This window comes from Phaenicophaeus curvirostris, chromosome 15 (genome assembly GCF_032191515.1).
Source record: "Phaenicophaeus curvirostris isolate KB17595 chromosome 15, BPBGC_Pcur_1.0, whole genome shotgun sequence".
In the NCBI taxonomy this organism is placed as follows: domain Eukaryota; kingdom Metazoa; phylum Chordata; class Aves; order Cuculiformes; family Cuculidae; genus Phaenicophaeus; species Phaenicophaeus curvirostris.
The window spans coordinates 10,039,088-10,111,176 of NC_091406.1; the positions used below are offsets into that span (position 1 = coordinate 10,039,088).

The 72,089-nt window shown below is 42.8% G+C and overlaps 2 protein-coding genes across 2 annotated transcripts in view; both read right to left on the reverse strand.

Annotated features, from left to right (window-relative positions):
• Positions 1 to 22,421: 22,421 nt before the first annotated feature.
• NSG2 (neuronal vesicle trafficking associated 2) lies at positions 22,422 to 60,161 on the reverse strand. Its single transcript, XM_069868920.1, has 5 exons — positions 60,078 to 60,161; positions 58,970 to 59,120; positions 45,466 to 45,585; positions 25,876 to 25,986; positions 22,422 to 24,389 (listed from the first exon to the last, which is right to left on the reverse strand). The coding sequence occupies exons 2-5, from the start codon at positions 59,096 to 59,098 to the stop codon at positions 24,198 to 24,200; spliced, it is 552 nt and encodes a 183-aa protein (XP_069725021.1). The 5' UTR covers positions 59,099 to 59,120; positions 60,078 to 60,161; the 3' UTR covers positions 22,422 to 24,197.
• A 9,243-nt stretch (positions 60,162 to 69,404) lies between these two features.
• Positions 69,405 to 72,089, reverse strand: part of C15H5orf47 (chromosome 15 C5orf47 homolog) — a 9,759-nt gene continuing 7,074 nt past the window's right edge. Inside the window, exons 4-5 of the mRNA XM_069868921.1 lie at positions 71,310 to 71,359; positions 69,405 to 70,928 (exon numbers count right to left, since the gene is read on the reverse strand). Of these exons, the coding sequence (XP_069725022.1) occupies positions 70,902 to 70,928; positions 71,310 to 71,359 (77 nt within the window). The 3' untranslated portion in view covers positions 69,405 to 70,901. The remainder of the gene's footprint in view (positions 70,929 to 71,309; positions 71,360 to 72,089) is intronic.

Here is a 72,089-nt window from a genome sequence, read left to right on the forward strand (position 1 = left end):
AGTGACAATCTGCTGATCATAGCACAAGTGGGTGGGTGTGTAATGTCAGGGATATGTTTAAAGATGCACATCTTTGATATGACAGCAGATCTGGGACATTTTTTGTGGTATCTCATAAGCTAGCATTTGGGGTTATCCCCAAAGAAAGGAGATTGGATCCCAGCTGCTTTGCTGCTGTTTGTTTCAATGCTGGCAATCCACTGTGGCTCAGAGACTCATTCCTCACAGGGACATTACTTTGGGTTTGATCATTGTGCAGTTTATGTCCAGCAGTCCTCATCACAAACTCTGCATGACTACAAATTTGTCCTTGTTTTGGGGTAAAAAGAAACTTCAGATCTGACTAAAGAAAGGACACCCTTGGAGAATTTTTCTTTTAATGGATCTTTGGGATCCATTAGTGAGCTCTTTCTAAGCGGCGTTTTGGGTTGATGTTTAATTCTCAGCCTACATAGTCTAGTGTACCAATTAGTGCACAATGTGAAACTGGCTTTCTCTTGCACTCCTAGTTTGGTCCTGGCTGTCTCTACATCCATCCTCTATTCAGTCAGTGCAGAGTCTTCATTACCATTCTGATTTGGCCTTCAGGTTTTGCTGAAACAAGGAAAAGCAAAGGGAGACAACAAAAATTATATCCATGGGGCAGGCAACATATGTGACCTTCGCATTTGTCACAGCTGCTTAGAGAGGAGGGTGCTGTGTGCTTCATAATTGTTGCAATATCCTTCACAGGTGGTTAATGCATTCCACCAGCACACGAAAGAATAATTGGATAGCTACTTTTTTAAGCTGTATGTAACCAACCATATCAAGTTTATCACTAAATGTCACAGTTTATCATAATCTAATCACCAGAGAGCAAGAAAAATGAGCATACTTGTCTCCATCAATAAATGAGTGATTATTCAGACAATAACTAGGTTTATTTTCTTTATTTCCATAAATGTTTAAGGTCTTATGAAGATACTATGGAGAAAGGATTATTTATGTTGGCATCCAGACAGCGTAGTGATAGGAGGTTTAGAAAAGCTAATGAAAGATGTTCATTTAGGAATGATCCTAAAAGTCCTAATCATTTTCATTCTGTAGAAGGAAATTGGGACATCAGGTTATTTGTCAGATCAAAAATGCTCTGCCTCTTCAATCTTGTATTGTGCACGCCTGATGTACAACAGAATGGAAAGACAGTAGCAAGGAAAGAACCAAAATTTCTGCTTTAGTTTTTATTTTTAAGGTAGCAAGGCTGCTCTCCTGCCAATTGGCCCTTCTTCTGTGTCCCATTTTTGAAAGTTATGTAGTATCAAATGCTGACATGTTACTAAAGAAAAACCACCCGCTGACAACAGTAAAAACAGTTTTGATCAGCATCAAAAAAAAAAATATGGCCCCAAGACTCCAGTATGTTCTAGCATGAAGAAAGTTATAGCTTGTCCCCAGGGGGATAACAAATTGCACCTCTGATGGCTGAGCAAATCTAACAGCACGTGACACCTGCGCGCCCACGCATGCCAGGAGGCAGGTGTGTGCTGCAGTATTTCATACAAACAGATGTCCTCAGCCAAGGCACCAAGTTGCCTGAGCCTCTTACGAGGAAATAGAGATGTCACGAAAGGAAAACAATTTTCTCCAGGATCTATTTGCCCTTGCAGCTATGCCTCATGCCTCCAGACTTCAGAGCAAACATCTGATGGGCATTCAGACAGCAGCAGCAGCAGCTCTGGGGTTGCAAGGAAGACATGTATGAGGAAGAGCTGGAAAATATTTTTGTGACGAAAATAGCAATACATCAGCCTGAGTGAATGATAAGAGATAAGGACTCTTTTTTCCTCATTCGAGTGGAAATACTAGTGACAACAGTCTAGGGAAGCTTTGCCACATTTGGCCATCAGAGTCCGATGGGTGCTTGCAGGGCAGTCCTGGTTAATGACTTCTTGCTGTAACTGCAGAGAGCTACCAGCTTGAGAGGACTCCCCTTCAATTTCCTTGGAAATTTCCTTCCTTGGGGAGATTCTATGCAACATGGGCATCCCATGAGACAGGGACTCCTCTGTGTGCTACTTACCCATCTCAAGCATGTATTCAGGGTGACAGACTGAAGTCCCTGAGCAGGGAACTGGGAGATCTTGTTTCAATTCTTATTTCTCTCTTCACAACTTCTCTCTCTCCTGCCCTGACCTTTGAAGCAACCACATCTCTCTAGATGTCAGTTCCCAGCCTTGTTTCTGGGGAATAGCCAAAATGCCTTTTCTTTGTCCGTGCTCTGTTTTATGATATTACACATGCATGAAGTACCTAGCAACAAAAAAACACTGGATCTTTTCATGCCTGCTGTAACATAACAAGAAGACAACTCTACTTATTTCCTCCTAAGGCTTTCTGTAACTTTCTGTGACTTTATTTTTTCTGGAGCTGCTGAGCAAGGGCTTGTGCTGGAAAATAAGCAGAGCCATTAGTGCCTAAAAAATAGGATTAAATGAGAAGTAAGGCAAATTGAAATTTGTGTCTTGAGCAGGATTGCCACTTCATGACTTGGGTCTATAACTGCTGGAGATCTCCTTTGGAAATGTCCTTTAACCCTTTTAAAACATGCATTTTAAATCTTCTGTTAGCTGACATTTCTGTAACACGTCACTGCAAGGTATCTTCTTAACAGCTGCTGGCAGTTCATGGCATCTTAGTGATCTCAATGCTGCTTTTGTGCAAGAGTGGCCTGCAAACAGCAAATGCCCTGGATGATTTTGCATTTCCTACAGCCCTGCTGTTGGAAAGAGGGGAAGGGGAAATAGCAGCAACAGGAGGTACTAAACTGGGAGACAGGAGTTGTAGGGGACAGGAGGCAGGGGGCAAGCTGGAGAAGATGGATGGGGAGCAGGAGGCACCGTTTCTGTGAGGGGAGAGTTGAATTCTAGATGCAATTGGAACTCGGTGGCAAAAGGAGCCAAGTGGTCCTCTCGTGCCTGCTATCAGACCTTGTCAGGGACAGATACGTTCCTTTGCTGCCTATTGCTCCTGGCAGCACCTGCTGTGCTGCTGTCGGTGCCCACGCTGCAGAGGACATCACCCCCCTGGCTGCTCAGGGCGCTTCAACATCCCTCCAATACCTGGGGCAGACCACCGCTTTCCATTCTGCAGCAGTTCTGCTGCAGGCTGAGATCTCAGCCAGATACATTTCCATTTATTTAACTGAAATTATTCTGATTAGGCCAAGGACACCAATGAGAGATCTATCTTGCTCAGCTGTCTTTGTACCCCTAACAAGAAGCAGAGTCTGCATTGTGGGTCATCTCATCTGGATGGACAGGACAAAGACCAAGAGGATTTTCTTTCCTGCTTCTAATTCCTTCATGAAAAATGAGCTGAATATACACTTGATCCTCCTAGTGAACAATGCTTTTTAAAAAGCAGAAAATGCTTTATTCTTACCTTTTTCAATTACTGTTTACAACTATTTTCTACCACATTTATGAGCTGCTTCTAAAGCTTTCTGGAAAGTCATACACCCTAGAGTCATTTGGTTGTAGTACAAACCCAGCAATCAAAAATAAGGGTGAAAAAAAAATCACTTGCAGGTTAATAAGACTTTAGGTGGTAGAAAAAAATAGCTTAGAACTGCTGTGTGAGAAAGTCTAAACCTGTTTATTTCTGTTCTCTTGCTTCTTATTTTAATGTATCACAGTTGAATTAGCCTTGGCAGAATTTACAGCCTTTTTGCTCTACTGGGTATGCTGAGTCTTTAATGTCCCAAGCGGTCCTATGATCTGTTAATTACTTTATTGCATGTAAAGCTCTATAGGGCTATTTCGCTACAAGAATTCTTTGTCAGGATCAAATTAGTTCTGGGGACCCCTTTCTGTGTGATGTTAAGTGTCTGCAGCTTCGCATAGGGAGTGTAAGATCCTCCCCTCATCACAGGATGCATTCAGACCTTTGCAGGACGAGACAGTGTGTGAAGTATATGATCAAAATGGCCCATTAGATAAATCCATGCTCTTATCATTAACCATCCTGAAAGTTGCAGGAGAATGGTTTATGTTTTTCATTTTGTATTCCAGGCATCGTGCTTAATTTTGACATTCCTTTTCTTTGTAAGGACAGTTCTGGTGTCTGGCTCTGGAGGGCTGAACAGCAGGTAACACCTGAACTGAGGCAGTAAAATATCATCCTGTTTTTTACTGCACAGAGGAATTGTCATTAGCAAGGGAAGGTTTTGAATGAGTCATATTTCTGTAATGGACAGCCCCATTCAAAGGCAAGAGGTGAAAAGGCATAGCAACAAACAGTTCGGAGAAATTTGAGGTTCTCCCATTTACACAATATCTTTTATCCCTGCCTGGTAGATATACCAGCTGATTAGAGGCACTCACTTTTCCATCCCCTAAACCCCATGCTTTTCTCCAGCCAAAACCATTGCCCAATACCCTCTAAAATGACAAATTTCTACTTCTGTGAGTAGCAAAGATCCCCAGGTTCATGGTAGCAATTTCTTCTGGGCGCTCCTTATGTCCTTAAAAGGCTCAGTAACTGCAGGGTCTCTGTTAATAACGTCACCGCAGTATTGCTTCAGCTTTCTTTTCTGGCTGTTCTCTTCTGCACAAGGGAAATATATAAAGCTTCTCCTCCTGAGGACCGCTCCTTAGGGGTGGTTGTTGCTATATCCTCCACCTTGAGCATCTTTCTTCCCGTTCCCAACAAAAACAAGGAAATCTGGACTTCTGACATCTGTCAGCAGCTGGCTCCCCTCCATCCCCAAAGGCAGCCCTGCAGTGCCGGACCACAGAGCAGCGCCTGGAGCTCATCTGCAAGGTGACCCTCCACAAAGCACAGGGCTTTGCTCTGGATCTAAAGCTCTGTAAGGTCTCCAGAGCTCTCCAGAGCACCTATTGTGGTGTCCTGTGCTTATTCCAGCTCCCCGACTTCCTGCACTGGGAAACAGTCCCCATGCCTGTCAGTCGTAACACTGGTTTGCACAACTAGAACATCTCTCCTCTGAGGTGCTCAGAGCTGTTTGTGATCTGCAGGGACTGTCAGACACTGCACGAGGGTATATTTTTATAGAGGATCAGGAGAAACTTTGATTACTGCAGTCCATCCCACCGAGCCCCATCCAGCTGTCTCCTTTATCCTCAGCACCCTACATCCCAGCCAGCAGATGTATCAGCCCCATCTTGTCATCTGGATTAGTACTCTAATTCAGCACCAGACTGAGTATATGATCAGTTAAGGCATAGGAGTAAGAATGCACTATAGGGTTTTGCTGAGCCTGAAACAGGATGTTTTTAAAATTTCATTGTATTTAGGCCACAGGAAAAAAAAATAAAAAAGCCTACAAATCAGAGAAAAAAGAGGATTATAAGCAGGAATCAAACTAAGCTATCATTTCTTCATATGTCTTACTCCTTCAGAAAAAAAATATCCCTGATATCTCCTTGGCTAACTGCTTGGGCTGGGCAGCTCATTTTGGCTGTGTTTTCATATTTTCTTCTTCAGGTTTCTGGTACAAATTCTGGAAGTGGCAGGATTGGGACATTACAAAGACATGGAAGGAGCAGGGTCAGTTCTCTGCACTGCTAAGTGAGCAGCACTTTCAATAGTAAGGCAGTACCTAAATGTGCCCTTGATAAGCAGAACTTGCTAATAATGTCCCCGGTGTGCTGCAGTCGTTACCAATCACAATTATTAGGCTGACTTGGTTTCCAGAGAGATACCCTGCCAAAGAGATCAGCTTCTTAAAGCTATGCAAATTTGTTATCACCACCTACAGATGGGGGAACAGGATGCCCACTTTGCTTCTTTCTGCTCTTCTCAAGGCAGCTGCTGTCAGTCAGTGGCTGGGTCGAACCAGTCTGCTCCGATGGGGTTGCTCTTTCACCCCTGCTCAGGCAGAAACAACTGCATTCGTGGGGCAAATGGTTTCATCTCCAGGGGAGAAACGGGGCAGGGACCCCAGCCTTGTGACACCCTGTCCCATGTTGGAGCTGCTATGCTGGTGCTATGACTGTGTGTTTTCTTCTCTGCGTTGGCTCCTTGCCACAGTACATCATGCCTGGTGCCATTGCCATAGTGATGGGCTCTCGCCAAACGGGAGTTAGATTATACCAGGAATAGAAATGGGTAGGATTTTTCTTGACATTCCTTGAGGGAAATAAAAACTGCAGCAGCATTCATAATAACAATTTTTGTACAAAGTTAAATACTGGATTCAGTGCTCGTACATACAAAGAAGGACTATTTAATCCCTAAAAAACAGAGGCCAAAACATTTTGTTTAGCAGCGAACCTGGAATTACAGTGCTGTTATGAGTGTTATGGCTAAAACTGCAGACCTTTTCTTTTTTTTCTTTTTCCTTCTGAAATATTAAACGTAGGCAGAATATTGAAGTTAAACTAGTGTGCGTACTAATAAGCCCTTCACAAATGTGGTGGAAGGGTATTAATAAGGTATTAGAAGATGCTGAAAGAATTGACTTCTATAATCATTTAGAAGCTGAGAAAACTGTTAAGTAAAATAAAATTAAGTCTTAATTAGCTAAACTTGTGAGTTTAAAACACATAGTATAGACAAGGGAAGAATATATATAATATTCAGATGCAAGAGTAAACTGTACAGGGTAAAGAGAAAGACTAGGAAGAAATTCACAAGGTACAACATCACAGTTGTGAAGTTATACGAGATGTGTTTCATGCCGATAGGAAGGTCAGAGGAAAAGATGTGTGGATGCTGCAGAATCGGAGCATACTATGATAGTAAATTCTCTGAGATTGACAACAGACTGACTAGTTCTCTAGTACCAAAACTAAATGAAGGCTACGTTGTAAATGAGACATGGTCATTAGACAGGCAATGGCAGGAAATACAAAATTAAAGAATGGAAAAAAAATGCCCTAAGGTGGAGATGGCTTTCTTTGAAAAGATTGTGTTAAAAAATAATGTGGGAAATGAGAATCTTGTCAAAGCTGGATTAAAAGAAGAAACTAGAAGTATAGTCATGTCTGCACCAATATGCAGAAGAAAACATAAAAGGTAGCAAGATGTAATCCCAAATATGCAGACATGCTCCAGGGTGTATTAGCTGTATTACAGGAGGATGTACAGAGGTACCCAAAGGTAGGTATATGGCAAATGTGGCAGGACTGAGCGCTGGAGAGTCTGTCAGTATGAGCTACATAGTACAGTATTGAGCTTGATTAAAATGATTGAGACAGAAGAAGATAAGAATAATGGAATTTCTCACTCATTGCTTTTCTTAAAATATTTCCTAAAAGACTTGGCAAGGTTAGCATAAACACAATGATAGGGCTTTACTGTGGGCTTTACCATTCTGTGTGTTTTGTTGGAAGCACAAAAGATTATATATATATATGCAGCTATAAATGTAACTTGTTAAGGGCTGTAAAAAAAGGTAAGTGTAAAAATCATACCACTTCTTTGCAGGTACCTGGGATCTCATGATGGAGATATGAAACCACCTGACTGAGAAACAGCACTTCTGAGAGCTGTATTGTTGGCAGCGTCTAAAACTTGGAGGAAACCTTTTGACAGGATTCCTTGGCTTACCCTGCCTGATGCTTGTGCCCCCATAACAGTCAGTGGCTGATGATGACTGTATCCTTACGGTTATGTCATGGTAGTGACACAAACCGGAAACAGGAAAGCCAGGAATAGCATCACTGGAGGATTTCACCCTCCCAGTCATGTTACCACACTTTACATTTGTAGCCATTCCCTTTTCTTCTAGCCTAGCGATAAACCTTGCTGCTTCAGTACCTTGAAGTGCCTATGCAAGGTGCACGAACGTCTGATTTGTAAACAAAAGCGCAGTGACTGTGTATCCTTAGTTTGTGTTGTAAATATCAGCCAAGTGCTTTGGGAGTTAGGGCTTCCCAACGTGTGCTCCTTTGTGAAAGGGGTTCTGTTAAATTATATATGTGCTTGTATAAAAATGGCAGGTGTTTGCTGCACGCTGTGTTAATAAATAGGTATATTGTACCGCTGCCTCGTTCGCTCTAAAGGGTAAGTCACCCTTATCACGTAGAGTCACTGAAAGCCAAAGCCAGGACCGTGAGGGTCAACTTGGGCTTGTTTCTTCCTGGGGAATGAGCTGCCCTGTGGACTTTTTGTTCAGTTTTTGGATACACAGCATTTGGAATCATAGTCCTGGGACTGTGATTCGAGGGTGGGATTTGTATTCAATCCCCTCCTCTCCTACATAATGGCAATGCTCAGAGCCGTGTCCAGGCCATTTAGCTTTGCCAGGGCTCCTTCACTCTCACCTCTCAGCTGGGCAGGGTTCCTCCCACCATCTACCCACTCTGTGTGCAGGTCCAGGGGCTGCACTGCAAACACTGATCATAGTTATTGTCTGCTTCTTCTGGCTTCCTGATGTTTCTACAACTGCATGTGGTGGAGGGACTTGGTCCCGTGTAACAAACCTCTGCATTTGCCTCAAGCAGTTTGAAGAATTAAGAAGAAGGATGTTGAGGATCCGGAGCGAGTCCAGAGAAGAGCAATGAAGCTGGTGAGGGGGCTGGAGAACAGGCCTTATGAGGAGCGGCTGAGAGAGCTGGGGGTGTTTAGCCTGGAGAAGAGGAGGCTGAGGGGAGACCTCATTGCTCTCTGTAACTACCTGAAAGGAGGTTGTAGAGAGGAGGGTGACGGCCTCTTCTCCCAAGTGACAGGGGACAGGACGAGAGGGAATGGCCTCAAGCTCCGCTAGGGGAGGTTCAGGCTGGACATTACGAAAAAATATTTCACGGAAAGGGTCATTGGGCACTGGAACAGGCTGCCCAGGGAGGTGGTTGAGTCACCTTCCCTGGAGGTGTTTAAGGGACAGGTGGATGAGGTGCTGAGGGGCACGGTTTAGTATTTGATAGGAACGGATGGACTCTGTGATCCAATGGATCTTTTCCAACCTGGTAATTCTATAATTCTATGATTCTAAGAACAGCAAAGTAGAGCAGGAAGCTTCTTGCTGTCCTCGGCAAGGTGACCAAGGGGTTCATACTACACAACTGCCTCCTCCAGTTCTCTCCCGCACCTCACTCAGAACCCAGGCTGTGCCCTGTCCACTCCTCTCCATCGATGGGCTGTGCTGGGGCTGGCACGTGCCTGGAGCTGCCACTGAGTCTAATTGGGAGAGACAGCAGTCTGAGGGGATTCGGAGGCTTCCTTAGTTAAGTGCAGCACAAATGCTTTTTAATATCCTGTATATCATTCTGATTAACAGCTGGAGGACATTAATGCTGACACAGTCTCTGTGTGGCAGAATGAGCTTGGAACAAAGGCAACAAAAAAAATTTTTCTCTTATTCCTACTCCCCCCCTGCCAGGGTGGGTGGATATGCTAAACTTTCCAGTACTTGTAAAGAGGGAAACGGTGATATGAAAAGGAGAGTGTCAAAGAAACATCCTCCATTTTCAACTCCTCCTCTGACTTTGTACTCCCCTTCACTCCCTTCTCCCCACACTCTTCAGCAAAATCTTTATGAACTTCCAGTCTGAAAAAAAGAGCTGCTCTTCAAAAAGAAGTAGTGTTTTCTTTTTTCCCTGCGCCCATATTATGGTATCATGCACAAAGGTTGGGTCTTTGCACCCTGTTTTCCTGTGGTAGCAGGGTTTGGAAAGACGAGGCTCCGCAGGCTGGGAGTTGTCTGGGGAACAAACCCAATAAAGATCACTTTGAGACTCCCATGGTCACACCAAACAGACCAAGATCACAGGAAATGTGTCATGCTTAAGGCTCTATCAGCAATCCTTTACACTTGCTACCTGGAATGCCAGAGATTTAATCTTGAATATTAGTGCAATTAATATGGGATAAAAGTGTTCACTCTGGTACCTTGTGTAGATATTTTGACAAAATGAGGGTGCTGGGAGCAGAGAATAAAATACTTCAATGAACACAAGAAACAGTTGCTCTTTATTCTATACCTCCCTAAGTTAAATAATTTCCTCTGAGTTTATTTAGCTCCTGTGTGGGAAAATTGCTAAAAATGGACAAGACTCTTTAAGAGAGTTATAGCAGACCTTTGAGGAGAGAAACGATAGAACTGTATTAGAAAAATAGATCTTGGTGCAACTCAGTGAAAAGCAACAGTTTGGGTTTACAATGTAATTTGCAAAACCTGCAGGTGATTGCAGGAATACTGACAGGGTAAAAAAAATCAATGGTGTGAATTATTAAAGAACAGAGGGCCAGATCCTCCATTAATATGACCCAGCTTGGTCCTTAGCATCTCTAGGATATATAGAGAACAACAAGTGAGTTCAGCAAGACAATTCTGAAGGGCAATACAAGGATGAGACAAAAAAAAAATCTCATTATAATTTGGAATGAGTTTAGTATTCGTTAGTGGTGAAGCTGGGAGTAAATCATTCTGACTATTACAAGAACAAGCTGAAAATTCCCTTAAGCTACTTTGCTCCATCATATATATTGTATGTGGTAAACTTATTACCAAAAACAGTTTAAAAAATGTTTTAGAAGCCTAAAAATACATTCTTGGTGCTATATACTAGTAAATCCTACAGCAGGGTTTCTTGGCATCATACAGGATTTAAAGAAAAGCACTTGAAACACCTGAAATTACTTTAAATAGCAATTTATATCTAAACATTACCTGAGTGGAAATCTAGGGGGTTTCAGTCAATGTAAGATTTGCTGCTGTTCTCAACGCATCCAAGAACTTGCCCTAAGGTAACATTCCCTACTGTGGCAGCCTGGGGCAGTGGTAGGTGAATGGTAGCCCTTTGGCAAGTCAAGACTTTCCCCTTCTTACAGGGATGCTCCTTCCAAAGGGTTCATTTCCTCTGTAGCATCAAGTCTAATTGTGTTTTTTCAGGTTTTCTGAAAATCTGGATACTTTAGAACCAAGGATGTCTGCGGGATAATTGCCTGGAAATACAGTGGGGTTGAAAGTGAGTTGGAGAAAATTCATTGTTTCCACAGTGAAGGGCTGATTCTTCCCCACCTGATCTATCATTCCAGCTAAACTACCCTAAATGATGCCATTTGCAGAAGTGGGCATGCACATCTTCCCTGGCCAACCACAGGAACTCAGAGGAGTGGGACTGATTGCTGTTTCCCCATAAAGTACAGGGCAATGAGCTGCTGCTCTCAGCAGACTTCACCTTCAAACGTAGGCAAGAGAACTCCCCAGGAGCTGCCAGACTGAATTCAAATTAGAAAGTAACACCAAGGCAGCTGATCGAGTGTGTAAGGACCATCACTGAAAATCCCTGGGCACCAACGCTCCTCTCCTTTATACATGCCTCGGCAGTCACCACCCACCCATTTGCCATCATAACAATTTAGAGGTAGGATTAGTTTGGGATACGTTTGATAGCCTTGGCATACTGTATATTCAGGGGGATCAGACAGGAACATCCTCTTATTTCTCCACAAAGCCATTTGTCAGCAGGTGCTTGCAGCCATGCTGGGTTATATAGTATCTGCTCCTTTTTATAGTACAGTCTCATTACATTGATAATTAACCCGATAATGCCTATATGTCTGCTGTTATCTCCGAGGAACACGCAGCCTGAGCGGTGAGTCATTAACACACCACACCGCTCATTGTCTTATAGCAATGATGAAAGCTTCCCTAAACTTCACACGCTCTCCTTCAAGCCAAACTTCACAGTCAATCTGAGATTACACCCAGGTGTTTGGTTTTTTTTAATGTGAGTTTTCAATTATGGAGCCAAACCTTGTTCTTGCAGCTGGTGGTGGCATTCCCAAGTCCAAGTGGAGTGGAGCATGGGCTGGAATATAAGTGAGAGTCTGCTCTTCTCTGGCTTTTGCTCTAAGCAGAGAGCGTTGCAGTTGTAGCCATGTCCAACTGAAGGGATGTATCAGGCAGTCTGGCTGGACAGGGGACACGTGGTTATAAATGGCAATCTACAAGAGTCTCAAACTGCAGCTTTGCAGACTTACTTTGTGTCTCATAAATATTAAAAAACGAAGTCCTTAAAAATTAAGAAAATCCAGCCTCAGAGGAGATTCTTTAGCAGGGTACCCTGGATCTTTAGCAGGGGAATAATAGCATGTCTGTGCCTGGCTTTAGGAAACCCCCTGATCAGGGTGTCCAGGTCAGTTAACCCTGGGTTTTGTATCAGATACAGATTTTGAGTTTGTGTTTTCTCATTTCCATGTGTCTGAAGGACTCAGTTACCAGGAGACCTTCTCTTTGGGATGGAAATGTGTTATCTGCATTGTGTTCCTTGTGCTGTTATAAAGTCCTGATGCAGGGAAAGGATATAAAGAAAAGACTTTGGAAGAAAGGGGACAACGGCACAGAAGTGATTTCTGCTGAAGCAAATGAACTCATGCTGTAGCTAGGGAGGAATATAGATTGAAAAAAAGAAAGAAAAAAATACAGAAGGAGCTTTTCATCTCAATTACTTTACAATTCTTTTCTTTCCAGAGGAAGCTCGATTGAGTGATCTTCAAACAGTCCAGAGAAATAGAATTCAAATTGAAATTTCATATGCCCCACTCGCACCCTGCTGAGCCTGCTGCTGCGGCTGGAGAGGGCTGAGCCCAAGGCTCTGCTACCGCCTGCATCTGCTCCCACCCAAGCTGCTCACACCAGTCATTGCCGAGGGGTCTTATGGCCTCTGAGAGCAAGGAGCAGCAATCCCTTATGGCATCACAAGCCTCTACTTTTCCCATTAACCTCAAGGTGTTGTTTCTCCATCAATCCATCAAGACTGTGGCACAAGGCTGTTCTCCTAAAATGATGGTGATGGTTTTTATTTCTCACAGTAGGCAGTTCCCCGATAGATAATGCATCACAGGCAGAGGTAATCAGGGACTGCAGACCAGCAGCCTAACCACACCAACTAACTTTCTCTCATCTTTCTACTCAATTACGTGCTGTAAAATGCTCTCTCGGAAAGTAATTAGGTTGTCTTGTTTAGTCCCTGCACAAGTGATTACAGAGAGATTCTTGCTCCTGTGAGTGGTGGAATTATTCACAGCAGATACATCCGAGATAAAAGCACCCTCGTTATGGACTTAGTGTGCTTTAAGAGCTTATTTGTGCTGTTTGATTTTAAATACGCACAAAAGCTTAAGCTCATGTCACTTCAATGCATTACACTGTCCATACTGCAGTAACACCTCTTTGTCTCAGCAGTTCTCAATAAGAAGAGGACACCTGCCATTCAGTAATAAAAAAGATAAAACTCCACCAAAAAAATAACACTTTCATTTAAATGTCTGGATTGTCATGGGAGCCAGCAAATCTGCCTTAAAGAGCCATATAGCCAGAGGCTGTAGGATTACCAGTATTCCTGGCGATGCTCAGGTGTCCTCTCTCTTGCTCACAGGTGGCATAAATCGATGGGGTTTTGTTCCTGCTTCTGATACACTGCTTGGGACTTAGGAATTCATGCCAGGTTAATGCAAAGGGAAAACCCCTTACTAAAGGCAGAATCCAAGCAAAGAGGAGAAAGGCTTGAGTCTAGACCTGTCATTAAATGCAAATATGCTGGATTCAAATGGTGGCTGAGTCCATGCAGTGTCCTGAGCTTAGGGATCTGTCTTCTGCTGATGGCCAGTTAGGCTGTGCTGCTGGTCATGTGTGGTCTTGGCCCTGAAGTGACTCAGGGTTGTATGAGTCTCTTTGCTGGATCAGGGAACATCATGCATTGCATTTGAGGTTCCCACCATACAACCCAGTTTAAGTTCTCAGACCTCACAGTTGACATGGAAAGCAGAGACCAAACAGCACCCAAATAAAGGCAAGCCGATGGGTAGGACAGACTTTCTTGTCTGTTTTATGACTTCAATAGCTGTTAGATTTCTTTCTGACTGAAAATTGCCTAATCCTCCCTCCCTTTTTCAGAAAGGTGCAGCTCTGGGTGTTGGGGCTTTGCTGACAGCAACTGCTTCCAGACTTCATCTTGGAGCAGGGCTGGGGGTGCTTTGTTCTCTAATTATCGCAAAGACTGTACTGAGCACCTATACGCTGCTGAAATATAAAGCACTAAACACTATCCTTGTTGTTCTCCAGTCACTCTCCTCCTATATGCAATATAGAGGCAGATTTAACTACAGTCAGCTCAAGGTGTTGCACAGAGTCTCAGAACAGCCTTTGTTCCATCGTGGGGCTGTGGGTTCTGTTTATACTGCTCTCCCCAAGGACCTGATTGCAGAGAGTCAGCGGTGAGATTTGAGATGGAATTAGGCAATATAGGTCTGTTCTTTCTGAACGTTACGTAGTGTCTTTTTTTCATAAGCATGTAGACTTTAAAGGAAGGGCAAAGAAATTCTATTTAATTAGCCAGATCATGCATGGGCGTTCAACACGGGTGTTCAATTTCAGCCCTGGGTGGTGACACAGGAGTGAGTGTCCAGCCCCACACACATTTCCACACAGGTCACGGGACTTGTAGCACTTCCAGACTCCCTCTGCGCCACAGAAACTGGCAGTGAATCCTTACAAATGCTGCGTGCACTGTGCTGCACCTGGCAGCGATCCGTCTTTCATACAGAATTTTCGCTTAGGCTTGGACAAAAAGAATAAAATAACCTGAGGAACAAATGGGAAGGCAATAGGTACTGGAAGTGCAGGGGAGTTGCTGAGTGCCTCCTGACTTCAGGTCTTGAGATGAAAAGCTGCCTTTACCCTCTGGGAGTGTCTGATGTTATTTGAAGACCTGTTCTCTGTACAGGCAGAGTGTGATGGATGGGGCACGGCTCCTCATGCTACTGCTCTTTCGGGTAATGCGTGTGGCCTCGTGGTGCACGGGGTTTGGCTGCCCACACCCTGCAATCTGTTCTTCCTCAGTTTAACACCCATGAACACGTCCCAGGGCCTCAGGCTCCCCTGCAGGTTATTGCCCCGTTGGTCTTGTCTCTGCCTGGCTGGGGCTGAAAAGAGCCCACACTGATGCAGGGATAATACAGTTTGGAGGTAGATGAACCTATTTGAAAGCAAAAACTTCACGAACACATTTACTATTCAAAAGAAGTCAGTCTTAGGGAAATATTTTATCTATTCTAGCCTATGCTTGTGCAAAGACTTAGAAAAAAAGCTATTTGATCTTAGCTTTTGGAGGGCTTTGCTGTTTCTTTATAGGCCGTGTGGTACTTTCTATAAACTTGTGATTCTTTAATCTCCTATTACTTCACACGGGCATTCACTGACATGACATAAACCCCGCAGCAGTGTCTGCTAGTCTGCTAGTGTTTCAGCCCTCTTGTATTGTTTACCAACATGAACAAATCCACCTTTGGTAGCTCACTGTGGTTCCTCAGCTTCCCTTGCATGGGGAAACTGAGGCAGGCATGTGCACGGTGCCGTGGTGTGGGACCGTCACCACCACAGACAAGACTGCAAGGCGACATGCTCACCTGGGTCAGAACATGATCCCATTACTTTCCCCAAAAATAAAAAAAAAATAAATAAAAAAGGCAAGAGATAGGAAAATTCTTCATTGCTTCATTTAGCATCTCCCCCTCTCTCTTCATCCTGGCAGGAGGATGAATAAATGACATTTTTTCAAATTCAGTTTTTAAAATCCGATTCTTTTATATCTTACTTAAATTACACAGATGACATCAAATTGGGGATGGACTGTGGGCCGAATTACCTGTCTTCCTGGCGCTTAAAATGCATCGTCAGCCTGTAACCTGATAGAAAAATTCATTGCATCTCCAAACTAATTAGCAGGTGTCTCTGTCTCATCAGGTGCCATTCATTTATTAATTTTAACAAACAAGAGCAAATTGTTACAGATAACTGAGCTCTGTGCATTTAAATCAGGTGCAATATTAGCTGTGCTGGCAAGGTGATGAGCAAGGGAAGTAGTCCTGGATACCCTTTGCTTTCTGAACTGACATTTCCATTCACTGCTTGCCCAGAGACACAATATAAGCTTGGATACATGGGGCTTATTGTTCCTGCAGAGTTTATTTTCTCCTTATAGTATTTGACCACCACAGTGACTGCCATTTGCTGCAGAAAAGGCCTGAAATAAATAAATAAACCCTTGCTGAGGCTCTCTGGATAGACTGGGAAGCGTGGGTACACGGTGCCACCCACTGCACTCCCCCTCAGGGCATTGAGCAGGGGTCCTTTGTACAGCTGCAAATCCTCTGGGCTAATCGCTTTTAAACCAGTTCACACCCACAAGGACTTTTCACTGCCCACTGACCGGTTCAGGCTGTGGGTTTATTTTCTCCCAGCCTCACCGTATTCAGGAATTGCTCAGCTCTTGGGTGAGTGAGTTATTTCACCTCCACACAAGTACTGCTCCTGCCTCCTTTGGCTGCTCACCTCTCTCTTCAAGCACATTTTCCTTAGGCACTGTCTTTTTGCAGTGTGTTTGCAGAGACTGTAGCACAAGAAAACCCTGAGTTCACTTAGCACCTTCAGGTGCTCCACTCTGCAGCAATAAAACATGTATGTGGCCCACTAAATGCAGTATAAGGCCCATTTCTTTAATAGCAGTAAATCCCCAGTGAATCAGAATTAGTTCTAGCAGGTGGATTATGGCTGTGCACCCCTTAAAGTAATAATAACAGTAATGGGAGAAGGTGTTTTCTTGAGAACATATTTAAAGCTCACCAGAACTGCCTGTTCTTGTTTGTATGGGGTTTTTTTGTGGGGAGCAGTTGTCTGTATACAGGTATCCAGAGGCAGATGCCTGCATGACTCATACACCCCCCCCCATGCACATCAGCAGAGGTCCCAATGTCCAGCCTGGCTGTGCCCTTCTGTATTCTCCGATCTGGTGGTGTGTCCAAACTCTCACAGTCCTGCTGCGCTTTTAATGGGCCTCATAATAGCTTTTCACCAAAGCAACCTCCAATGCCTACAAAATATCAGCTGTTGGAGGGATCTGAATGTTTTATTTCTCACCCTCCCTCCATTGGGCAAGTTGTTAATATATGTCTGTGCAAGAATTAACAGCTTAATGTGAGGCCAGAATATATGAGAAATAAAAGGACTGAAGCGGTGGCCAGGAACCACTCATTTTTTTATAGGCAGCCACCACTGTGCTGCACAGGTTGAACGAAGTGGGGAAAAGCAACAAACCCCTGGTGCTGAATAAGAAATCAAATAGACTTTTCTCCCTTTCTTTGTTTACTTAGTTTGCGGAGGTTGAAGTGGCATGTCTTGGTTCTGTTTTTTTTTAAAAAAAGCTTAATTGACATTTTTTTTAAGCAAGGTCAAGACAGAAGTAAAAAGATAATGGGGCACATTGCAAGGTGGGGTAACAGCACCGATGTGGAATGTGCAGAGATTAATGTAATTTGTATGAGCCAAAGACTTTAACTTTTTAATTACTCATCTTAAGGTCTCAGTGATTATGCCAATATATCAAAACCATCAGAAAAATGCCTTCTCAAGGGATAATGTAGGGCAAGGATGGAATGCTACATCTTATAAGGTTAAGTAACTGTGACACCTTTGTAAACTGGAGCCTGACTCAGCTCACACTGACTGGTGATGCCAGAGCCCCATGGGAGTCCACTTCTGCTGACTCTGCCTCTACCTCAGAAAAATCATAAACCCACTTCTCTCCCTCTGTTATTCTCTTCTAGACCTTCAGCCTGAGGATCAGATTGAGAAAAATGGTTCCTCTGAAATATCCCTTACTTGCAGCATCAAGCTAAACCTCTACTGGTGCCACCTGTAACCTGTTTAAACTCTTGGAGTGGTCTGTAGCTCCAAATCAATGCCATGTGTGTGTGTGTTTGTATCCTCTTTGCAGAGTCCCCAGGAATCCTTTTGTTATAAGAGTATGGAAACAACTAAGGCTCCTCTCAAATAAGAGCTGAGATCCTGCAAAACAAAATGGTATCTCTAAGAAGCTGGGGGGGCAGATGATGACCAGTAAACTGGCATGATGTGAGCTCATTTACAGTCCTGCATATGTAAAGTTCCTGGAATTTGCTCGAGGGACTTGCATGGGAAAGTGTTGGAAATGTTTATGGGAAAAGACAAGTTCGTATTCCTCTTCCTTCACGAATTTTATGCAAAAATATATGACAAAACTGTTGGGGGTTTTATTGTTTATGTACTTCAGTTGCTACCACTATAATTTTGAATTTCTCTTCATCTTTATTTTTGTTTTTTTTTTTATTTTTCTTTAACATCTGTACTTGTAAATTCCCAAATATTCTCCAGCTCTACAACAAAAATTCTATTTTTGACAGAAAAAAAGTATCTTATTCCGCATACCCCCACACCTTAGCAATTCCCTTTTTTTTCTTGATGGCATGGGGGAGTTTTTCCAATGAGCTAAAACTCTATAATTCACACAGTAATTCTATTTTCTGCTATAAAAATAGCCACATCTTCCCAGTGGATTAAGCTGTCTTGCACACCAGACTAGCCAGTCCAGGCCCCTGCCAAATGCTATATTTACATTTCCAAACTAGAATCTGTTCCTAATGCATTTTTATGGGGAGTTTTGACCCTTTATATTTATTGTTAATGAGCTTTCATCTCTATAATAGCCTTCCATCCCAAAGGATCCTGAAGAGTAATTGTAATAACCTGGCATACAAAATATACACAGAAATCAATTTACCCACCATTGAAATGTAGCCACGACTGGAGGGATTGAGAACAACTGACTGTTTAGCAGAGAGCAGAAAGTGCTGCAGTGCTGCTTCCATCTGAGTGACAGAGTGAGCTAATTAGCTGCGCTGGCTGTTGTCCAGGCAAGCAGAGTTCACCCACAGGCCTGCAAAGCAGCTTGTGGAGAAGACATTTAGTGACTGCAAATGTTTGGGAGCTTGGGTTTTTGGTTTGTTGAAAGACCACTGGTAGCTGTGCACTTCTCCAGCTGGGAAATGGTACTGGTAGAGCCCCCAGCATCAGTCCCTGCAGAGATGTGGTGCCACCAGAGCACTCAGGCGGTGGCTGGAAAGGTGCTGGCAGGAGCTGGCATCATCACTGGGCATTACTCCTCTCACCACAGCATTTTACCTCCCTTGGATTTGCACTGTGTCCTTAAAGCAGCTTGCTGGTATGAACCTCCTGACTCTCAAGGAGAACTGGGCTTTGTTGTGGATTTGCAGCTCCAGGTAGCACGAGCTTGGCTCATTTTAACCCCAGAGACTGTAAAGGGCTAGACTCTCCTTGGCCATCTGCGGCTGGGGAACACTGGCCTTCAATAAGCCAGGGTGATGGAGGAGGGCAGGGGAACAGTAAGTAATAACGTCACCATCAATCACAAATTGCCATGGGGAAGCCTCGGCAAGTGATTTATCTAAAACGCTGCTGCCCGAGTGGTGTAAATATTTTATTAATGGCTGTCTCAGTTTGTAGCATTTTCAGTATTGCTCACACCAGTAGTGCTCACGCTTTGTATTATCAGCAAGGGAAGCCATGGGGCATCTCGTTTCCAGCCTCCTGTTCCTGCACTGGCCCTGGGCTCAGGAAATCCCATCATGTCAGGGCAGGGCAGAAGGGCACTGGCCATGCCAGGATGAACTGTGTAACCTGCCGTTAAGAGGCTTTTCTCTTTCTTCTTGACCTGCGTTTAACATCCACTGTCTGCAGGACAAAAGCCTCTTCAGCACTAATCCTGCCCAGCCTTTCCCAGTAACAAGCAGTTCAGGCATAATGCCAATGCATTTCTCACCTTCCTGTGCTTCAACTTGCTGTGGATTATTTTCTGTGATGAAGAAAACCACAACCCATCAAATGATTTGTCAATCACCCTCCTAAGTAAAGTAATGTTCTCAATTAGAAAGATTTTACCTTTTTTTTTTCCCCCTCAGAGGGCACCAGTCCAGATAAGAAGGGGACATGTGCAACAGAGACCCTTGTCTGCCTGTAATACCCCTGCCACTCCACAGAGTTTTAAAAAAGCAGAGGCAAAAAAGACAGAAGAGCCTTCCCTTCCCCCATCCCCTCCTGTAAGTCATTTTCTCTGGCCTATTTTACAGGAACTGAAAATCTATTAGGGGAATAGCTTAATCCGGTTTGACTGTAATAATTAGGGTGCTTTAAAAAAAACCCTGACTAATCGTATAAAATGTGATTGTAGACAGTTCAGTGCACGACCCTTACATTTACCACTTGAGGTATTATTACAGACCAGAAACAGCTGGCAAGCACAGAGGAGGATAAAGGAGAGGGGGGAAATCACGTGCAAAAGGACAGGGACTATTCCTTTTCTGATCTTGTAACAGAAGCACTTGTAGCACTTTGAGCTGTCTTTTCAACAAGGATCCAAAGCAGTATGTCACCTCCAAGCCCCTAGACAGACACCTCTTTTTGCCAACACTGCCAGCAGGGTCCTGCAGTCAGCACCTCCTTTTCTCACACTGTTTTTGCAGGCAGTCCAAGAGGATTTTAATCAGTGGTGGAGTGATTCCCCTTGGGGCTCACTGCAGTCGGCAGATGTTTGTAGAAACAATGGGCAGCTTTTCTAAAACAAGACAGTCTGTATTAGTCAAGTAGCATATAGAGCTTTAAGGTCATTGAGTTACGACAGAAAAGCAATGCTTGCTTCCATGTCTTGACTGGTAGCAATCTCTTTTCTCTTGCTCGTGATCTTTCTCAGGCTCCAACAGCCACAATTTCTTTATTCCATTCCTGAGCCTAGGCTGGCAGCAGCTGCTTTCCCATCATGGCATCACCACACCTTTAGTAAAGCTGGTTTTTTTCCATATGTTCTGCCAGTCATTCCACAGGGTTGCTGCCTGTTCAGGACACCCCTGTCCCCAGAAGATAAGCTCACTCATCTACTGGCACTTCTTGTTCATCCCTTCCTATCACTCCAGCCAGAACAAACAAACGGTCCAGGCACCCACCTCCTGCATGACTGTGTCAGGAGAAAGATAAGCTCTTCCAGTCCCACTGGTCCACAAGCATACTTTGGTGGAGCATTCAAAATCTGAACTCACTGCAGCAATCTAGTTATAACAGAGAAGATAGCCCAAAGGCATTTATGCTTTAGCAGGGTCAATCACAGATGAAGAAGTTGGCAATGATGTGACTTAGCCATCACATAAATGTTGGCAGAAGCACAGGAAAGGCTCATCATCGGTACCATTCAGAACTGAGACTGAGCCCTTCCCTAGACACTAGCTCAAAACCCCACTATTCTGTAGAGCCAGTCAGGAGCTTTAGACTTTACAGAGAGATGACAGCCTTGATGAGACTCTATTATTACCAATATGCTGTTTTAATCAACATTGAAAACATACAATCAACCTTGAAGAAGGCTTTTAAAGACTGAAATAAGAAGATACACTGCAATTTCAACTTTCTCTCTCTCTCTGTTACTGTGATTAAAATGTGTGGCTGATCTTTGAAGCCCTACAGCGGCTTGTACAAAAACCATAATAACAACATTTGCAGTAATGGAACTTGCAGCTGCAGTTGGGTTGTTTGATTTCTTTTGGTTTCCCATGAGTCTTCCTTGGGTCTTTTTTTGCATTCTGCTCCATACAGATTTTGATCATTGCTTTATTAAATAGGAATGGTTACCTCCACTGACTCACTTATTTAGTAACAGCTAGAACCTTTTAATTCAAATGACCCGATTCCTGGGATTTTTTTGATTAAAGTAAACATACAGTTAGGGTATTACTGGGAAAGTGGCAATACAAATACCATGGTCGAATTATCCTGTGACTCAATTCTGTGAAGCACACTGAATCCTTTTTAATACATTTCACAAGCACTCAGTGGTGACCTCTAACACCAAAGTGGTTTCTCTCCTATGGTAGCTCAATTTCATAACTCTGAATTCACTTTTTTTTTTTTTGAAGGAAACCCATCCAAAGGTTTTTATAAAACATTCTTTAGCCTTTGGGAATGAGCCAATTTAATGCTGGCATATCACTCCATTTCAAAGAGTTGAAGGATTTGAGGAAATACAATCTGCTTTCTGAACAATGTGAGATGAATATAGTGGTTTTGTCAGAAACCAGGCTGCAGAGTCTGGATACAGAAGTCAACTTTTTTCAAAGTTCAGCTGTAGCTCTTGGTTTGTCAGCTGTATTTCCCTGCAGTGCTCCTTTTTTGTAACAGCCCTTCTTACAAAGCCTGCTCCAACATACATGAACACTTGCATTTGGAGTAGATGGCAAAGGAGACATTGCTGCCAGCCAAAGCTTCTATCATTTGCTGGTCTTGAAATGGGAAAGGTGTGGAAGTCCCTCTGTAAAGTGAAGAATCACCAATAGAAGTTTGGGTTTAATTACTATTTTTCTATTTGCAACTGAAAAAATGGGCAGGAACAGAGGGTATAAACTCCCAGCTATTAAAGGAGAAAATAGCAGGCTCTGAAAATGCCTCCTGAAAGTCAGTCATCTCAAGTCCCGTGCAAAGGTGCATTCTCTGCTACAGCCATACTTTGCAGCACTAGGCACACACACATCATTACCCACCACCTCCCAACCCACGGCACGAGTCGCCAAAATAACTTGCCAGAGGCACAGCAACACTCAGTCACATCTAGCTTTATTTTAATCCCGTCAGAAAAGTTCAAGAATTACACCAAAAAATACTTCAGTCTCTGCTACCTACTGACAAAAAATACACCACAAAATTATAAACTGTTCAGTGGTTTGCTGGAGTTTTGATTGTTGGTGGAAAGGGTGGTTTGTACATTTTGAGTGAGAAATGAATTTACAGGTGGAAGGGGAAGGAAGGATAGGAGATCAGACAATGGAATTTGGCACTACATTTTTAGCTACACTATACAGTTATTTATCATGATGCCTGTTAGGACTGAGGAGTTCTGCCCTCATTTACATCCTCTAGTGTCTATGTATGCGAAATGGAGGACAAAACTGCCTAATGCAGGGGAAGAAGGGACCATTTACTAATTTCCATCCCAGTTTAGCCACATATCTGAAAAAGCAGCCTCAGTCAAATGTGAACCTTGCCCTCCCTGTGCACTCTCCTCCTGCCACTCAATCTCACCCTCTCTGTGCCACCAAGGAGCAGAGCTGCTTTGCAGCAATGGCTTGCAGCTCTGAAAAAAGAAAATCCTTTTTTTAAAAATACAAACATAATCCCACCAGTCTGCACAAATTACCATTTCCATTTGTGGGGAGATGACTTTTTATATTGGCCAGATTTAGATTAAGCTTGAGGTCTGGTCTGTGTTGGCAAGCAGAGATTTGATGGAACCCTCGTACTCTGAGAGCATGCTACGGCCATCGCTCTCTAATTACCTAAAATGACATTAAATACTAAAGTATCTGAAGTTGAAGGAGGGAAGCAGGAGCATCTCATTTCATGGGTGAGGGAAAATTATGGGCTGAAAAGTTATTATGGGCTTAATACTGTTCTATACTATCACCACTCTTGAGAGGCTCCTTAATTTATTTCTCTTGATGACCCTGGGGGGGGAGGTCCCAAAGGATGAAGCTTTATGTAACTAGCCAAAAGTCATGCAGGAAATCAGTGCCAGCAGCAGAAATAAAGCCCTGATCTCCTGAATCCTAGCTCTATGCTCAGAAATATATTCTCTATTTCACCATGGCAGCCCCTTGTCTGCTTCTACCTGGCTCCATATCCAAGCACCTACTGGGATTTCAGCCTTGGAGCCCAGCCAAGATAACCAGCACAGTGAGGACTCATTACAGATGCTGGGATCTTTCTGGACTTACTTCAGTCACTGTGCAGGGCTGGGTGTGTTTGCACGTGTATATGTTTGAGGGAAGAGGGGATGCTTGTATTCCTCTATCAGAAAATGAACACCGATGCTAGATTCAATTTGACAGCAACATATCCCCCCCTTCGGCAAGCTAAACAACATCACAATCTCTTTGTAACAGGTTCTCTCTACCCTTTCTCTCGAAAGGATTTCAGCTGTTCCTTCACTGCATGTTAAGCCACGTCACAGCTTTCCAGCAATGATAAAACTTTGCGGGATTCTCTTTGCTGCTTTTATCCTCTCTGGCTGTTTATCTAATTTGCTTTTTTTGTTTTTTAATTTCTTTTTCTAACAAATAGTTAAGCAATGATTTAAAAATATTTTTACATTGTAAGGTACAGTCAACATCAAACATGCCTTTGTACAAGAGCTCGACTCAGTTACAAATCAACGAGAACAATGCACGAAAAGAAATAACCATTAAGATGACTCCTGCACTTGGGTTTAATTTATTCCTGTCATGCTGTTAGCACAGCACCCTCAGCTAGAGCAATGCAGTATAGACATGGTGTTGTCCCCCCACCCTCCCAATTTGCCTGTCACCGCTTGTTAACTTTAATGACCTTCTGTCTTGGCAGCCTTGGCTTCGTGGTTTACCGATCCTGAAGACAGCCAGGGTGATACAGCCCGGGAGCTGGTCTGCTTGGCCATGCTGTAGTGGCTGATGACAGTGTAGAACCTGCCCCGGGAGTTGGAATCCTGTGCGGAGTAGTAGGCATCCAGCGAGGCTGGGATGCACCGCTTGTGCTGGAAAGGAGGAGAAAGCAAGAGAGGTAAAGGGTGGTCCCATCAGCCTCAGGTTCTCGCTTTAAAAATCTCGGTGTTACTGTTTGCAGGAGTGACATTTGACTCAGACTTGCTGTAGCAAGACCATCTGCTGTGCAGCCCCGACTGCCTTTCAGCACCATGGGAATGCACAAAGTTTAGAGTCGGGCAGCAGACTTCAAAACCTGTTGCTAATGGCAACCCTGATTGCAGGTCTGTGGATGGGAAATGGGGACTGTAAAATGGAGATCTGACTAGTTTGGTACGTTACTGGCGTGCACAGAGACTGAGACCCCTTGCTGGAGTCCTCACTGAGCAGCTCTTTTCACGTGCTGGACTGAAAGCTCTGTAAAGCAAAGCGGAATTAATCCTCAGGCAAGCAGAGGACGGACAGAGGCAGAGTAAGCTGCTTACATGCTGCTCTGTTATAGTTTGTTATCTCAGACCTGTAGAACAACCACCTTGGTTAGGGATAGTAGGGAGCATAGACCAACTGCCCAGCCCTTGTCAGAGCTTCTTCTTTGTGCAGACACTGCACTGCCCCTGCATCTCCACTAAGAACTGCACGTATGAAACAGTTCACTTTGCAACAGCTGTAAAAGAAGTGGACAAATGGTAACAAATGTCAAAGTAGCACCAAGGATACAAAGGGTCCCAGGTACAATTATGATTAAATTTTGAGATACCCCAGTTCAATGGCTGAAATCTGAGTGCAAAACATTTGATCTTTTCAGAAGCTCAGGTTTGGATCTGATTCTGAAATTCATGACTCCATCCTAACTTAATTTTTATATATCCTAAGAGAATAATTCACAATGACTAATACACCAACATCCTTACTGTATTTTCCAGCCCACAGACTATCACCAGTGTGGGTTTATGAGTTTATTCACAGTAAGGAGTCGATGAACTATTTTACTATTTTGCAAACTTTTTCTTTAAAATCTCAACAGACCAGGCAAATAGCTCTTCCTGAACATTCAATATAAAATCACTAGGCAGCAGGGTTTTTGCAATTAAGTTCTATGGTTTCATTCTTGATAGAGGCTCAGAAGCACCTAAAAATGAACTACATGGGGAAATTCGGATTTCCTCACAAAGGACACATGTGCCAGCACTCCAGGAGCTTGCTTTGCATTAAAACATGTGCCAGTAAACCTCAGTAACTTGAACGTGTGGGAAGCAAATGTGAGTTTCCAGCTGCAATAAATCCATTCACAAATATCATGGATTGTTCCTGAACATCTGTCTATAGTGTTCACCAAATGCTAATCCCAGCAATTACAGTGTAACAGTAGCTGATGGAGGCAGATGCAAGTCCACATTTCCCAGAACACTTTTCCCATTTCAACACATTCTTGCCAAATGTTCCGTTTGGCCTGGTCAAAAAAGCAGACTAGGCTGTAACCATGTAGTCAATTATAGTCTATCATTATGTCAGGCAATTCATCCATCTGAAGTTTCTTACCTTATAAACAAATCCATCTGGGCAACTGTGGTCGTAAGTGAAGGCTTTGTATACCACAAGAAACACTATGCAGGCAAGGAAGGCAAGAGCCAGACTTATGAGAATAGTGACCTACAAAAGAGGGATAATGTTACTCTACATATGTTAAAATGGCATATGAGCAACCTCATAATTAAATGACTTATAGCAACAGCCATCTAACAGACTGCAGTCTTCACTCCACTGTGCAGTAGTTAACTAAGCATGGTAATTGAATGAATGTGAGATCCAATATCCCTGAATTCTCGCATTACTTTCATACCCTTTCAGGAGTGCACATTTCTATGTTTAACGCCTTGTAAATGTATGGATTTTGCTGAGGCATTTTGTGTTTTCCATGGCTTTGCATTCCCAGCCTCCCAACCATCATCATCTTCTGCTGGCTCAGCAGGATCTGCCAGAATCCACAGTCCACATTCGGGGTCTGATCTGAGTAGATAAGCTGCCCTACAAGCATGGTGAGATCCTGCTTTTCTGATAGGAGAGGTAGGTGAGCATCTAAGAAGAACGAGGCCTTTGTAGCACACATCTTGTGGGCCTTCCAGGCAATGCAACAAGCCTAAGTTGTGCCTTGCAGAAGCGAGGGCAGGAGAAAGTGGATTCTTTACTATTTCTCAAAGCTGTAAAAGGAGAATAACTCAACCACTGACAAAGCCAGCTTGTAAATTCTGCAGTGCGTCCAAAGAGCAAATGCTGGGGTTGGAGGTACCAGACACAACACCCTCTCGAGTTCAATTATTGCCTCTCTTCTCATCCCCAAGAAGGTTACTTTGCAGCACTATTCGGTTTCTTTGCTGCAGCTCCTTTCTCTCCAGGTCCCTCATAAACTGTTCATTCAACAGCCAGTGTCCTGGCCCTATTCAGATGTCTTGACTGAGGCCCTGATCCTCAATTTTAGCTGAGCTGTGTCCTCACTAAGGACCTGTGCAAGGGGCCCAAATGCACTTTTGTTTTCCCCTTCTCCAAAGCTTTCTTCATCCCAGCTGGTAATTCAGAAAATGGATCATAAAAGGCTCTGGACTTCTACTGCCTAAATTACAGCAACCCATCCCACTGAGACTGCTGTCTCACACTAATCTGGATTGGCATGAAAAAATATCATAACCCCTTGAGCTCCAGGTTTGCCATGCAAACTAGAGTTCCTAATCAAATGAACTCGCTTACAGAGACAATGGGGGTGGGAACAGCAGTAGTGGAAACATTTATAGCTGTTGCATGGCCAGCAGCATCACGGACAGGGAGGCAGCAGCAGGTTCCCAGCTTGCTCTGGCTCACTGGTACTGGTTACCAGCAACATACCTTTTTCAGGATGTTTGCCTGCCTGGGAAAGGGGCTGCAGTGTTCCTGTGCTCGGTGAGCCTGTGGAAAACTCACACTGAGGAAGTTCCTACAGCCAAAGTTTGAAGTCAGGCGTGGATTCACAACAGGGATAGCAATCAACGAGGCTTTTTCCTACTCACACTTTCAATCTGTTTGCATCAGAGTCCTTCCTACCTTCCCACCACCACAGGAGAAGCTTCGAGAGCCACTATAGCAGGATGTGGCACAGACTGCCTGCCTCTGGCTAATGTTCCTGCCTGCAGGCAGAAGTTGTTCCCTAGCTAATGTATAGAAGACTGATGATGGTTGAAAGTGGGGAAACAGACAGGTAATTCCTACTGTCTAGTAGACAGGCTTGTCAGAAACAGCAGCTAATACAGAGCAAGCTGGCCGCATCCCAGAATTCATCAATATGATACTATAATATTGTGTAATACTAGTAATACTATATCAATAAAGATATTGTCATTGCTTAATATTGGTTCACACTGAATTTTGATTTAATTCTCTCTGCTGGTTATAGTAACAGCTGTAATTCTGAGAACCTATACAATATGCAATCCCTGCACAGGCGCAAACAGGCCACGGTAATTGCTTGCACTGCAGAAAAGACTTCTCACTCTCATCAGTCCTGCAGAAAGATGCACACTGCCTGTTGAGATGTATTCCTACATGTCACATAGCACATTAGGACTATTGCTCAGAGAAGCTAAAGAAGCTCTGGCAATGCCACCTGCAATGCTGCAAGATCCAGAGATAGAATTTTGGAGGCTGTTTTAAGACAAAAGAAAGAGTGAAGGTAAATCTGCGCTTATGGTGTTAAATCTGACCCAACATATCCAGTCTAAAACTCAAGGAAGAGAAAGGTGTGGAGACTATATCAAGCAGGTGAGGTTCATAAGTTCATTGTTAAATTAGAGTATTTTAGAATAAAGTATAAAAAGGCAAGAAGATAGGGGTTAACAGGCTTTTCCAATGATGAAAAGTTCATGAAGCTCCAACCCGCCTTTTAGAATAACTGCTCATATTAACCTTCTCCTTGGGGCCTAATCTGCTGCAAAATGGGTCAATTAAGCAAGAGGCAGCTGCAAAGGGAGAAGCACTTACTACTGGATCTCATCAGAGAACATGTGTAAGAGTCCTGGTGTGCTGAAAAGGTAACTGGTAGAAAATGAATACAGTTACATCTATGAATTGCACTAGTCTGACCAAGAAAATATGGACTCCACCTCCTCTCCATCAAAGCACATTTGCCTGCAAGTTTGAATGGAAACGTTTCAGACCAGCTTTGTGGTAACCCATGGGTTCCCAACCTGGGGAAGGCATGTCCCTTTTCATAGTGCTGAAGAGGAAGAAATCTCAGTTAGATTTAATGGGAGATGAAAATAGAATTTGCCATGATTTCTGCCCCAAAAAGAAGTCATATTACATCTGAAAAAAAAGTTAAAATGTCACTTTGGAAATGCCTTGTCAAAAGGAGAGTCTTCCTAGATTAAGTAGGGTAACACTGTTTACTTCTTCCAATAGGAGACCTGGGAAAAAGACCCATCTCCAACAAGAAGCATCACAACCAAGCTCTTGGAGGCCAATGAGGAAGAGCATTTCCCCCGTGGAATAAGTGTCCATTAACTCTTCCCCATCTAGAAGAGGAGCATGCTAGGCCTCGTACTTCTTCTGATAACATCTTGTGTAGTAATACGAAGATGACAAAGACACATGTCCCCTTTGAGGTTAGTTTGAAGGCACTAAAGCAAGATTTATACCTTACTATACCAAAGCCAATGCTTAGAAAGCAGCCCTGGCTAGAAATTCAGAAAATAAGAAAGGCTCAGCCCTCCAGTTTGGGTACTCTGTCCTAAATACAGTACAGAGTGAAAAAAAGAAACCTTGCTTAGGTTAACCTGAAGGAACAAATTTATGCTCAGGGCAAAGGAAGAGACAAAGTGCAATGAAATTACACAAAATCCCAACCAGGAATACGTAGAGTGTAACTCAGTGAGGAAATACCTCTCGTTGCCATGCAATAAGAAGCTGCTCATCCTCTACCTTTCTTTAGTAAATACAATCTTCATCATCAAGGTCAGCAAGAGCAGCGCACCAGCAGGACGCACACACCCTGCATGCACGATTTGCCCTGCCCTAACGTCGACCTGGTTCCTTTCTCCTCCTCTGCATCCCTGTTTCCTCAGTCCCAGAGTGATTTCTCAGGGCTGACTGCACTCTGATAAAGGGTGGTAAAAAGGGAATATCCAATATCCCTGAACGGTGGGATGTCTCCCTCACCCAGAATGACTCTGTGCCTGCTTTCCCTAAGTGTTGCCACTGAAGTTGCTTTGAAGGCTTCTCACTCTGAGGCAGTTAAAATGGCCAAGTTTCCTTTAGCCTGCAGAAAAAGAAAGAACCGAGCTGTCTGGAGAGAGAATGAATGTTCCTTCTTTTGTTAAATCTCATGTACATGCATAGCCTATGGAAATGTCCATTATTAATGTGATTTGACTGGTTACTTTCTTCTTGTCTGCCCACTGAGCCCCTAAAAATAATGAATTCCCCTCCGCTCTGTTGTTCTGCTTCAGCAAAGTGCTGACACCCAATTCATTACCTCCCGGGAGCAGGTCCCTTCCACTGAGCTCTCCTCTCCCTCCGGGGTGTAATTGAGCCTGTTCTCACCTCCCTACCACAATTTCATGTACTTGCAAAATTACAGCGTAACACAATATTACACGTGATGATACACAGTGTAAAATTGCTCTGGGATGAAATGTCACCCAAGATGTTAAAACCCAGAGGAAAGCGAACAAAAATCCACCCCGGGTTATTTTGCCACACCAAAGCTAAGATCCACCTCTCTAGCTACATCAGAGCATACAAAGCTTCATTAACATTCAAACACCAAAGAATCACAGAGCTGCAATACCTAATAAACCTCCACTTTTTTTTATGATTAACATGAACCTTGGCAGCCTCTAAGCAATATAAACACTCACAGAGGGGAAATAAAATTTAGTGAGCAGATAAAACCTAGGAGTGCTGCAGGCATGAATCTGTCACATGTGACTGCTCGAGTGGGTAAAAGAAGGGGGGGATTCACCCTCCCCTTCCCCAAAGTCTTATACGGTTCCCAAAGGTTCCCTTAAGAGAGGAGCATCTGTTTGAATGGAGAAAAGTGAACATCATTACAACACCAAAAAACTCCCCATCCTCCACAAAACACAGAAGGAGAACCGGAACATCCGTGAAAAATGATGTCAGACTCCTACTACTAAGAGCACACTTGGCTTGGGTTCTTCCCACTTTTCCCGTAGGTGAAGTACACGTTACATTTTTCACAACAGCCTAGATAAAAAAAAAAAAGTGGCCTCACAAAGCAACAGGACATAAGTTGCCACTAGGTTTTGCTCCAGTTAACCTGTCTCTCATGCTCTCCATCCAAGTATCCTTCCTACTCTGTTTCAGTTCAACAGCTGCTCAGGATTTTTTTTTTTTTTTAAATCTAAAATTCTCTTTTTCCCTTTCTAGTTACAATGAAAAGCCTTATTTAAAAGCAAACCAGAGAGCAATGCCACATCCAAACAGCAGGGCATTCTTTTAATAGTCACTTCCACTGCAAGGTTTCTAAATTTTTATTCCTTATTGCAAAGACTTTCTGGTTTATGCTCTTATTTCAGAGAGGCTGGGTACCCTTCACTCGCTATGGAAGTCAACAAGAGCTGGGAGCTGCTGGTCCCTCCAAAAATTGAGCCTTAGGGGCTTTGACAACAACACTGATAACCTGCTGAGCTACAGAGCCTGCAGATAGCTATAAACCAGTGTTGGGCTGGACCTAACTGTCACACAAACCAGTAAGGCTTTCAGTGCCTTGCAGTCCTGGGAAACCTGAACTCTCTGGAGATACCTGGGAGAAAAAAGGAAGCAGAGAAAGGTGGATCCTGAACAGAGGCTGATGGGAATACTGCTGCACAGAGCAGAAATTCATAAGGAAGGATTTTTCAAGCAGTGTAAGAGGGGGAAGGGTCTGACAGCAGATGGCAGTTCCTTCAAATTTATGCACTGTTTGAACTGAGTTGACAAATATTTTTTTTCCCAGTGGGGACTGGATGCAGACGGCTCTCTATTAGTATTCAGTATCCAACCTGTGCTGGTGAGTTGTGGAGGGTGCAGTTTTTTCCCCACTTAAGGCACATATTACTTGCGCTAGCAGCTGGAGGAACATAACTTAAAATCATGGCCCTGGTGTCAGGGCTTGTCATTCCACCTTTACGTTTTGTTCACAGGCACCGCTGATGGTGTCACACACTGTGAGGACCAAGCATACAAATGGTAAAAAAAAAATATTGGATAGAGAGAGAAAATAGCATGGGCATTGGAATGCAAGCCACCTCACACTGAAACACAGAAGACATCCTACAAAACTGTGAAACAACACCATTTGAAGAAGTAAAAGGTTGTTTTTTCTAACCCAAACTACAATTATTCTATGAAATTAATCACAATTAATCTAACAAATTTGCTTTGTACAATATGGTTGGCAGAAGGAGCTCAGTAAGATCCCAAAAAGATTAGACATTCATACAGAGAGCCTCCACAGGCTTAATAAAATAAAAGATGCAGTGCCCTCTTCCCCCACCAAATTATTGTATTTTCCGTCATGAACCAGTCACTCAGACCCAAATCAACAAGGGAAATCAAGTGTCTAAATCTCCTTTAGTTTCCTACAGGACACTAACATCAGTAAGCACACTCTGTAGGCTCAGATGTTTTCAGAGAGGTAAGAAATTGTCCATTTGGGGTTTTCATACATTGTCCTGACACATCTGCCTCTGGCTCATTACAACGAATTTCAGCTAGTTCAGTACAGCACTACAATCTTTGTGCTCCACTAGTAAAGCTCAATCCCATCACTGCTCATACTCATGCAGCAGCATTATAATCTGCTGTCTAAAATTAAATTAGAAAACCACTGCGCTGCTGGAAAACCAGCTGCATTCAGTCTAGTTTTGGAGGAACTCAGCAAGAACCACTTGCTGTTTGTTAGCAAGGCACAAGACCCAGGTACCTGAGCATCTGAAGACACCCTCCATCTGCCACATAAGTGGAACAATTCTCAGGGTGTAAACAGATGATGTGATCTCTATCAACCTACCTGAAGAAAATAGTGCAGAACATCTCTTCTGTGCTCGTGCAGCTCTTGTGATAGGCTAGCAAGCAGGGATTTTCATCAGCGTGGGTGGCACATTTTAGATATCAAGCACGATTTTTTTTCTAAACCTGGCAAACAAGTGACTCTGGACAGCTTTCTTACTGCTCAGAGCACACAATATAGATGCTTATATATGCCCAAAGTAGAAGCACAGCTGAGAAGATGCCACAGCCAGGAAAAGCATTGCTGTCTATAGAAATACCAGCTGGACACGCAGCGCTCAGAGAAAAGTTAATGCTCTCAGAGTTTAGAGTTGTGTGTTACTGTGAAGGAGATCAGTTTAATTCCCAGGTAAAGATCACTTAAAATGGAAAAAAACTCTATAAAATTCTGCAGTTTTCCTAGTCTTAGCAGCTGTAATGGGAATCAGGAACCTCAGCAGCCAGATGCCACTGTCCATTCCTGCATATTCCCTCCTCATATTCAAGGTTGTCAGGAACGGCTGCCACTGCTGATGCCATGTCTGGTTCTCCAAGATACCTTCAGTGTTGCTGGGTATTGGGAAATTTTGTGATCTTTAACAGCTAATTCGGTTGAAGAAGTTCTCTTGGTTTTAATTTTCTCTTTGAAATTGAAGATTCTGAATGAAGCAAAATTTGTCATAAACAAAACTGGCAGAAATTCTGCCAAAACTGTTTTCATAGAAGGGCATAAGAGCTATGCTTGGATAGGCAACAAGGCTCTTCCTGTAATTACACCTCGAAAACTATCAATTCATTGACAACCTAGACAACTTGCTTGCAAGAAAAAAAAATCACAAAACCATCAATCCATTTGCCACGGGGCCAGTCCCAGAGGTCCTGCTGTTCAGTAGAAAGATTTCACCTGTAAGGGCATCTCACTATATGTTCATAGATTCATGATGCCATAACAAGGATCTCTGCTTGACAGTGAATATTCAGGAGGTTAATTTTTCCCCCTTCATCCCATAACTTCTTCCAGATGATAATTAAATGTAAGATTGACAACACTAGATCTTGACTTGAAAGCTACAGCTAAAGTGAAAGACTCACAGATATCCATCTGTCTATTCTGGCAAGCTCACATCTGTACGCCAGGATGAAATCCCAGTGTGAACCACACCATCACTTCAATCCAGGCTGCTAACGTAAGAAAACTCAGGCATGTAGGCAGGGAGGGAGCCACAGGCTGACAGGTCATTCTGAAAGATCAACCAGGGGGACTCTGAAATACACCCTAGGAAGAGTTGCTCTGCTATTTAGACCCAGCCAAAGAAATGATATAGTGCATTGCCCAGGATCCTGTTATACAGCTTGACCTGCTTTGGAGGTAAACATTATTAGTCTGCACTTCTTCAAAAATGGCATTTTACTTCTGATTTTTAACAATTTTTCTGTAATAAGTCGCTGATCTTGCTGATTTTATGGTGATAGTTGAGCCTCTGAAATTTTGAAAGGCTAAATGAAAAGAAGTGACACAACTGGGTTTTCATATTAGCCTGGTACTGTTCAAGAAGATGTAGGATTTATCCTTTATTACTACGGTGCAGCTTTATTCCAGATGGTGTACAGATTCTTAAGCAACATCTCTTAGGAGGTGCTTTGTAAGAGGGAAATGTCCTTAGTCACATACTATGGGAAAATACTCCACAGTGATGCATGACGTCTTACTTGGAACTTAAATGGGGGTGGTTTTTTGGTCCTTTATCATAGAATTCATAACCACAAAACAATTTGGCCTGACATCTCCCAAGAACACTGAACACTATCCAAGAGGATGGAAGACTCTTTGGATCCAAAAACATCTCACATTTGCTTCACTACTTCCTGGGTTCCTTTCAGCCCACACAGCCCAGCAATCAAAGTCCAAAACTCAAGAGTAGAAAAAAGAAAGGGTCATTTCTCCAGCCACCCAAAAGCCTCAAAGTATCCAATTGAAACAGCAATAGCTGCTTCTGAGCCAATTTTCTATCCCAGCCACATCCCTGTTGGGTCTACGCATCTTTGCATTCACCACCCCACCACGACAGCACCAGTGGACCTCTCCAAGTTTTCACATCTTAACAAGAAACATCTATCTTCTGAGATGACTACATAACCACCAGCAATTCCTCTGCTCTGTGGCTTGTAATACTGTGAGCACAGTAAGTGTGGAACAAGAACATCATGTCTCTAAGCAATTTGTCAAATAATTAAATTATGCACACAATAACTAGCTGGCTCAATTATATTAGCCAGTCTCCATCATGTAATATAATTTCTAGTGGCTCTTTAGGCACTAATAGCCTCAGATCTTTTTAACTGTGTCTGGTGCCAGCTGCGGTCTGCATGATGCTTTTCTGTGCCAAGTCAAACCCCTTGAATGGAAAATTCATGGCTCGGTTTCCAAGCCTCCATTCCTTATGGAAGTTCTAAAATGTCATTTTCAATAAGGATGCTCCCACCGTTGAATATCAGCGAAATTCCACTTACATGAATAAAAACCTCTGTTTGGTTTGGGATTTTTTCCTGCCATTTAAAAAGCCCTTCGTCAGAGTAGGCTGGTATATTGAGATACTATAATATTGTTTCTAGGAACACCAAATAAATACATGGCCTTTTTGGCAGACCATACAGGTATTTAAAGGTCTTTTCTCCCTCCTACTACAAGGATATATTCTTCCTTTTTCAATTATCATAAGCCTTCCCTCTTACTCTTCTACCTTAAAAGAAAAGAAGCAAAACCGCAAATTAAACAAGTGGGGTGACTCAGTAACACTGCTCATAAAGGTGCTTTTCTTCCCAAACCCATGGTCCTAATAACACCCGACATACTGTTTCATGAGTTGAGCAATGCTGGAAGAGGCTTTCTCCCAGATCACTTATTTGAGATGGTTTTTCAGTTAGTGGGACAGCAGTAGACAGATACATCATCTCCACAGCTAAGCCTCCATCAGTGACATGCTGCACTTTCCCACTGCATTGAGCAAAGCCTTGTCTGTGACACTTCCTCTGGTCACTTCACATGGGATGTGACAATGGATGCCTTAGCTCACCAAGGGCCCTTTATAAATGCATTAATAGGAACACAAGGTAAGCCATCAATAAAATGTCTCCTTGCCTTCACTTTGCCTCAGGACTCAACCTCTGATGAGTCTCATACATGCAAAATCATCCCCTCTCCCTACATCCCTCACATTAGATTTTGTACAGGGAAAGTGTTAGAAACCCTGAAAAAGACCAGGTCCAGGGATTAGCACATGGCAACAGACCTGGGAAATGCAGGTTGAGTCCCTTGCTCTGCTGCTGGCTTTCTTTGACAACTAACACACACTGCAGTCCAGCTCCACAGCTTGCTCCCCACTGCTACTCACAGACACTCCAGTAAGATCCACTCAAAGCTCTAAGCATCCAAGTCTCCAAAAGCCTGGCTTTCTCAGGCTTGTGTGCAAAACCACCCCAGCACCAACACTACCCCTGGCCAAGGATCAGGCTGGTTCCAGGGAAAAGCTGACGTTTGCTTTCTGAAATTACCTTCTTCCTTGGGCAAGGCAATTTAAAAGCAAACCTTTCAGACTTGAGTATTGATATACTAGGCTAATATACAAAATGGTATTCATCCAAGCTTGTTTTCTTGTGTATTTGCCTCTTCCATCACCTTCTTATATTCTGAGTTTACATGTGACACTACCATTACACATCAGCCATCAACAACAACAGACTGGATTTAAAAATGCCCAGAACAATTTAAGCTCTTCATAAACCAGGACACAAGATAACTATCCCCAGTCCCATGGACTTCTCAGATAAAATGAAATCAAAGGCCAAGCTTGCACAAATTAAAACACCTTTGTTCAGTGCACTCTTGTGGTTATAAAAATGCAACTGGAAGTTTGTTCCTTCAAGAAGGTCAATGTATTCACATGCATTTCAGCATCTATGTCTACCATCACAAGTCTGAAAATAAAGCTAGTAATATGCCAGCATGGTCCAGTACATTCATTTCTCTTAAAAAACTTATTATGTGGGTGCTTCATACCAAGGGCAAAGCGAGGATTTGGCGAGCAAAGTGTCCCCTGGGTAACAAGAATTAAAAGCCTTTCCATTTTAAATTAGCAATGTGAAGCTTTCTCACTGTAAATTACTTACAAATGCTACTCTCTTAAAAAACAGACACAAAAATGAATAATCTAGCTGATTATGATACCTTCAAAGGCATGAGGCCAGTTCCATTAGCTGTGGATCTTGCCCAAAAGCCTTAATACGTCTGTAAGTACTAACAAGAGGGAGCTCAGATCTGCTTAACATTCAATCAACAACCTGTACTGCTTTATAAAGGGAGAGAATGAAACATAAAGTGGGGGAGAGGAGAGAATGTGAAGCATTTCACTTCCCTCGTTATTTATTTATTTATTTATTTATTTGGCACTATGTGGTTTGGTTAACAGACTCTAAATCCATTTTGTAACAGTCAATAAACTTTATCTTGGCTTCCATCAGTTGAAAACTCTTTCCTCATCCATCCCATTCAGTCCTTTTTGCTACATTAGCCAAACTAGCATTAAGCAAAATTCGTTCCACATCGAAAGCCGACAAGAAAATTACCCAGCAACTAAGGGTTTACTCCAGAGTGGCAGAATGAGACATGGCATTGTGTTGTTGAGGACAAAAATGCAATGTAAGAAATCATTCAGCCTAAATGGAAACGGCAATTGCATTTTGTAACTAGCTGAATGGGTATCTCCATGTAGTAACTTGTGAAAATCTTTTTCAAGCATTTTGTTCCAAAGCAAAGGCTCAGTTAAGGTTTCTGCTCTGTATCTTCTTTCTTCTTCCAATATATCGGGGCTTGGAGAATTTAGATTCAGCAGGCCTACTCCATAAACTCTTAGTCATGTGAATATTTTCTGTGGCTTCCATTTTTAGACACTTTCTGCAGAGCAATTAACTTTCTTCTTCTCTCCAAAAATCAATTAAAGGAAAAAAATAACCCTGAACAAATCTCTTCAGCTGATTACTCTGTCAGTGCTCACAGATGTCAAAAATAAAATATATTTGAGGTGATTTTCTGACATTGCCAAAGAGTATGTGTATGCATTTCTGTTACAAAGAATGTAAAACAAGAATAGACTTTGAGGAATGATCCATTTCATATAAAAGCCATGTTTGTTTGGTTTTTTTCTCCCTTTGCTTTGCTAAGTAATCCCTAACCCAGTTTTACTGAGCATTCTAGTTAGATCAAAATATACTTCACGTATGTGTGTTTTCAGCATGGAAACTCTTCCTGGCTTTACCTTCTTTGGACCTGACCTGTACCAGAAGGCCAGGTACAGCTGGGAACTCTTAGAGATACCACAGACTCTTACAGAGGCAGGGGAAAGCTTGCAGGCTTTATAGTACCATACCATACCTGGGGACGTGATCAGAAATATCTGTTTTCTGGCAGCTGAGCCACAAAGCCACATTCGGTTCATCATCACAGCTCTGAATTGTCACTGATGATCACAAGTGGCTCCATCAATCTACCTCCACGCAAGCTGTGAGACCAGATAGGACAAATATGACCTATCCCCTTCGCTTCTCTTCCCATTACAGCCAGAGGAGGTAACGAATGATTTCTGAGCTCAGGCAGAAAGATGATGAGCAACATCTCTCACTTCCTTTCATACACACCATAAGTGAGACTCTGAATCCACTCAGGTGCTAGTTTGCACCAGATGTGAGTAGACGTGAGACAAGGCAGGGTTGGCCAGTATTTCTTTTTGAAAATGGAGAAACTGTGACTCTCTGCATTGCAGTGGAAAACATTCAGCCTCCAAAGACAAGGCAAAGCTTGGGCTCCAGAGACAAATCCCTCCACCACTGCCTGTAGAAGACTTAGGTGTAGTGAGGGCTGGCTGCCACCCCTGCGAGAAGATAATGCCCACTGCATCTGAGCCCACTAGGAAAGGAGATTGCCTGATGATAGTAATGAATAAGCCTCTAAAATCAATCCCTTCATACTGACATCTCTCCAAGTCCCTCTTTGAATGCAAGACCCAAAGGAAACCACTGTATCACCCCCAATGCCTATGCCAGTGCAGCAAGACACCTAAATGCTATGGCCACTGCTCCTCTTTGCTGCCATGTTTCTGATTTCCTTTCAATCTGTCCCTTGTTCTCCTGGATCACACAGCTAATCCAAGTGTTGTGCAGCCTGGAAACAACATCTCAGCCACAGCAGCAATTATTACCAAAGTGAGAAAAATCTCTGTGTATTAGAGTGTGTTCCCACTCTCGAGCACCACTCACATTAGTCAGTGTAATGGGATCTTTCAGCAGCCACTCTGCATCTTCCAGATAACAGATACAATGTGGCAGTTGCCATGGTAACATTGTTATTGTTAGTATTAAAAAGCAGTAAGGAAAATTGTCCTGCTCACACTCAGAGGAGTGCTTTCTCTATGAGTTACTGCTGCCTGTGGTAACTCAACAATTAAAGGAATCTTTAAATTTATTTAGCTATTGAATGGGCACAATGAAAAGCCCTGTGCCATTTTTCTGGGATTCATTCCTTTGCAGTTTAGAGGAAGAATTATCAGCATAAAGCAATAGCCTACAGATGAAAGCAGAACATCCTGCGGAGAAGTTTGCAGGAGCCATGGCATGGAAGGGGAGTTTGGAAGATGGAGTGGTGGGGAGCAGACAGAGAAGGATGCCATGTCTTGGGCTGGGTGTGCATGCAGCAGGGCAAGAGAGAGTTCCCTCCTACAGAGCTGCAATGGGGACGTGTGTGTCCTTTAAAAAGAAGGGCAGGGTGTGCAGGTACAAAAATATATGCGTTCAGGGAAATGAGGCATTTCTCAAAGCTACGCTCACAGTGCAGTCCAGAGGCCACTCGGCAACTCACTGCACTGCACAAGAAACCTTGAGCTCGTATCTCAGCAGATCTTACCTACAGAAAGAAAGCAACCAAGATCCACTACTCACTTTACTCCACAAGCATACAAGCAGTGTGCCCAAGTGGCCAAGAAGGCCAATGGCATCTTGGCTTGGATCAGAAACGGTGTGACCAGCAGGTCCAGGGAGGTTATCCTCCCTCTGTACTCGGCACTGGTGAGACCGCTCCTCGAATCCTGTGTTCAGTTCTGGGCCCCTCACCACAAGAAGGATGTTGAGGCTCTGGAACGAGTCCAGAAAAGAGCAACAAAGCTGGTGAGGGGGCTGGAGAACAGGCCTTATGAGGAGCGGCTGAGAGAGCTGGGGGTGTTTAGCCTGGAGAAGAGGAGGCTGAGGGGAGACCTCATTGCTCTCTACAACTACCTGAAAGGAGGTTGTGGAGAGGAGAGAGCTGGCCTCTTCTCCCAAGTGACAGGGGACAGGACAAGAGGGAATGGCCCCAAGCTCCGCCAGGGGAGGTTCAGGCTGGACATTAGGAAAAATTTTTCACAGAAAGGGTCATTGGGCACTGGAACAGGCTGCCCACGGAGGTGGTTGATTCACCTTCCCTGGAGGTGTTTAAGGCACAAGTGGACGAGGTGCTAAGGGGCATGGTTTAGTGTATAATAGGAACGGTTGGACTCGATGATCCGGTGGGTCTCTTCCAACCTGGTTATTCTATGATTCTAAGCCTGGGACTTTCCTTTCCTCTGAATTTCAATCTGTCACATGAGGATCCTTGCACTACAAGACCTCACTGAACACCCTAGGGATTCAATGGGTCAGTTTCTAGTTGTGTAAGCAGGGGAAGCATCTTCCATTTCAGCAAAGCTGTTAACACAGGAAATCAAGCCCTAGCCCTGGCCCAGAAAAATCTTTCCTAATTAGGAGCCAAGAGTTTCAGATACTGGCTTGATTTGGATAATGAACAGTTATTGCATCAATGTCTGCTTTGTAGGGTGTGGCTGAAGACAAACTGATTTTGTTCTGAGTCTTTCACATTAGGTTAGAGGAAAATAATTGTTTCAGTATGAGCATTTCAATAACAGAAACATCTGAATGCGTTCCACTATATTTTAAGAACCTGATGAAAAGTGGGTGAATAAATACATCCACTGGATACTGGATCTGCATGTATCAGAGTAATTTCAGGGTGGAGGGAGGACAGGGCTGATCTAATGATAAGAAATACATTATCATTGCATACTCAACAGGAACAGATTACACAGCCAGTGACTCTGAAAATGGATCTTGCCAAGTTGGAGCAAAAGAGTGAAGTGTCCAGTCTTCTTCAGTGAAGTAATGTTCGATACTTGCAGATGATTTTTCCAGGTAGATAAATTGCTCACTAGCAAACATCTTAAATATCTCAATTTCTCCCCCATACACCCACTCCCTACTTGTTCTCTTAAAGACTAGTACATTGTTTAATTATTCCAACTCTGAAAGATCAATTACTTCAGCTTTCTTAAGAAAATGATCCAGGAAAAGGAAAGAACTGTGGGTGACTTGAGAAGTCAGATAACTATGGTAGGTAACTATCACCCAGCTAACATTCATTAAATCATATCTCCCTGAAAAGGCAGCAATGAATAACTCTACGGCATTTAGTGATAACAGAGGTCAAACTGGTTGCACGTGAACTGACCTGGATAATGAAGAGAGCAATTTGTGCAAAACCAGTAACTGACAGGCAGTTATGTGTGTCAACTCAGTGCTCCATGTTGTAAGCCTATGCTGAAAGGGCACACCAGTATCTTTTCCGCTGCTATTTGGAGATAGAAAAATCAGGGTGAACTCAGGGACAGCACAGGTGTACCTACACTCACTGGGCCTGATTGAATCAAGCACCAAATCATCAGTAACTGTTCTTAAGCAGGATGCTGATGTCTTGAACACAAGCTCCAGCTAAGTGACAGTCAAGGAAATGGGTAGAAACCCACTCTTCACCTTGTAAATGCTTCTGGTTGACTTCTGTGTTTTCTGGACTGGTTAGCAGACCAGGTCATTGGAAACTGTCCTCCAGAAGTAACACCACTTTTCATTCAATGGATAACCTTATTGAAAACTAAAAGAGCAAGAAACTCACAAGGCTGAAGATACTTGCATGTGAGAGATTGTTCTTAAAAGCTGTAACATGGGATATCAGCAGTAAGCGCTACCTCAAATGCAAAGGGTTAGATCTGTTGTTCCACAAAGCAATGTAATTCTACGGTAGAGTCATTACATTTGCAGACCTTTTCTAGTGTACCTCAGCATCACTACTGGATGGCAAAGCATGGTAACATGCACTACCCTCAAAGCATACAAAATGGAAGGCAAACACCAGAGTGTATTCCCCTCCAGACCGAGAAACCTTGGTATACATCATTACTGCAAAATAAGATCTTTGCAGTTCAAAAACTTCCTAGAGGGGCACACTCAAAAGGCATAAACTGCCTGAAGGAGGCAGTGTCTATAAATCATTGCCAGTCAGCTGAAAAAAAATGATGTTGTTGCTTCTCTGTGGAGGAGTAAAATGATAAAAGAAATTTCTTTTACGTACGGATAGCTCAACCATAACGCTATTTTAACATCATTTTCTTGTAACCCATCTATACACAACTATTTAAACATTTGTTATAAAGTATGTATGGGGTGATTCATCCAGCTGAAGAATAAGCTTAATTGGTCAAACTTCCAGGACACTGTGTGCTGAGCTATAGAGAATCATAATCTCATCTATTAGGAGATGTGACAAGTTGCAGAAGCTATCTAAAATTCCTGGAAGAGGTAGTGTGAAATAAGAACCGTTGCCTAGGGACAGTCTCTTCTTTATCATAATTAAAGAACTCAGAACTGTGCTGTTCTAAGATGGAAGAAAAAATATGCACGCATAAGCTTAGATTCTGGCTTTGGCTTGCTCATGCGGGAAAGTTCGCTAATAATTCATTAGCCTCTTCAATAAAAGATACCCAAAAGGCGGAATAAAGGGCATCTGTGGATTTGACTGCCATGTTCATATGGTCCCAAAACTTCCCCCAGAGACCCCGCTCTTCTGTATAATGCAGCTACATGACTCTGAAGAAAAACCAAAAACCAAGAACTTCACAGGAGTTTCCTTCTTCCCAGAGAACATCCCCATACCAAGTGACCAGAAGTCAAGGAAAGAAAAGCACTTCCTTGACTAAAACAGGAAAGTTGAAAACCCCTCCAGAGAGATTATTAGTGGGTGGAGGGCACAGTCATAAACATGGAGTCCCAGCAGCATTTTTCCATAAATACTCAGGAATGATAGAGATTCACTTTGCCATATTTCTGTTTTAATGGATGATAACTGCTGCCTATGAAAACCCTTGAATTCAAGCACTGCTGTGGACTCAAACTAGTTGTACGTGCATTTCCCATACAGATCTCCTGCATTTGGAGTACACTAAACCAATGAACCATCTACACTTGGATAGGCTTTTTACCTTTCCCTCCATCATTTCTCTTGCAGAAATCAATGGGGTGATTTAATTGCTTCTGCCAATGCAGAGCTGCCAACAGCCCAGCTCAAGTATACAGGAATACTTTAATTTTAATCAGTGTGTTAGCAAGGAGGTGTGGATGATATTTCCAACACACCACATACTGGAAGGCTATACAAAGCAACCAGCCAGCAAAAGAGTATATGATAATCTCATTTACATCATCTTTTTTTTTAAGGTTTTAAAAGTGTAGCCAAACTGAGATAATAAGAGGTAGGTATTTACTATTATTTCCTCTTATAAGAAAACAAAAGCAAAATGATTTCATCAGTACCAGATAATAGGCCTGTTTATAACCAGAGGGCACTGTTTTTAATAACTCCACTAAAAATATGCACTGGTATAAAAATGTGATGCAATAAAAAAAAGTACAAAAGGTAACGAAATACTATCCATTATCTCAGCTCATTTTTGTCAGGAAATAATAGTACAAACTTAATATGATACATGGAAGCCTTATGAAAAGCAGGCAGGGAGAGGCTTATAGTCTTATCCAGTATTAGACGAGAGGCTGAGTGATTAATAAGTTGACATTGAAGAGCAGAGAATGAAAATCATATGGACTTTAGGGAAAGGAAATAGCTTAAAAATTAAACATATCGTGCTGCCAGGCTGCATGGGAAGAGGTGAGGCTCCCACCGCTGGCCCCACCGCGCAGCAAAGGGAAAAGCAGCCTGAACCTCTGCCAGTGCTGGGCACGCAGCTCCCCTGTGCACACGGTGAGAGCAATGGGAGAGCTGCACTGAAAACAGGAAGGGGAGAGGAAAAAATATACTGAAAGGAGAAGTTTGAATGCAACAGCAAGTTGTGAGCGTGAAGAGTGGAAAAACAAGATACCCATAGAAGATGTAGATGAAATGGGATTTCTCCATAGCAGTGGATGAGCTAGATATCTAACGTATGGGCCTCCAGCATGCAGGACGAGATGTTCTTGATTGCTTTTTTAAATAACAGGGTCAGATCTTTTGATAGGATTGAAACAGCCTTACACTGACCTTTCAGGACTGCAGGATTAAGTTTTAAATACCCAGCGATGCACTATTACTTACAGTATCAAAGCCATTTACTGTGGGTCACAAGCCAGCGCATCACGTCCAGGAGCCTCTGCATTAACTGTTGTTTCTCAGGCACATTGTGGTTGGTTCCGATTTGTACAGTGCTCATACTGGAAAATGGCTGCTGTGGATTCCAAGACTGGGATTTTAACTGTGACTAATTTGCTGTTTACTTTACTAGTGGTTCCAACACAGAATCACCATTGCTGGTAAATAGGTACTACGCACGCAGTAAATCAGTGAAGAATTCAGACAAAATCAACAGCACATAAGCTCCTGCTAAGTAACTTAGATCAAAGCATGCGATGTTCACAGGGCAAAAAAAGAAGAAGCCATAAACATTCTTTCATAGACCTCTTAAGAATAAATCATGGCTTTAAATATCCTGGATGAAAGCAACAGAATTGTCCTTGTGAAGCATATGCTAGTGAATTTCTGGAAAAAAAACAGAAAACGGTGCCATTCTGTCGTGCTTCAGAAGAGACCAGCTAAATACTTCTCATTTCACTAAGTTGAACAAGCTTTATCTTGAAGTTTATTGAGGATGAATGGTAACAAATATTCCTGGATCACATTACAATTTTAAAAGTGATCATTTTCTTGTAAATTACTGAAAAATAATTATAAACTTTTTTATTTCTTGCAAAACTGAGAACAACTGAGCCAAATTAACGACTACTCAGTCCCTTGAGTCAATTCCTGTTAAATCCCAAGGGTGACACCCTTTCAAAAAAATTTATAAGCCCCTCCTAGCTTTTCAAGGAGGAGGACTACAGCCTGACACTGCTTACCCTCCATGTTTTCTACTTAAATCACTGATGTTTCCTCTGACTTTGGAAATGTGAAATCAGATCTCACATTTTTATCATCCACATGCTATGTGGTTTAGGAAAACCACCATATCTTCTCAAGGAAAATACTAGCTGCTCCGTGCATGGTGTTTAACCTTCAGAGGAACTGAAACATTCTAATACGCTGCCGTCAACAGGAACCGAGGGCACTCAAGAACTTGTGAGTTTCTATGATTAAGTAAAGCCTATTGCAAATTTCTCAAGGAAACATTTTTCATCAGAAAATTCCAATTCTCGTGAACCAAAACTGCTTACAGGACAGGATATGCTTAGATACTTGTCTACTATCTGTTTATCCAGTTTGAAAATGCTTTCAATCTGTAATAATATAACTAAAATTATTTAAAAAATGAAAAGGGTTGTTAGACTAGAAGACATAAGAACTTTTAAAAGGCAAAACAAACTTTCAATCAACCTTCACTGTGAGGTTTTTTTTAATTCTTCATAAACACAAATGCTGGAGAAGAAAGAAGATTCAAACCTGTTTTACTTTCAGTTTGGGATGGAAAAATATTATCATAGTTTTTTCTGGTGAAAAAGAAAATGCTTCCTACTTTAGATCTATTTGTGAAGGCATTCTCATGCCTGTCCTAAAAAAAAAAAAAGTTAAAAAAAAAGCTTATAATCGTGTAGATAAGTCTCTCTCTGACCCTGGTGATGAGTGGAGTGTTAAATTTGTTATGTCTTCACTGTCACTTTGATTCAGTTATTTTAAAATGAACGGTATTTGCATCAGAAGGCAGCAGAATAACCATTTCTTACCTTTAGTCTTTCTGTTACGCCATCAGTGAAACTGACTGTGAATTCAGCAATTTTGGGCACTCTGAGTTTTCCTTTGTTCTTCTGGTCAGGCTGATATTCTGTTCTTGTTTTCACAATTACCTGAAAAACATCAACACTTTTAAGGTTTCTGCATGCAAGCTTTTTTTTTTTGTCATTTAAGCTTATCTATATAAACTATGCCCTGGACCTACATAAGTACCTTAGAAGCGTTAAGTTAACACAAACCTATTATAGCCTTACTCAGGGACTAAGAGAAACAGATAAATCATCAGGCAGTGAGCTTAACACATTGAGCCTTAAAATAACTGACAGCAAAATGGTTAATATCCACTTTTGTTTAGGTCTGGGCATATAATTTTTATATCATATTCAATAGGCAGAACATGCAGAATAACAGCCCCTCCTAAAGAGCCTCACTTACTAAAAGCCTCATCCTAACAAGTTCCACTGAAGCCAATTTACATTTAGGTCATTTGGTGTCTCATTTATTTAGGCTCCAGCTTATCAATATTATCTATATTAATCTCATGCTATGACCTTGGGTTTTCCCCAGAAGATCTCCGTGTCATTTGCTGACTCATCCAAGTCCTACTAATCGTATAAAAATTAGGTGGTTCACACCAATGGAGCAGCCATAAGTAGCTTCTGAAAAGTCAAATTACCAACATTGCATTGCCAATCTATATTGAATTTCCTTTTAACTTAGAATGACTCTAAATATTTTGGGTGAAATCTACCCACTGCAATCACAGAAAAGGTAACACCTAGTGCCAGCTGCTCCCAGAGGGGACAAGCATCAGGGCTGTACGCTGAAACTAATAGCCCTTCAGAGGACCAAGCATATCCATCCCATTATACACAAAGATCTTAAACGGCTACCCATCCATGAGCATATACTGCAAAATAGCAATGTGAGAGCATGCCAGCATAGCTACATTATCTTAATGTAGCTGTAACAAGGAAGAGAAGACAAAATGGCCCTGTCTTCATTACTGACCAAGAGCTGGAGCTCATCCCTAAGCAGGGGGCTGTGGTTGTCACCACACACTTCCACTCTGCTTCCACACAGGATTCCCAACCCAGGGACAAGATCCACAAAGCATATAATGGCTTGGTGTGGTTTGCAAGGTTTTGATAGGTTAAACACAAAAGGACACAAAGAACATCAAAGTTCTTGATCCCAGAACCAACACTTCTGCTTTTTGGCCTCACATTCTGAACTGCAGGACTATGCAGCTGTCAGCCTTGCCAAGGTGAAAATTAAATACTCCAGAAGAGGTGAATGGTTCATATGAGAGCGACAAGAGTGATCCTAATGCTCTTTGTTAGAAACAAGAAGTCTTGAAGGTCTGAAAAAGATTAAGTGATGCACAAGGTTCAGTTACCAGCTAATGAAGAATTTATTTCCAAATGAAGATAGCAAAGTCTGGTTTGGACCGGAGAAAACCCCAGGTATTTAATCTTCCTGCACTTAATGCCATGTGAAAATCAGTGAGAGAAAATCAGCGTGGAGTCATAAGCCAATTTTCTGGATTCAAATGCAAATAATTAAAGACTGATGAATATTTACATCCTTCAGTGAATCCCTCTCAATAATATTTATTACACTAGCATTTTCAACATTAAGACTTGGGAAGAAGGAAAGAATAGATTCATATTGGCATTTGGGGTCTCAGAATTTCTGATGACACAACACAGATGATAAGATCTAACACATGGGGACAACCTTGATTTAGGAGGTATGGGATGAACCCCAACCCTACTCTGAACCTCCTATTGAACCTAAGCCCACTCTGCTCTGAAATACAGCCCAGCACACTGTGGACCAGATAAAGTAAAGCTCCCTCTCCATCCAGGACAAGCTGGGCCAGGTTAGCTCTGAGTTATGAACAAGCAATAACCTCATTTTCTCACTCAGGACTCCATGCAGCTAGCCCCTAGCTTTCCAGCCTCCTTGCTGGCCTTTCATAAACACTATACAGTAAATTCCAGAATGTCAGCCATCGACATCTGCCAACCAGTATACAGAAATTGCACTCACTCTGCTTTTAAACCCACCAGTCATAACATCCCAGTCTCCCAAATTCATGCTTCCTGCTCAACATAAAGCTTAGTTGAGAGCTCTTCCACGAACTCTAATGTTAAGTCTTAATGAAGGACCATGTAGCCAGAATATAAGAAAAAAAAAATAAAAGCCTTACTTGTTTCTGGATATTTTTTTTTTCCATTCTTTGCCATTAATATCAGCTTTCTTATGTGGATTTTTACTTTTGCTACAGTTATATCAATTATCTTGTAAGCAGGAAAGTCTGAATTTTGCTGTCTACAGGGATACAGCAGGAGACTGAAAATAAACCCACACAGCCCTTCACAAGGCATCAGATTCAAGCCCAGTAGCAATGTCTATCACGTTAGTGAATAAATAAATAAGCTCAGTCCCCAGTCAGATCAGAAGCTACTTGAAACCCAATTTGCTGACCGTGCTAGCAGTGAAATGTGTGTGTTCACAGAACCACAGTCATCCTGCTGGTCCGTGTTTCGCAGAGAAATTTGCAGAGGTATCAAAAAGCTTTAGTAGAAGAGCTAAGAAATACCTTTGCTAAATGCTTTTTGGAATAGCAAAAGCTAAATAGCTGCTCTCCAGAAGTATCTTTGTCAGACACCTGGTGGAATTACTCAGCAGAAGAAAGACAGGGCAATCTGTAAGATCTCCCCTTTAAAGGAGAGCACAGAAATAAAATGGCAAAGGGCAAACAGAAAACTAAAAACCTGTAGCATGGGGGTAGTATTCAATAGTGTGACAGTAACGATAAAAACGGGCACAAGGTGCACATTTAGAAGACAAGAGCTACCTCTTCTTTGGTCACCCAGATTAAATAAATAAGCCTGAGCATGGATCCAACTTTCACAGCAACATTGACTCCCTCTCCATCCAACAAGATGCCATCAGAAAGCCCACATGAAGGCTTCTGGAACTCTAATTGTGCCCATCAAACTCCTTTAGCCTCCTGCACTAGTGACACCACTCCAGTCAGGGCTACCCTTACCAATATCCAGAGACAGGAGTGAACACTAACACTGTCAGATGGGAACACCGGGATACACACACGCCCCACACCCACAGCTTTTAGCACAGCATTTGCTGCTCTGACAGCCCCCCATGCGCACATCGCTTGTGAGTATCTGAAACAAGTTTAAAGGAGAGCTGGTCAAAACCATAATGAACTTTCCTAAAGCAAAGGCTATTAATCTAAGTGCAAATTTAGGAAAGGCATAATTATCTTAGGGCTTTTCTATATTTTTTTTAATTATTGGGGTTTTGTTATTTTGGTTGTTTGCTCTATTTTCATTTTCCAGTTTTCTTATTTGGGTTGGGTGGGAAAGAAGATTTGCCTTCCCCTCCATTCCCTGCTACCACTACTTTTTCACCTTTTCTTTACATTTTGTTACTGAGAAAAACTTCCTGGCAGAAAAGTCTTCCAGAAATTCTTACCAAATTGCTGTTGGATGTACAGTAATAAAAACCCCACTGACTCCACAGTCAGCGCAATGATCAGCATTCATTTATCACCAGCTGCCCCAGAGCAGTTCCATCAGACCTTAGGATCCTACTGTTTCAATGCAAACAAGGTACATTCATCTCACACCAGGACAGGTTTCCTGGGGAGCTACTGGCGTTTATTACAAACCACAGCAAACAGAACGATCCCCATTCCCTCTTCGTGTCCATTTTGCAGCTTTGCTGACTTCAGTAGAGTTCTTCTTGATTGAAATCGGTGAAAGGGAGTATAAAACTGGGGTCCTGCGTAGGTTGCAATTCAAAGTAAACTAAACTGAGAGGTGCTCAGTTCTTCTTTCCCTTCTCTGCAATACTGTTACAGTGGAAATGAATGGTTCTTTGGGGGGTAACTTCCAGAGCTTGGCTGTGCTCTGGCCTCATGAGTACAGACAATAAATACAAACAACTGAACCAGTGTTTAAATGGACAAGTATTTTCTTGAATACTCCCAAAATAGAAAACTAGCCCTTTCTCCACCCCCACTGCAATAACACCCAACTGCCCACTCTCTGCACTTGCCTCCTTGAGCTCACACCTCCTCCTGCGTGCTCCCTAACTCTTGCTCCTCATGGTGGGAAGAACCTGGCTGTTTTAGGCTAGCATCCCTAACCATGGGTTTACCAGGGCAGAGAATTACTATCATCATCATCATCATCAAGCAACCTGCACACCTGCAAATGAATATTAAAAAGTAAAAACCGTGTCATCAGGGTTTTTTTGATTGGGGAGTCTTTGTGATTGCTGGATGAATTCCCTTTGAGCTTTTATGGACAACTGCCAGCCTTTGAGTTTCATTTAGCACCAGCTTATGCCTGTGCCTTGCTTTGTGTGTTGTGATTATCCACCAAAGAGAGTAGCTTCTCTGCCAGCCCAGTCCAGCCTATCCATAGCCCTTGAAAACAAGTACTGTGGATAATCTAGAAACCTATTAGCTCCAGGGATCTCTCTGCAAATTGTGTTGCTGCTGTAACCTGTTCTTAAGAGTTTCATGCTATTTCCCAGACATGTTCCACCTTCAAACTGCAGAGAGATTGTCCTGCTTATGACTGATGCAATAAAGGGGACACAAATAAATTATCTGAGACTTTCTTCATTTCACATCCAAACCAAACCTGTTCTTGGAAAGCTGCTTCCCAGCTGAATTTTATAAATCATTGCAAGAATACAAGAAAAGAGGAAAGGACTCCCATGAAACAGCAAAAAGACAGGTCTAATTACAGGAATCCACAGTGCCAGTCCTCCAGCTTCATCCAAAACTAAGTTTATCTAGCATTTGAACTCATTATCTTCCAATTCAGTGAAGCACTTAAGCATGTGAGTATTCCTATTAACATCAGCAGGATTAGTCAGATGTTTAAAGTTAAGTGGGCATTTAAGCACTTTGGCCAGAAAAGACCTTTAGCTGGCTTCAGTCACCTTCCCACAGCCAGTTATAACACCGATGCTCAAGGTTCCTGTGTCATTCTTCAGGAAGACCACTCATAGTGCTTTATATACCAGCATGACCACAGCATCCCCATAGTACTGATGGAGGATTAGGGGAAAAAAAGCAGCTTAGTCATGTGCTAAGTCACATCAGCAATGGGTGGTTGAGTCAGGAAGACAGACCACAGCTTGCTGCAGCTTACTGTGCACCATGCTTTCTCAGGTTTTCATTAACTGAGCGATAATCGGAGCTCCAGCACATTCTCCATATAAATGCAACATTTGGGGGATTAGGGGCTAGCAAGGGATATGTCTGGGTAGAAAATCAGATGCACTATGGAAAATGCAGCTCTCTGCAGCATTGTTGCCCTCAATCATCCTAGGTTAGCAGATGTAATAACACTCTCAATGTCTTGACAGGTTTTCAATTTCTAGGGTTTTTTTTTCTTGCATCTTCTGCTTCCTCATCCCAGTCCCTCAGACACTTTTCTGCAAGAACTCAGTAGCATAGATTATATAGAATGGCCTGTAAAAGTTATAAAAAGCCAAACATGACAGGACAACAAACCATTTTTCTAGTGATGCTGTTTCCTAATACATTTATTGAGTCTGAAACCTAAGTGCACTTATTATTCTAGGCTTAATGCTAGTGACACCACTGGAATCAATAGGAAACCTTTCCTGGATTTTAATGAATGCAGGACCAGGCACCTTCTCTGTAGTGATGCTTTGGAAAATTATAGGTGTGTTGAGGTGAGAAACAACAGATGAGAGTCCGCGTATAGCAGCAGGAAATCCATCATTGGCAACCTTGAGAAAGTAAACAGTAGGAGAGTGCTGGGAAATCTTGATATTTTGGATGCTGAAAGATAAAGAAAGCAACCTGCTAACCAAGTGCAGTCTGTTTAAAACATTTGCTTTCAGGAGGAAAGAGCAGAGTAGACATGAAGTGTGACAAATGAAAAAATACCACATTAAGCATGAGAACTTAAAAAGGATTTTCCTGCAATGGGATGAAGTAAGCATTTCAGAAAATGAACTGATATGAATTCTGAGTCCTGTCTCAGACTGGCTAAACGTAATGTCATTTATTGCCACTTTATATTTGTGTTTGAGCTCTATGGTTTTCCCCAAAGAAATAAGTAATAATATTTAACATAACTGGCATTGTGAAAACTTTAAATTATTCATTTGGAAAAGGACATACAGCCCTGCTCTAATTCCCACTTCACTGCCACGGTGCATGTAATATATTGTGGTTCAGGTGCTGCAAAGTGCAAACCATAAAAATTTAAAATACTACTTCCTGGGATTATTAATAATGAAGAGTCTCTCACTCAGAGTGACTTTCAAATTGACAGAAGAGATAAACAAAATGTGTTTCTCCTAGCAAGGAGAAAGGTTTCCTTCAGGTTCAAAGCTGGACTTTGTAGTCCCACAAAATGGTTGTAACACATCCATCAGTTTCCATGTGAATCAGTCATGCTCACTTTTAAATGAAAATGAGACTCCTGGCTTTCAAAGACATGCCTTTCTTCACTCCTTGCAGAGAGAGAATGGAAAATATAAACTCATCACTGGCACCAACATCGTAGTTTCCTCTGCCTTCGTTACCCAACTGAGCATCAATAGCTGAGAGAAACCTTAGACCAAGTCCCAGCTGTAGCATGCTGTCCAGGTTACTGAGGATAGCAAAATAGTAACCCCCAGCCTTGGCACTAAATCTGCTGTGAATGAGTTGGTTTCTATGCTCATGTGCTACAAGCCCGGGGATGGCTAAAATTCACCACCTGCTCACTCATAAATTCTCCAGTGACCTACAAGCTCTAATCTTCACACACAGCCAGCTTCAAAGAGCAAATGAGATGTGCACATTGCCAACAGCAGCTGAAGGTAAAATACTTAGCAGTAAGAGAGTATAGAAAAAGAAATGGAAAAATCATGTTTCAAGGCTTGAAACAATCTCTTTCTTAGCAGGCTTAGGATGAAACATGCATAGATAGGAGCATCTCCACGCCTCCTGAAGCATCTCTTGTATCTCCTTCTGACTCTTGCACTGGCTGCTGCTAGAAACAGGACACACAGGACTGGGTGGACTAGTGATCTTAGACTACATGGCAATCACCATGCTGCAAATACCCAGATTTTTAGACAATTAAGTCTTCAAAACTTTTCCAAGTAATTATGACTGCCCCAGCTAATGGCAGAGGCAGCTATGCTTCCAAATCCACATGATGAACTCATCTCAGCAGGCAGACCTCCCTGAGATTCATATTAAAGTCGGCATTTGGGATGTCTGTAATGGCAGACTCCATGGCATCCTAGTCACTATTTGAATAAATGAAATGCCTGACATATCAAGCAGCAAAAATAATAATAAAAAAATGGATGCCCAGGGATCGAATCGATAGTCAATGGAGAAAGCCACAGTCATTAGAAACAGCCTGCCGTTTTTTCCCCCCCTATAGCAGCTCATCTAATGGGTGTTGTGCTGGAAATGAGTTTCACAGAGAATGGTGGAAAAAAGTGGTCCCCTGAATCAGTGCCAGGAGCATATTCCAGGCGTAAGGAACATCACAAAAGGACAAAGACAGCAAATGTAATCAGCCTTGGATGAAAGGCAGCGCAGAATGCAAAGGCTTACATTGGGAGCTGAAAGCAGCTGAGAAGGGAAAGGCATAGCTCACAAGCACAAAGGGAGCTTGGAAATTATTCAGTTATGTCTCCCTACAAATCGCTAGGTGACCATAACCATCAGGAACCCACAGGAGGCTGTGAAGGGGTGACAAAATTGATTTCAGTAGATTCAGTCAGGGAAGGGTATGGCAAAGCACACAAAAGAATCAATCACTCTGCCTCAGTGATGGTAAATTGTCATGGGTAAATTAGCAGAGCTGCATTGATTTCATCCAGACTACATTGATTTACAACAGTCAAGAATCCTGTCCGGTCTTATCTTCCAGATCAGTACGTAACTGCTATGTGGGGTTCACTTCACAGTCTTGCTGAAAGAACTCCCCCCTGCAGCAACGGCCTTTCATGTTAGAAAAAAGAATAGATTGCAACAGGCTTAGCCAAACATCCATACCCTAACACACTTCTCCTGTGTCCATTTCTGCTGTTTCTGCAGAATGCAGCTCTAGGAATTGCAGTCCAGACAAAACTGGTTTTAAGAGAGGCAACGGAACTCACAGAAACAGATACAAGCTAGCTTTAAACAACCTAATTCAGACACTGATAGCAAAGAGAAATTTCTGCACATAAATCCTGAGACTTTACATACTCAAGAGCTGCAGCAGCAACATTATCTGTATGCAGGTGAGGTAGTTGAATGCTACCCCAGGTGCCTGCGAAGGCTGCAAGCACATGCTTGGACTGCAGCACAGCTCTGTTGCATGTGGATTGCCCAGGCAGAGGCGTTTAGTGGGCTATAAGGGACAGCTAGCCCGACAGCAGCTACATCCAGAGAGGATCAGGAACTGCAAATATTTTTTGCAACTAAATGAGCAGCAGTGTTTACTTTCAAATACACATTTAGAGGACAAATGGATTTGCACAGTGCAGAAGGGGGTCAGATGTCACAGGGGAGGAAGGCTCAGACTTAAGTGTTTTGTGGGGATTAGGCCGAAGATCCCAAGTGGTGAAAGGAAAGCGTGGGGAAAGGAAATACAGCCCACCTATTCCTTCATATTTGCATCACTCTCTCTCTTTCCCCACTTCCTTGCTTTTAGTCACACTTTCTTTCCCTTTGCATCCTCCTCCTCCATTTATTCTTCCTCCCTTCAAATGCCAGAATTACCAGCCTTGCCCCATCTCTCCTTTTGTCAATTGCTCCATCCCAGCAAATCACCAGCAGCATGAGCAGGAGCACAGATGCTTGTCCCCAGCTGCATCAGGAGCCCTCCCAGACAGCAGCAAGCAAGTCTGAGCTGCCTCTGCCCACAGCACATGTAGTGGCACCTCAAAACCAGCTCCACGTTGCCCTGACAGCGTGTGCCTTCAGGCTGGCGAGAGCTGCTCCACAGAGGGCAAATTGACATCAGTATTTCAGGACAGAGCTGCAAGTAGTCCCCTAGGTACCAAAGCACTCATCCAGTGTACTATTAATTATGCCTGCTCAGCTGGCCAGGACAAAACATTATTTTCTGTTAAACCAATAGGGAGAGGCTGTGAACACAAGGGACCTTCCTTATTGTCAGGAACTCTTGATTAGTCTGTGTAAATGCACAGCCTCAGCCACTCAGAGAGGGGTGAAGCCAGGAAGGGCAAAAAGCAGGGACATGGGGTGGGAAAAACATTTGAAGAGAGCAGTCACATCTATTTTCTTCTTTCTTGCGTTGGATGACAGGAATTTGTCACCACAGAAATTATTTCTCAAGCCTCCAGATGCATTCAGAATAAAGAACAATGGGCCACATGATAAGCCTTCTTCAGCCTTCCCCACAAAAGAGACGCCGGATGTTTTTTTCAGCCCTGACAATAGCTTTCATGCACTTTTGTATTAAGTAAAATTAGGATTTTTACTGCCAGAACAGAGACATTTCCTGCTGGATTATACTGCAGTGAGCCTATGAGACCAAGGGGTCCCCAGTTGTTGGCCTCATTTAAAATTTAAGTGAAACAGTATGGCCCCTGAAAAGCTGCATATCTTTCAGCATTATCATTGCAGAGGGACTAAACAATTACAGCCAAAGCACTCTGTCTACGCCTAGAAAAATAAGTGAACTACCATCTTTTTTTCCCCTTAGCCCTGAAAGAAAAAAGACTTCTTTTATTTTGCCTTTTGAATAAGAAGAAATGAAATTCAGAGACAAAAACTCAGGTCCAGGGCTCGTCACCAGTAACGGCTATTATTTCTGTTACAGGGATGGATTTCATCAAAAAGGCCACACGAAAATTATTTAAAAGCATCTGTCTGCCTTCTGCAAATGCCACCCCAGCAAGAGAACAGAAGGGCAAAGAAAATGCTTGAAGATAGTCAATAAATATAAATACACAGCAGGCTTAACACCCTAGGGGAGAAATTACTGGCCCGGGTACATTTCTCCCCTTGCAGCCATACAACTGCTGATGCTGCAGCAGGAACAGCACAGCCCTGCGAGGAAACATCCTTGTTTGGTGGAACAATAAACAGTCAGTCCAGTGGCCATTAGTTTTTAGAAAAGGTTGCCAAATTCAAGCCTCCCGAATTCCTGCCTGGATTTTTCCAGCAGCATCAAGGTGGAAGTCAGAGGGAGCTGCTGAGCTTACAGCACTTTGAAAAACAAGCCTTTTAGGAAAGCATCCCCAAAAGGAAGCCAGTAAATTTAAGCATCCCTGTAAGTGCTTCCCCCTATAGCCTCCATACATGATTTCTTCTAATCAAGGAACTATCTGAAAAGAGATGGGCTTCAGGGATTACGTTACATGGGCAAAAGTCTCACTCTCATTTTCTTTCTCTGTATCCTTTCTCTGAGAGAGGATCCAGACACAGAAAACACCTTGAAAGAGATGAAGCTATGATGAAACACCTACAGAGGTTAATGCTGAGAGTCACTGTGAGTGACTCTCAAGCGATTCATTTACAAAAATACCCTTGAAATGAAGAAAAATTGGGGGTTTTTTTAAAGCCCTTAAACCACAATTTTCAGTCTAGATTCCATAGGCTTTGCGGGTTCTGCAAAGGCAAGTATACTAGCAACAGATTTATTTTTCTTCAGCTTGCAAGCAGGTGCCTAAGGCTCATCTGGAAAAAGCCTAAGAATTAGAGCTTGCAAGCCTTTGCCATGCAATATAGGTACAGCAGGTGAATGCACTGGTAAGAACAGCAGGGGGATTGCCCCACACAGACCCAGGCTCCCCTGGGTCGCTAGCCAAAGCCTGTACTATTTCTCCTCTACCCAAGAGACAGAAGCCAGTGCAAGCACACAGCCCCAGGCTGCAGTCCAACGCCTCTGCTCTGGTTTTGATGCACCCGGGATTGCCCCAGACCCAAGGTTATACCCAGGTTGAAAGCTCACATTGTCTTAAACGAAGATGCCCTCTAACGGTGATGAGAAGCCCAGAAAAGGTGTATTTAGCAGGACTTTTTTCTTTTTTTTCCCCCTCAGATTTCACTCCCAGGGAAACGCTTGGGCACAGCAGCTCTTTGTTGCAGCAGCAGAGAGACAAGATCCGCAGGGAGTAGAGCCTCTTGGTAGATAAAGTCAACAGCGACCAGTTTGCATTCGGGAAAAGGAGCAACAAAGCCCATCTGAGCTGTTGCAAACAGCCCCCAACACCAAACCTGGTTTGGCTTCGATAATTTATGCAGCATCCCGTGAAGAGGCACAGGCGGTGCCTTGGCTTGTATCCTTGCTTTCCCGAGCTATAGTCAACTGCTGGCAGGAATTAGGAATAAAATCATAGAATGCTTTGGGATGGAAGGGACCTTCAAATCTATTTTAGGGTTTGTTGGGTTTTTTCTAACCCTGCCTCCTGAGTGCGAAGCAAGTCCAAACAAGAATACTCTCTGAAAGACCTGAAATCCATGCCTGCTTTTCCTCAGGCTGAGTCCGACTGAACTTGGTAGCAGCTTCGCTTTCCTGAGTACAAAGCTGAGATTTCCCCCTCCCACTTAACCTCTGCCCAGGCTTTGCTCCTGAGGCTCAACTCCTTATTAGCAGGTCTTTAAACAACCCTCTGCCCAAGGGTGAGCTCATCCCAACAGAATCTGTTCTACAAAGAGCAAAGGAAGCAGGTTGTGAATTATTTTGCTTTTATCGTAAATAACATCTCCTTTTTGTGAACGGATCTCCAGTTGCCCTTAACTCCAGGCCTACTGCACAAAGAAAATGAAGCACAGACTGCAGAAATCAATACCACTGACTCTAATGAGTCCTGAATCATGCTTAACACTCCTGGAGATACATCCCACCCTTCCAGCAAAGGAAAATATGGATGTCAGTAGATGCATTGACAGTAATGTATGCTAATGAAGGTAATATAACCTAACAACATGTGAATTATTGATGTAGGCATGTTTAAACAGAAAAATCAGCAAGGTATCACATCAGACCAATACACTCCAGTGTTTGTTCACCAACAGGCAATTGGAATGTGGTGGTCGTGAAAACACTCATTACCACTTTATAAGCTTGCAAGGACTCGGTTAGCCATGTCTCACTTGATACACAAGTCATTTGAATGTCACGTTGTATGACACTGTGTGATCTCAATGCACCATTTGTACTAGCATCGAATGATCCCCTTTTAGAAATCCACGGTTTCCTCTGAGCTTTTCAGACATTTTTGATAAATCATACTGCTTTGCCTTAATTATTTTGCTTTATCTTATTTATCAGAGTCACAGATAAGGGCTGGTCTAGCCTCCCATTAGGAACAATTCATGGAAGTGCAACTCCCTTGAATTCAGTGAAGTTGTTCCTGATTGCCATGAGGCACATGAAGAACAGAACTAGCTCCTTTGTCTGGCACAGCTATAGTTCCCAAGATGTCAAGGCAGTTGATTCAGCTCAATCATAAAATAAACATAGTTTTATCTCATCAATCATCGCGTTCTCCTAATAAATTTAGAGAAAATTTGTACTGTAGTACAAAATACAGTACAAACAGGATATACGTTCGATAATCATCAGTGTTAATTTTGCTATTATTCCATTATCCCATGAGATCTAATCCTTCTGTCTGTACTTTTGGATGAGTTGGCTCCATCTCTGTGGTATCTGGGAACTACATTGCAGACAGGCTTTGTTTTCGTAAGGGCTGCTGGGGCATACAGATTTTTATGATCTCATCATGTCCTCACCAGGTTTTATTGATATGCTTCGTCACTGCATTGATATAGACAAAAGAATTCCTAGTACACACTGCATCTAAAAAACCTTAACTACCAAACTGTAGCCAATCGCCAATGCACATTTCTGGACGTTTTGGTGCAGCACTCAGTTCTGAGAGTGTTGAGTGGGCAGGGGAAAAAGCTGTCCCCTGGCTGGAGCCAATCGGGGAAATGAATCCCTGGATTGCTCCATCCCTGCTCCATGCATGGGGGAACTCAGCTGCTCTCTTCAGGGAAATCAGCGTCTTCAATGCCCAAATATGCTTTACAAAGGCATCGAGAAGAAAAAAAAAAACCAATTTAACTGAGATAATTAAAATAGCTGCTTACTTCAGGAGAGTTATCATGTTATTTTCAATACAAGCAATTAGTCTTACTGGCAATAACACATTCTAAACCGCTCCTCAATTTCTCCAAGAGAAATATACACTGAGCCTTTTCCAGTTGTATTTATGAAGGAACAAATATTTGGGGCTTTTCTGAGGAGGTAAGGAGCTGGGGGAAAACTGCTTGCTTATTTGCCATGTTAAAACCGATAAACACACTACAAAAGATAACCCCTTTTTGTTTATGGAATAAACACTATGCCTTCATATAAGCAGAGATCAATAAGTTACCAAAGCAGTGCAAACCAAGGGGCAGGTATGTGTGCAAAATCATGCAGGAGCACCATTTGATTTTACCTTTTCCGGAGCCGGGAACTGCAGGTGGTTTACTTCCAAAGGTGTGATCAAAGGAACTGTCTGAAAACCATCTTCGTTGGATGGTTGTTTGTTGTTCTTGTCATTCAAATTACTGCCCAGCTTCACCATTCTCGGACCTTGCTTTCCAGACCTAAAACCAGCCAGATGAACAATGTCACAAGGGCAGCGGGGAGGATTTCTGCCTTACCCTGCTGGGCTTGACTCGGCAAATCGGTTACCTGCACTTTTACGCCTGGGCTTCCAGACACACCGCACCAGGACCTGACCTCATGCATTTGCTGTGCAGATGCAGACACCTCGCGAACAGCCTTTAAAAACCCGTGTGAGCCCGGGCACGGCTGCCCCCAACACACTGACACTGCAAGTAGCGTTACCGATGGGGACAGCCACCCCCGCAAGCGTTCCTGGGGACGGGATGCATCTCCCACTGACACCCTGGTCCCAGGGATGACACCCCCACAGCCATTCCAGGGGGGATGAGGCGGGGGGGGGGGGGGGGAAGGGATGCATCTCCCACTGTCACCCTGGTCCCAGGGATGCCACCCCCACCAACCATTCTTAGGGAATGGAATGCGTCTCCCACTGTCACCTTGGTTCCAGAGATGCCACCCCACAGCCATTCCTGGCAGGGGTGAAAGGGATGCATCTCCCACTGTCACCCTGGTCCCAGAGATTCCATCCTGAGGAGAAGGAAAGGGATACATCTCCCACTGTCACCTTGGTCCCAGAGATGCCCTCCAGAGGCGGGGGGAAAGGACGCATCTCCCACTGTCACCTTGGTCCCAGAGATGCCATCCTGAGGCGGGGAGAAAGGGATGCAGCACCCACTGTCACCCCGGTCCCAGAGATGCCACCCCACAGCCATTCCTGTCAGGGGGAAAGGGATGCATCTCCCACTGTCACCCTGGTCCCAGAGGTGCCATCCTGAGGCAGGGAAAGGGTTGCAGCACCCACTGTCACCCTGGTCCTAGGGATGCTTCGGACACTAACCGCCCCCCCACAAGCTCCGCATCCGGGGGGCTCTGGGGCCGCTGGGGAGGGGGACGCTGCGGGTACCCCCACTGCCCCCCCCCGCGCCCCTACTTACTGCAAACCACGCGGTCACGGCGGCGGCTCAGCCCGGCGGGGGGGCGGGGGGAGGCGGGGATGCGGGCCGGGGTTGCGGGGGGAGGTTTCCGTTGGCGGCGCGGGGCGCGGGGAGCGGTGCTGAAGGGACAGCGCTGCGCCCTCCGCTCGGCTGCGGCTCCGCGGGCGCGACTGAGGGCGGGCGCGCGCCGCGGCTCCCCCCGCCCTCACCCGCCCGCCGCCTGCCGCCCGCCGCGGCCTCGGGCGCCCCCTGGCGGCACCGCCGCGCCCCGCGCCCCCCTCTGGCGCCCCCTGCAGGCTGCGGCGCGACGGTGCGGCTGCGGGTGGGAATTGCATCCAAACTGGTGGGGCTGCAGGTGGGAATTGCATTCACACCACTGAGGCTGCAGGTGGGAATTGCATCCGCACCACTGAGGCTGCAAGTGGGAATTGCATTCACACCACTGAGGCTGCAAGTGGGAATTGCATCCGCACCGGTGAGGCTGCATGTGGGAATTGCATCCGCACCACTGAGGCTGCAAGTGGGAATTGCATTCACACCACTGAGGCTGCAAGTGGGAATTGCATCCGCACCGGTGAGGCTGCATGTGGGAATTGCATTCACACCACTAAGGCTGCAGGTGGGAATTGCATCCGCACCACTGAGGCTGCAGGTGGCCGGTGGAGCTGCAAGAAGGGATTGTATCAGCACGGGTGGGTTTGCAGGGAGGGCTTGGGCTGGTAGAGGGCCCCATGGCAGCTGCAGCCTGCAGGACTGCATCGTGCATGGCCAAATGCAGCTGCAGAAAGGTCAGAGATGGTCACATGCAAGCTGGGACACTCCCACAGGTGATTGGTTCTGGAGTCCTCAGCGCAGGATGGACATGGATCTGTTAAAGCTAGTCCAGAGGAGCACACAAAGACTATCCAAGGGCTGGAGCACAAGGACACAAGGACAGGCTGGAAGAGTAGAGCTTGCTTAGCCTGGAGAAGAGCAGGCTCTGAGGAGACCTTAGAGCAAGTTCCAACACTGAAAGGGGCTCCAGGAAAGCTGGGGAGGGCTCTTTATCAGGGAGTGCAGGGACAGGATGAGGGGCAATGGGCTTAAGCTGAAATATAGGAGGTTTAGATGAGATACATACTAGGAAGAAATTTTTCACTGTGAGAGCGGTGAGACACTAGCACAGGTTACCCAGAGAAGCTGTGGGTGCCCTATTCCTGAAGACGTTCAAGGCCAGGTTGGATGGGTCTTTGAGCAACTTGATGCCCAGGTGTCCCTGGGTATGGCAGGGGGCTTGGAGCCGAATGGGCTTTGAGGTCCCTTCTGACACAAACCATTCTATGATTCTATGAAATGCAGTCACACAAAGAGCTGGTGGATGGAGTGGGTCCCCAGACACCTGCAGTGCTGTAAGGAGGTTGGGCAGGACTGGTGTTGCTGCAGGGCCAAGTGGGCACCCTGTTGCTCTCTTTTGGCCCGCATTACCTTTGGCCACAGTGTCCATCGCTAGGGCCTTGCACAAGGTCAGTCAGTCACTGCTCCCTGGTGTCCACTCAAATGTCTGGGCAGCAGGACAGGTACAAGCCCCTGGCCCTGCTCAGCTTTGTGTAGGACTCCCCTCCTGTTTGCAGAAGCCAGACTGGAAATACACCACAACCTTGACAGGAGGTTTGCCACAGATTGCTGGGCTGGTCTTCCAGCATATCCAGTCTCCCCCGCCAGCATCACTGAGGTCAGCAGCCCCCCACAGGATGAGGCTGAAGCACTTTGCTTGGAGACAGAGGATGCTTTGGGATGACTTTGGCCTGATTTGTTTATAAATATAGATTTTGCCTCTAGAGCCTGCAACTTGGCATGTTTTGCAAGTCCTAAATATACTTCTAAAAGGCGTGAACTGTTTCCATAATAAAGCCTTTCAGAACTCACTTGTGAAAATTCATTTAAAGCCATAGTTTGGCAGAGCAAGTGAAAGTGCTTAATGCATTGGTATGAGCTTGTTCACAGTACGGCAGTTCAGTGTCTAGAGCAAGAAGTGCTGAGAGGCAGACAGAGGTGAGGCAACTAAAACTACTTTCTACTAATATCCCCTTACATAGCCCATTAAAGAGCCTGTTTCCAGTAGCTTCGCTAGCTTTTAATGCTTGGGTTGGAATTTTCTATATCACGCTTCTGCACAAAGCCAAACTTATACAGAACATTTCATCCAAGAGAGTTTTTCTGGTTTTAAGAATAAGTTTCTGCCACGTACAACACTTACCTTTGGATAACTTTTACTCAGAGTGTTAGAATTTATCAGCAGGCAGCTTTTGGATGTTCTTGGAATCCTCTGAAAAAAAAAAAAATGACCACGTCATAAAGTTTTTGGGAGTTCATTTTCAGGAAATTCAGGAAAGATTTCTTAAACTCAGAAGTAGAATTCCCCTGCTTAAAGCAGGGACAGCAAAAGCAGGTTGTTGAGGGCTGTGGCCAGTCAGGTTTTTAATATGTTGAAGGTTGGACACACCACAAGTACTCTGGAGAACCTGCTCCAATGTTCAGCCACCCTCACAGTAAAATAGTTTTTCTTACATTTAAATGCAATTTACTGCGTTTCAGTTTGGGCCCATTGTCCCTTGTCCTGTCACTGGGCACAACAGAGAGGAGGCCAGCTCTGAGCCCCCTGAGCTTTCCCAGGCTGAACAATCCCCAGCCTCTCAGCCACTCCCCAGCATGGCAGGTGCACCAAGCAAGAAAGTGCAATTGCAGCAACTCTTTCCTCAACTTTCAATATATTACAGATTATATCATCTGAAGTGATCTGACCACCCAAAGAGATTCATAGACTCTATAGTTATCTTCTACTGAATGCATACATTTGATCTAAACTAGTTCTGCTGTCAGCAAATGGCTGTTTTCAACCAAGGGACTAGAATTACTATTTAAAAATGCAAAAGGAAACATTGCATTGTAACTCCATAGAAATAGCATTGTTGTTTTCCACCTTTATCTGGTACTTACCAAGGGACATGAGCGCGCTCTCTTGAAAAGCAAAAACCTTTCATAGCTTGCAAGTGCATTCTGTGATCTGAAAACTGTATCATTGTGATACACATCAACATTAGTAGAGAATATCTTGCTAGCCAAAATACCATCTTAGCCTCTGACTTAAGAGAACGTCTTAAAATACATTTATTGCAAACATACCAATGTCAAACCTCTAGAATCACTTATGCAAACCCACAAAAAGTTGTGGTTACACCATGAAAAATAAGGTTGCAAGTAAGGTTATCTTCTTGTTTAGCACATCTACTCACTTGAATACACCGATATGCTTGTGGTGTTTAATATATTAACTTTTGTTCGTTATGCTTGAATACTCTTCAGAGTAACATAGCTAAGGAGCAATGAGGTGAATCCATTCCTTCTTGTGCATTACGACCACTGAAAAATACTTTCCATAGAATTGCAAATCTACTGATAGCTAAACCAAACTAGACTCTGCTGGAGATATTGCATATATCCCAGAGAACAGAGGTCAGCATTGCCAGCACTCAGGCATTGGCAGCTAAAGCAACATTTTCACTAGAAGAGTTTTACTTGTGAGTACTAGCAGTGGGAACCTGCAATAAGTGAGTAGACACCACTTTTACCTTATGACTTTTCTGGGTAAAAGCACATTTTCAGCAACGCCTTTCAGTAGCACCATCTGAGAATTTTGGTAGTGTGGTGCAAGGAGATATGCAGAGAGATATTCAATCTCTCAATGCCTTCCTTGGCATTACATCCAGTAACTTCCATTTCCTTCATGAACTAGCCCTGTAACTACTTAAGGCCAGTGTACCCCATTTCAGATTGAAAATACCTCTCTGCAAAATGCTTCTTTTGCAAACAGGCAAACTACCAGGAGTAAATTCACATAACAGGATGCTTTATGGAAAAATAGATGCCTAAAGTTGTCAGCAAGATTCTGAAAGTGAACATTCTCTTGGGTCAACATTAAAGCAAACCTAACTGAATTTTAGAAATCAGAGAGTAAGATATGGATTTTCTTATGGGGCAAATATGGAATCTGACATTTCCACCCACACAGAGCAGCTCAGTGACTGGCAATAAGGCAAAGCAGCAGTATGAGCAACATGAGACTCCAGAGGAATAAACAATATATTTCTTCGGTGAACAAAAACATATGCTTCTTTTTATTCTTTTACTAAGATCCCCACAATATATTATTTTATACTTCCATTTAAACAAATCAGAGCAGAATTACGGTTTTCATGATCAGTTTACACTGAGGATTATTTGCCATTGTTAAGAAGCGTAATGTTGGTAATAGGGCCTGGAAATAGCATTTCACTGTCTTGTGAATTCTGCAACTTGTAAACAAAATGTCGTTTACCGAATATTTTAACCTCTACTCACTTCAAGCCTAAACATATAAATCAACTTTTCTTCAGTGTTAATGAAAATTATTTTGCTTACTTGCTCCTTGATCAATGAAATTCTTATGCTTATTGGCTCTCTTAATAAAACATATTTCTTGCATACCATGCATTTTTCCCTGTAGTGTTCTTGCTCATTATTATAAGTAACATAATTTTTTATCTGTTTTCATATATTGAAAATACAGGATCAGGCTTTCAATGAAAGTATTTGAAAATATATAAACAGGCAGCAGAAATTACTATAAGATAAAGTATGAAAGTTGAAGGCACAAAGTGAGGACAAAGTCTCAGGAAGCCAGACTAGGCAAGGTAGTTGGGGTAGGGCAATCCTAGAAATTACATCGTCCATCTTCTACCAAAAGATCATGTTTGTTTCTCAAACATTCAAATTAATTCCTTTCAAAATGAGTCTAATACAACAGTGAAAGACAGTAAGAAATACAGATATTCAGGAGACATTTTAAGTCAAACCCAGCCCTGATCTGAGTCCTGCAACTTAACAAATCTATATAGTCAGAAATCAGATTTATATTTTTCTCAACAAAACACTGTGATGTGGATGGAAAGTAATATTTAGGCTGAGCACATCAACATGGGAAGGAATCTCACCACAACCTCAACCTAAACCCCACATATGGAACTATTACCACTAAATGCTTGCCTGAACTGCAAGAGGGAACTGCAGACCTGGGGACATTATAAAAGGACAAGTCTGTGTTCCCTGTCTCTGCTCCAAACTGCTCCTCACTGCTTAGCCCCCATTGATTTGCTCAGTCTAGGATGACAGTCAGGAATTTCTGTTCCTTTCCTGGGGAGGTCACTCCACCTACAAATAAGCACCATAGTCAAGAATTTTTACTCTGTATGTAGTTAAAGTAATTTAAAATACCAAGAGATGTAAAAAGTGATCATGTACATTTTAAGTTGGGGGTTAACTACTCGTAGTCCTTGCTATGGAGGGACTCATCCATTATACAGAATTACATCATCGCTGCTGACTTCCTGTCACACACACAGTAGAACAAAAAATAAGCATACAGCAGAACAGGGAAAAAAGCTGTGTTAATTTATTATTCATTTCAAAATACAAGAGATTACAGAGATTCTGGAAGAGAGGGAGCATTTGTCAGCCCCTTAGTGAACCTTCCTCCACAGCTCTTTTAATCTGCCTCCATTCCTTGTCTATGCAGGGATGCCAGGCGTGCAATAAATTTTACACATTCAGAGCATGGATGTATTCTTGTCATGATCTCTGGGAGACTACACAAATCAGGCGTGTTTACAAGCAGCCCAGCAACATTCAGAGCTCAGCTGAACCACTTGGATGAAACACACACGTGGATTCACAATTTAGAGAAAGGAGGATATCCTTTCATTAACATGTCCCATACGTACAGCAGAGAAGACACAATATGGCCCATTCTAAGAGGTGCTGCAGTCAATGAGAGGTAAATGCACTCACCACCTTGCAGGAGGTATGCAGCCCCTCTCTGGATCAAGGCATACTTCATTTTTCTTTAGGGGCCTCCATATCTTTTGCTTCTAACTAAATGAAACTGCAGCTGCACACACGGATTTTCACTACCTTCTAGGCAGGCAGAAACTTTCAAACATTAATTTTTCTCCATCAGATCAGATGGTCACAGTGCTGTCGCTAACAAGTGAGCAACTGCCTAAGTACTGTGGCCTTGGTATGCTTCAAGAAATTTTGCTCTTTTCTTCATAAAGTAAGTTTCTGCTTAAATGACAGGTTCCCCTGCTACATCAATTTGCTGGAAAATCTGTAATGTTAAACTCATGAAATTATGGCTTCTTTGTTATTTTATGCAAATTCCTGTCAGAATAGTTACGTAAGTGCTTATGCAATGAAAATATCCATAATACACAAACCTGCCCATGTCACTGAGAATTATTTACAAAAGCTATGAATCAAAGTTACATCTTGGTTTTGTTTATATTTAAAGGCCTACAGCACACAGAAAATGTCACATATGCCCAAAATTTGCTTTCAGTCACTTCCCTCACAAAAAAACCCAGAGCTGAACTGCCTGCTGAAGGCTATTCTTTAGTCAAAGTCCATGCAAAATTGTATTAGAAGCTTTGAAGTTAAAGCATGAACATTGACTACCACAGAGGGCCCTAAAGACAAAGACATTTATGGAACGTAAATGTTCAGTGAAGACAAAGGTCACCTTATTCCTTCCCAAAGCCTGACCACGTTAGAAACTCTACATCCAGGTCTCAAGTTTTGCTTAAGAGCTGAAAACTTTTAATGGAAAGAATCAGCAATGAAATATTATTAACCCTGATGATTGATTACATTGTAATGGCAAGTTATGATAACCTCACAGGCCATAGGATTGTTGTTAGGGCAGAGGAATCTGATTCATCACACCACCAGAACAGATGGTGCATGAGCAGAAGAGCTGCCTGGCAAGCCAAGCCTCCGGTTTGCAGGAAATGGGGTTTTATCTGAATCGGTGGCTTTGGTCCAAATCAAGCAGGAAATAAACTCTTTTGAAAATGCCCACAAACTGGAAATTCCCAGAAAGGTCACTTAAGAAACATCAAAACACTTCCGAAACACAATTCCCGAGTTCCCAAGCCTGTGGTTGATTGGGAACATAGTCTCTGGTAATAGCAGCAGCATCGGCAAACACTAGGTCCACACAGCAGCTCCAAGACCCTCTGGCTCCTGTGCAGCCTTAGATGAGGACAACTACCCTGAGAAGTTGGCCCAAAGTCACAGCTCCACAGCAGAGACTGCAGGAGCTGCCTCGCCAAGCTTCTTAGTGCTTCCAGGCATGGAAATGAAAGTGGAGTTCAAGCTCCCAGGATTTTCATGCTTTTAGCTTTACAGCAGGTTGGAAGTGGTTGCCCAGGACTACTAGCTGGAGTTTCAAGACTCCAAACCCTGGACAGTCCTTAGTGCCACTGGACAGACTACTCCAAGACGGAGGAAGCTGCTCTGCCTGGGCTAACCTGCTAAGAAGTCCTTCAAGAACCAAGGGAGATCAGCTTGGCAAGAACTCACCAAACGGGATAACTTCAATCAAAACATTTCAGACCCAGCAGATGTGGTATTTCCAGCTTAACTTTGTTCTACCGGCAAATCTCTAACTAGCAAGGAATAGCAATATAAAAAACCAAAGGCCTTTCTCTCCATTGCTTACCCTCATATAGTGTCATTTGTATTTATGAAACACAGAACAAGAGGTCACTTATTCAGACCAACTTCAAGATCTCAAGACAAGTGTCTGGCACTGTTATTTACAGATAACACGAATTTAGCAGCAATACCTTCAGCTACTCTGTGTGCCCTGGCTGCTCCCTCCCACCTCTCTGCAGCAAGGTACCTCCTCAGATCTCTTGGCAACTCTTCACAGGGTTGAGATGAAAAATTTTCAAACTTTTAGAATAAGCTAGAGTTTTTGTTCTGTGTAGAAAGGCAGATTATATACTGAGAACAAGGCAAAGCAAAGACAAAGCACGACCTCTATCTTTCCACATCTGCTTTGGTTCACACTCCAAGTGAGATTTGTTATTAAAAACTTCAGGTAACTGATAGGTATTCTGAAGAATGTGAAAGACTGACACTGCTTCCCAGGAACAACAACCGGATGGTGTGACACTTGCTTTTGGTTCTGCAGTGATGAGTAAGGAGCTCAAAGGAGAACTGGTTGCTTTCTGAATCTCAAATATGTAAGGCAGTGCCCAGAGGCTCCCTTCTTTATTTCTAATTCCTTTTACAAGGAGGGTTTAAATAAAGTTTTTCCTGTATAAACAAACACTTTTTCTTGTTGAAGATGTTACTTACTTGGATCATATAAGCATATTTTAATGCAACACAATTACTTTCTTTTCTGCAGTTTGTGCTTAAACAGTCATATGAAGGGAAAAAAAAAAAAAGAATGCATTACTCCTGAGCAGATAGTGATAGTGTATGTGTCAGCTGGTCTGGGTTCTCTACCTTGAGCTAGGTTTTTCTCCAGACTCTTTTTTGATCAGCTTAACTGCTCTGACTGCCCTTGTTCACAACAGTACCCTTGAAATTTGGTCCCTTCATTAATAAGTTAGACTTCATCACCCGAAGAGTTTGAAATTAAATTTAAATCAGCACATACCTTTTTGCCCCACTGCATTCTGGCCCAAATTGATTTGAAATGGCAGTACTTTGAAATGGTTCTTACAACTGGAAGTTCTTTTCTGTTAGTAGATCCCAACCAATTAGTTATATCACCACCACCACAGGTTTTCTGGGAAGGGGCTGCTGGCTCTTATTTGTGGTTTCACAGACATTGCTGCACACCAGCCTCCACTCTGGACATGACCCATGTTCTGGAAGTAAGGTGAAAGCAGAACAGAGTTATATTGGACAAGGGCTGAGACAAGTATGCAAGCAGATGGATTTGCTGGGATTAATAAGGAAGGCAGTAGTTAGTTATTTCTCTTCATTAGCAGGATGTTAACAAGTATAAAGCCATATGGCAAGGTTGATGTTGCATAGGTCCTCCCTTCAAATTACATCTGGATGAAAGGGAAGCAGCACAGCACACAAGTCCAGGGCACTCTGTTTCCCAAGATCTAGCACAGCCACTGAAGCTGGGCAAAGCTGGGGCTAGGCTGGCACACCTCACTGGTCCCTGGGCACACGAAGGGGGAGCTGGCCCTCCTCCATTCCCACATTTGTACCAATAAAACATCAAATGTGTTTTATAGGGCTTGAGTCTTCCCCTGCACCTTCTGGTTGTTTACTTATATGAAGCAGATGAAACACTATCAGATAGCCCTGGCAGCTACTGACAACCAGTCTGTACAGACTTCTTGGATAGTGAGAGGTAAAAGGATAGGGATGAACTAGGGCCGTATTTATCTTTTACAATGTCTTCCTTTTAAAATGATTTAGAACACTCCCGCTGACAAAGGTCTATATTTATCAAAAAAATCTTAATGACTTGGCTGAATTTCATTCAGAGATTTAGGCTAATGCATCTCATCTATCCTGTAAAAGTAGCAATTATGCACCTGGAAGAACAGCTTTGTTTCCAGGGCCCCTTAAGTCTGTGCCAGTAAGGTGCCAACTGCAGCTGTAATTTACAAGAAAAGAAACATTACAGCAACAACTCTACAATTTACACTCCAGGATTATAAACTAAATACTCTCCATGCAAACATTTCATTGGTAGAACTGTGGGAACAGGGAGATCATCTCCCTTAATACAAACCAAAATAAGGAAGTGTGACTCCAAACATTTATTTTGAAAATATCAAAGAACTATGACATTTTTACTCTGCCAGAAAAATGATCATATCTCAATTGAATACTTTGCTTCCTCACTTCATTTTCCAAGCTGAAATGTCAACTATTTTAAGTAAAGTCAAAATATTACTCAACCACAAATCAGAAAAGAACCCTGATGCCAGAGCTGTCATCCCAGTTATATACTTGCATTTTTACTATTAAGAAAACAGAGATTAAACATTTCCAAATACTTTGCTTCTTAATGACCAACTAGCATGTTATTAAAGCTCAGCACTTGTGACATTCCAGTCGTTATATCTGCAAACACTGCAAACACTAAGACATTATGCAATGAGAAAACAATCCTTTTATTGAAACCAAGGACGTCTAATTGTGACAGGTGAATGTTTTATCTACAGAGATGAAATCCACATACATATTATTTTTATGCAGTCTTCATGTTCCATTTACACAATTTGCTAGTTTAAAAGGTTTAACAGTCAATCAAGAGTTCAAGTATGAAACTGTATAACAGAAGAAAACTCTATTGTGTTATTGAAGTCAGCTAGATAAACAATACTGTCTGATTATGATGATATCATTATGTGCTTCACAATGAACAGTAAGACAGAAAACACTCACCTGGTTTCATATTCAAAATACTTGCTGAGATTCATGTATAAATGGATGAATGAACAGAAGGGTAATTGTGTGTTATTTTAACATAATAAAGTCAAATTTATTCAAATCAGTAAGAAAAAAAATGTTTCTTTGTATCTTGTGTGGAATTCTGCCTTACTGAATTTGTGTTTGTTTATGGGTCTGACAAGCTACAAAATAATAGATATAAATACAGAGTCAACACTAAATGTGTATCTCTATTATTTTGCAAGCAAACTGTCACAATATTATGCTCATTAAAAAGCTTTTGAAAACTAATAGCTAAGTGAAACACTAGACTTAATGACTTGAAATAAATATCTTGCAACAGAGCTGTTTAAGCCACTGTAAAAACAAACCTCTTAAACAGTAGATCCAAATATGCCAAACAAACAACAGAGAACCTGTGTTCACAAAAAGCACTTACAGCCTTGCCACTGACTTCAGTAAGAACTAGATCAAAATAAAAACTTTCAGTACTTTTATATTTACTTTTGGATTGAATACTCCTTTATTTTCTTGCTATACCCAGCCAAAGATGGTCTCCTCCTAGAGGAAAAGAGATGACAAAAGTGAAGTGCATTCTCTTTAATATCAAAAAAGTCAGATATAAAGTGTGACAAATAAAGACTCTATGTAGATTCTCCAGTTTTTATTTTAGATCATCATGGAAGGATTTAGCTCAATAAAAATGCAAAATCCCATTCCCAGTCTCAGCAATGCACACAGCCCTTCCTGCTGAGGACAGAGCTATTCTGCTTCCCAAACACAACCGAAATTTTTGAAAACATTTGAGCCCAGTGTCAGTGACACTGAAGTATACCAACGTTATTAATAATAGTAAATTACATCAGTGTGTCTTTTTAATGTGATTCTTTTGTTTATTTTAGCATTTAAACTTGCTTGGCAAGTAATGGACCACATACATACCCTGTCCAGGTAGGATGCCTCATTCTGTGAACTTTGGTTCATAGCATTGCCTGTGGGAGAATATTATGCAGAGGCACATCGTCATTCTCAGTCACATTGAATCTAATCTTAATTGCAGCATTCCAAGGATTAAATAAGTAGTGTTAGAATTCAAGTAGTTTTTTGTTCTCTTAAGAAAACTATTTATAGAGGCAATAAAATGCAGCATTAATTTTCTAGCTTTATTAATCTAGTTTTTAAAAAAACATAAAAATGAACCCAGTTTATTCAGATTTGTTGATCCATATCTAAATGTCTACTAGAATTATTCCACTTGCTTCTTGTTTAATGAAAAATTCAAATCAATAGGAGACTTATCTCCTTGATTTGATGTTGTGGGAGACCTGCTAATTAGAAAGAAGGCATTAAAATTGATGGTTTTCACCTAAATAGGGCTTAATAGTAGATTCTCAATTAAAGGGCATGAAAAATAAGGTATAATGACAGTTAAGGATAAAGCAGCATTGGGGGAGGAGGGGATGGCTGGTTGGTGGGTTGGGTTGTTCGTTTTTTTTTAAGTCACTGGAAAATGTATATAAAGATAAAGCTCTCTCTCCAGATGACAAAAAGAAATTAATATCATCTGAAAAGGGAATAGGCCCTCTTCATAAATACAAGCCTGACAAAGCAGCACATTGCACATCCCAAACAAAGAGAAAAGCAGATTAGCAGCCATTATGTTGAGATGCTAAATCCACGTAGGAGATCATTTGTATGAGCAGAATTCTTGGCTTTTTTTAC

Bases quoted from the DNA above. Each gene is read 5' to 3' on its own strand.
- NSG2 (XM_069868920.1), bottom strand. From the start codon at position 59,098: ATGGTGAAGCTGGGCAGTAATTTGAATGACAAGAACAACAAACAACCA. The intron at 25,987-45,465 runs GTAAGAAATGGT...CCTCTTTTGTAG, and splicing joins GCGTAACAGAAAGACTAAAG to GTCACTATTCTCATAAGTCT. The intron at 24,390-25,875 runs GTAAGAAACTTC...CCTCCTTTCCAG, and splicing joins CAGATGGATTTGTTTATAAG to CACAAGCGGTGCATCCCAGC.